Source organism: Microchirus variegatus (assembly GCF_963457635.1).
Source record: "Microchirus variegatus genome assembly, chromosome: 14".
Classification (NCBI taxonomy): domain Eukaryota; kingdom Metazoa; phylum Chordata; class Actinopteri; order Pleuronectiformes; family Soleidae; genus Microchirus; species Microchirus variegatus.
The window spans coordinates 12,837,509-12,903,080 of NC_139815.1; the positions used below are offsets into that span (position 1 = coordinate 12,837,509).

The following is a 65,572-nucleotide window of genomic DNA, read 5'->3' on the forward strand; positions in this document are numbered from 1 at the left end:
AATTAATGCATTTTCAGTGGTCAACCTTCAAATTAACATGCAAGAAGAAGGTTTGATTCAAAGAGGCAGATTAACCAATGAGTGTGTGATTTTTGTGATGACACGCCAAACCCAGTGTAATTTAGGCTTTGTTAATCTAAAAGAAAACCAATCCAAATTCTTACTTGGTGGGTATTGCATTATTGATTCGACAGGGTTAAGACCAGACCTGAATATCAAGACATTAACTTAAACAAAAGGTGTGCTCCTTGTTTAGCAAAACTCCAAATTTATTTTTCCTATTTAAAACAAAATATTGGTGCTTAGGGACATACCAGAGGAGAATGTATAATATTCAGCCATCAATACTTCAATAATTAATAGACACAGGAACCACATGTATGCTCAATGCAGTAGTACAAGGAAAAGCAACAGTCATTTAAGATATTTTGAATATGGCAGTTTTATTTGCAGTAAACCACACAGGCAGTTTGAAAATCTGCCTTTTATGCCTTATCCATCTTCAGTTATTTTAATGCTTTGGAAATTAAAGTGATCAACTCATTTACTTCATATATTTTTGGCTAATGATATTTGATTATATGAGGATTTTAGATAAACACATTTGTGTTGAGGATAAAGAGAGGATACATGACATCGGTGCATCAGTTCTCTTCTTGTGGTGGAAGTTTTTCTTCAGGCATCAGCGTCCAAACTCGCAACTGTGCATAGGTCAATGTTGTAGACCTAAATGTTTGAGCAAGCATAAATGTTTTATTTATCTGTTTTTAAGTTGAAATCTTTATGTTTATGTGTACATGGAGGCTTCAATTTCGGAGCCAAGAGAAAATCTTACTACCTGACGATGTAGCAATGATCAGCAGCTTTTGCCCAGCTTTGATGGTCGACTAGTCCCTTTATTATCTTCACAATGTTTACATTTAATTAGAAATGAGTATTTCATCCCTCCTCTGAAACTTACAGGAGACATGGTTTTGTTTTTCTAGGACCTTGTTATGTAATGACAACCCATTCAAATCTACATGAAGTTTTCTGTTGAGAGGATATCCTGGAGATTTTGTCACTGATAAATGTGAATTTCCCATTAACTCCTTTCACTTTTCCTGTGAAAACAATTAGACGTTTAAGGACCTCAACATATGCTCTTAGAGGTTTCTTTGCCTGTTTTTAAAATTCCACAATCGTATGAACTTGTTGTTCAGTGCCAGGGCTTTAAAGAAAATTATACTAATATAATGACCTAGGTTAATCACAGACCATGTACTTCTCATGTACATTATGTATGAGGAAAGGTGAGGATAGAGGAGCTCCCTGTAGTTTTCAGTCGGTGACATCATGACCCTTCGTTTTTTATCACTGAGCTCTCTCATTCAGACATGCTGATTCATGCACTGAGTCACTGTGATGATACATTTACTATAAGCTCTGCCAGCTTAGGAAACAATTGCTACTGCCTCGGCTATTGGGGGGGTTTATTCGGGTTATTTTTAACCCAGTTGTGATTTATTTAGGAGATAGCTGCGTCTGTGCTGAGAACTGTTACATCTCAACTGAAACCTTAAAGATAAAAATTATTTCACACCAGATGCCAATGTTTTGTTTACAAACCTTACTGCTTTGTTGTATTGTTTTAGTTATTTATGAGATGGATTTAATTGACATCAAGATCAGTCATGTGCCAAATAAAACTTTTGCTGCATTGGGCCAAAGTATTTATGGTATAACATGGTTTTCCTATGTGTCCTGTTTCACTGCATCCTTTAAAGTGACATTTGCACATGTGTATGGCTGACTCTAGGATGTGCTGATTAGCTTAGCACTGGTGCTAAAAACGGTGTAGGAACTGGTTTAGAGACATAGAAAACTGCAAGAAATCTGCTTTTAGCTTTTTGAAAGACAACATTTTGAACTCTGGATATTAACAAAGTGCAAAGCGCACAAATAAAACTGATGCGTTTCATGCTAGCATAGAGGTTTGAGATAGCCACGTCACTCAAATGTCTGCCTGTCAGCAAAATGTAGCACGGTTCCAACAAGTTAACAGAGCTCTCAATTCTCACGCATTCAGTGTGAGATATAAGTTCACACTTTGCTGTGATGTAAAGGTCAACAGGAAACTGATTTAATACACACTAGCACCGCCTATGGCGGTGGAGTCAGACATACTCCAACAATGTAAACGTTCACTTTGTGTAAACTTTCAGTTTACATTGTCTTGCCATTAGAAGTCACTAGTTGTTACACACTGGGCCTTTAATGATATTTTAATTACGTTTTTGATGGAAGATAAAGGAATCACTGTCGTGTAATGTTCAACTTTGTTTTTGTCTGAGGGTGTAAGAACTCCCCCTGTTTTACAGCAATCCTGCAGCTAAGCGGAGTGTGAGTTATATTGACGGACACAGCAAGGAGTCTTTGCCCTGTCAGTTGCCTACTGAGATCTTTTCTGCCCAACACAATGGTCCCAGATATCATCCAGAACAGTCTTTTAGACCAAATGTTCCATGTTGTTGTTTTTTTTGATGGTTATGTGAAAAAAACCAACTTAATTATAAAAAATATAACTGTTCTCTTACCCCGTGAAAATGATTATAAGTGGTTGTGTCTTTTGTTCCTTGTGTTACAGGGAGCAGGAATGTCACCCTCAAAATCAGGCCACAACTGAGAGACATTTTCATATGTATTTGCAGCTGTGTTTTAAATGCAAATGTTTTTAATTTATTATAAATTAAAATAGGTAAATTAAAGTGGCTGAACAAGCCTTAAAACTTTGTATTAAGGCTTGTTTTCTGCAATAGTTGCGCTCTTACGTTGTATTTACGTAGTTACGCAGTCGGAAAATGCATTACGCAGTCGGAGAAGTATACTGTGGCCTTTAGTGTCTTGCTCTGAGTCAAGAGTCACTTTTCAGTGACTAATTACTGAGAAGCTGCATGATCGTCGAGCACAAAGCACAGTCGTTTATACAAACCTTGCCGAGTGGTTACCATTGTTACTGCTCCTTGTCCACTGAACTCACCATGACCTGGCAGAGTGCATCGTCCAATCTATCCGTTGCCACTATTTTCTCCTCTTAACAGATGCAGGTAGTAATGAGGCACTTAGGGTGGGTGGTTGGCAGCTTTGAAAGGTTAATGAATCTGTATCACAAAGCAATATGGCACCAGACCCTCTCCTATACGAGCAGATGGGATGTGCAGTGGGTCGTCTGTAGCAGCGGAGTAGAGCTCTAATCCCATAAATTGTGTAACTGTTGTTTCTAATAAGCTCACTTTCTACGGTTGAGCACTTGCTGTCAAATATGATCTCGTATTTATTAAACATTTAGTGCTTTTTCTTTCAGATCCACGCTTAACTGTTCTTCAGAGCGGATTAAGACACAACATGATTCATTTGACTAAAATGCATGTCCTGATGACATGGTTGTCAAGCCAAAGACATGAAAAAGTAAATAGGACAAGTGAAGTGTTGCTTACATTAGTTTTCCCACTGGCCTTGCTAAGTGTGGACTGATCTGCCTTTGGGCTGTGAAGCACCCGTCTTGTCAACTTTAGGTGCTGGACTTGGTTATATGAAGATTGTATGCATCACATCCATGAGTCATTCTGATCTTTGCATTCCTCAAATACCTCAGGTTTCCCACTTTTCTCCAGGGGCCAGGGGTTTATATTGACATTACTTGTTTATTTCTGAACACACCTTCAAATTCCTGGCAACTGAGTCTTCAGGTAGCTGCAAAGCAGACTTGCATGCAACTACAGAAATGAGGATTTTGTAAAGTTTGTTAGGACTCCATTTGGAGTCATTGGGGAAAAATATTGATAGGTATGATCTTGTTGAATGTAGTTGATTTGGCAAATCACTTCTGTTGAATGTGGCCATTTGTTTATAGCATGTTTTTCAGAAAAAAAGGTCAAGTATTTTGTGTGACCTACCTTTACACTTGAACAAGAGCATGACCCTGGTTAGGGCTCTTCAAACTGGACTGCAACCATGACATGACATGCTTGAGCATTACATACACGTGTTGTTTCATTCACTCATTGACAGCTTGATAATACACTAGATCAACTGTCAGTCACAGCATTCCAATCCAAATGCTGATGATCACAGTATTTGACAGGTGTGAAAACGATAAAGCTGGTGATGCCCTGAGACTTTGCATCCACAGTCAACCGGAGTTCACATGTGGATGCTGAAAGTATGACCCTAAGTTATGTTCCTTGCACTGAAAGGTCATTGCCAGGGTGTTGAGATGTTTGTTCATTCATTGTCTACCACTTTATCATCCACATGACACCCAGCTGACACAGGGCATGTTCCCACTGACTGGAAAAGTTTGTTTTGTTATGATACGGTCCATATTCGTTTGTTTCCATTAGGAATAGTAGTAATAGTATTCTCACCTTTTGGAGTTCCGAGAGAAAACCCATGCACACACGTGGAGAACATGAAACCTCCATGCAAGAAGGCCCTTGTTTGTACCAGGTCATGAACTTGGCTCTTATTGCTGTAAGGCAACAGTGCAAACCACTATTTTGCCACGTGGCCCGTGTTTAGATCTGACTTCATGCATTCTTATCCTACAGAATTAGCCTGAAAGAATTTGTCATTCCTTAGAAAGAGAAACCCCTCCCTCAAGACGCGCATCTGTTTTCATTAATGGTTTAAAGGCCTCTGGAGTTACATAAGTATATTCTCCAAGCTGCCATGCTTGTTGTTGCACTCCTCAGTAGACCTGAATGTGATCAGCAGAGGAGGAGGAGGTGGAAGGTTATACAGGAACATGGCACTGTTTCTTTTTTTTTTGTTTGTTTTTTTTGTTTTTGTTTTATTTATTTTTTTGTTCTGTCCTGTCCTTTTTGTTTCATCTGCATTGTTTACGTGCTATTAATTTTGTCATTAGTCATTAGTCTTTTTTGTCAGGGATTACTTTTTCTCATCTTCTGTAAAAAACAAGGAAACTCAACTGTCGACTGTTAATTTCTCTGTTTTGTCACTGGTTTCCTAATAAATATATTTGAAACAAGAAGCGTGGCCTGTCAGCCTGCTTTCTATCAGCCGGCAAGTCAACAGCTCATTCAGTCAACAACCTGACTGTTATCCAGCATTCTAGTTAGTGATGGGCTTGCGGTTTGTTTATCTTATCCTGCATATTGTTACAGATCATCCACGTTGACCAGAAGTTGTTTAAGTGGTCCTCCACAGCAGTGCAGCGTCACACCAGACGAGAAAGGGGCCACTTGCTGACCCCTGCCTGTCTCGGGCTGCTGTTTGATTTATTATCTACCGTAAATATTTGAAAGAGATCTTGTGGGAGTTGTTGCAGTGATGCAAGCTCTCAACCGGAGACGCCATGTGCTCGCCAGTGTTTACTTTTATAAACGTCACGATGTATGTGGGAGCTTGTGGGAGACGTCCAGCGTTGTCGGCCAAATAAGGAGTGGTGAGCGCTAAACTCAGGGGTCCGTGTTTTTCTTGGGATACTGTTGATTACTTGTTTCACACACATATGAATGTAGATGTTTCAGGGAGAGGTGGCTTCGTCAGAAAACGGCAGACTCGTAATTAATGGACTTGTTACTTTGCTCAATACCACTGTTTCTCCAATACTGTATACAGAAATCACAGCCATGACGATCTACCAATAGTCAAATTACACTCATCTGTTTTGGTTTTTGCAAAAAAAAAAAATCCACATGGTTCACATGATCACTAAATTCTTCACCCACATTCATAGATCTGGTGCTTCATGAACCATTTACAGGATATTTTACAAAGTTTTTTTTGGTATTGTATTGTTGCTTACTGAGATTTTTACCAGTATCATATCACAATTGCCGTATTCCTTATTGTCTCACATTTTACCACTGCCACTATTCCCTCAGGTATTGGTGGTGAGAAAAACAATTATGAACAAAGACTCGTCAATTCGCCGTAATAATCTCCACTGTCCGAACTAGCTTAATTTTTTTTGTTGCGTTTAGTTTGCTGCCGTCTGTGGCTTAAATCTTCCTTATTGCAGGTTTAAGTGAAGTAAGGTTTCCATTAAGCTGCACAGCTTGTGTCCTTTATTTTGCTTGGCAAAAAAAGAAAGAAGAAACAGATGGGAAGTGTTTTCCAAGAAAGCCGACCCCCCGATCAAATTAAAAATCAACTCGGCACAAGCACATGCAGTACATATACATAACAGTGCACCTTATTGGCACACTCGCACCAAGCCGTTAAACGTCAGAGTCAAGTTCATTGCACCTCTTTTGAAACAAATCACAGAATCACTGTTCTCTCATTTAAGTCAAACTTCAATATCATCATCTCCACTATAAATGTAGGGATTGCTTTGCGATGCTTTATTGCAGAGAAACTTAGTTGGTAGCAAATCAGGCTTTCACTTCAATTACAAAACCCTTCAAGCCGCCATGTGACGTGTGTGTTTTTGTTCGCTAGTAGTTGGTCTGTGTTTTTTTTCTGACAGTGTGATGATGGTTAACGCATAAAGAACAAAACAGTTGTTTTTGTCATCCAGGCTCAAGCTGAAGCCACCAGCGCGCTGCAGTCAGATATTAAAGTCTCAGGACTGAGATATGACATCAACCAAAGATGATTACTCTCGTATTCTTAATGCAGAGCGACTTCTATGATGAACCCCAGTCGCACGAATTAGCTCCTCTGCTTTCGCAGACGTTATTGCATTAGATTTTGGATATCAATAATAGAATTTCATCTTGGGTTTTTAAACATATTTTTGGAATCAAACATAAATAATTCTCTCTTCTCTCTGCAGCTCCAACGTCGGAAACTAAATGGCCCCTGGTAGGAGTTCAGCGCAGATCCATAGAAGAACACCACAAGTGGTTGAAAACGAGCAGCCTTTAATCCAGGAAGGATTTCTCTTCTCTGTGATAAGAGTCTACTAACCGTGTGTAAGGACCACTGGGAGTACAAGAAACAAGCCAAGGACTCGTTCACTCCTCCCCCTACAGCCTTCAGGAAGATGAGAATGAAAAACTAAATCTCTGAATGCATACCAGGGAATCTTAAAAACAGACGGTGTGTATTTGTGTGTGACTGTGTGAGAGGATCCAGCAACCATGTGGACATTAGCCGTGACTGCCCAGTGCCTTGTGGCCACTGCACTTCTGTTGGCTTGCTACTTCCCGTCGGCAACGACCACCGAGGATGACGTCACACCGCGCATCACTTTCTCATACAGTAAGTCTAAACGATTACACCAAACACCCTTTGTTATAACTGAGAGCATTGCCAGAAACATTGACTGACTTACAGTGCTTTTTATTTTTCCCTCATGTCTTTAGATGTTATTCTTTAACATAAATCATATTAATTTATAACCAATAAGGTAACACTTTAGATTAGGGAACACATATTCACCAACTAAGTGCTTAATAACATATATAAGTAGCATACTAGCCCTTTATTAGTAATCATTTAGCATGTATTAACACCATATTCCACCTCTATTACGACATGAATTAAGATTTTTCCTACATAAGTTGTTAATATGTGCTTAATATTTACTAATAAAGGGCTAGTATGCTACTTAGTAAGCACCTAGTTAAAAGTGAATGTGTTGCCACAAATAATAATAATTAGAATTGTGGTTATTATGGGGCAAGGTATGTTGATCACAGTTTTTATACTTTCTGTTCATTATTGTGTGGATTGCAAAGCAGGAGGAGAAATGTTGGGGGAGTTATTGAGGAGTTTTATGGCCTTTGGAAAGACACCGTTCATGGAGCAATCAACGGCATAATTATGATGTTTTTCACAGGTGGTGATTTAGATGAGACGGCGTTACCTTAATGAGACAACATAAAGTGCACCGTCTATAGTTGAGTTTATATTTTTTAAAAGCGAACGCCAGCTACAGTGTAATTTACAGAGTAGACTAAACCAGCTGTCGCTTTTGTCTCTTTCTATCTGGAATCAAGTATGTGTTGTTTTTTTGCTAGAAATGTGAAGAGGTAGATCTGCTGTGATGTTACTTCATAGAAAACTTTAAGACACGTGTACAATTGGGGGTGAAATTCCACACTAAAAGCATATCAGTAGTAAAGAGACACAACAGATAAAGCTGTGTGTAGTGTGGTGAGTGGGCCAAAAAGGAAAATAGCTGGTGTTTTGTGGGCCACACAGAATATTTGTCCAAAAAAGTGTTGAGGGTTAATTTGTCACTTAGAAATCGGACACCCCTTAAATGCAGATACGTCTTCAGACTGTGGGGGACAGAATAACGCGAAAGCTGCGTCCAAAAAAGAAGAACACATTTACGTCATGATTATTTATTATGATAGAATAGAATAGAATAGAATAGAATGCCTTTATTGTCATTATACAAGTTGTACAACGAGATTTACTTGACTTCACCTTGAAAGTGCATACAGCTAACAACGAAGAACAATAACAACAACAAAAACAACAACCAGAGTATGGGTCAAGGACATTAAAAAGAAAAAGTGACCCTAGTTAACGTGAGGTGGGTTTTCAGTTGCATGATCAAGTTATTAGGTTGTCAGTTAGTTATAAGATGATACTCACACAAATACCACAACACGGACATATTCAGCTGACAGTTACCACACACCACGGCTTATTGAAAAGTAAACGATAGCAAACAATCACGTGTGCGCGCCGGCTATTGACAAATGATCGTAAAATAAAAATAAACGCAACAATGACGTCAGTAATTCATAATATGGGCCTAAACTAAGATAATACAATGGTTTTAATAATTTTTATATCTCTATTAACAAAGAACATACTTAATTTGTAGCGTACTCTTTACGCTGCTTTCGACGCCATCTTTGTTTTGTCAAAACACGCATTGCATTCTGGGTAGCCCTTGCTCCCAAGGGTGGTCTCGGAAAATCTCAATATTGAGGGCGATACAGCCCTTAAACTTGCCCCTCAACTTAATTTTTCTGAGAATCGGGACAGCACTTGCACTAGTGGGAGCGCGCATTTTTGAGATTGAGGGTTAAGCAAGGAATTGGAATTCACCCTAATAATAATTTGGCTAAAATATACGGTATATAGCAATTATAGCAAATATATTCCTACAGGGAATAAAAACAGCCAAATATAGACCACATTTTCTGCTTTAATTTGGCATTATGATCAAATCCAGATACCCAAATCAGACAAGAGTCCCTGAGACGCCGTTGCGTTTCTTAAAATAGCTCAATAGATGAGTTTTATCATAAAGTCGGCTTCTTTTAAGAGAGTTGAGAACTGTAGGAAAATAAAAAAGGGGCCGTATCTTGTAGTATAGCAGCCATCGCAGCAGAGTGGCACAAGTGCCTGCAGGCCCCAGACACACACACACACACACACACACCCACCCACATGCCAATTAAAAGCCTCTTGCACTACAAACACCACTTGTCTTAAATACATGCAATTATTTTAAGATTAGATGTCACTTTGCAATAACACGCCATTCCTCAGGCTGATGGAAATGTGCAACAGTTTTGGGGTCAATACTATAGTCTGACATTATTCTTTCAATACCAGTCAACTTTTGTGATGGTCAGCTGAGCGAAACAAGTGGTCTCACAACTTTGAACTTTATCATTTCCCCAGGTACATTTACAGACTGGATAGAAAACCTCCTTCCACCTGACTTAACCACAGCATGTAATTATTCTCCCACACATTGTAGCTCTCCTCTCATCATAATGGCTGTGGATTAAGCCTTGATTATTTAAAGCCTAGTGCCGTTTCTCTGTTTGTTTAGCTGACAGCTTTCTGGTAATTGATTGATGCATTATGGGAGCCTTTGACAAATGGAGGAGTGGGGGGAAAAACAGTTTTCTGCTTGGCTGTGGAAACTGGAAATTGCCTGCTTTTCAGGGAAGTGTCACTTCACACTTATGTTTTTGTAGCATCCTGTGTTGTAGCTGTTTTTGAAAAACACCGTTTATGATGGTGATTATTTAAATTGGCTGTCCAGTCCCCCCCCTCCTCCCCACCTCTTACATCTGTTTTTCAGAACTGGCTATGCAGCCAAATATGCTGATCCAACAGCAACCAAAGTAAAGGCTTATATGGCTGTAAACACTACCTGTCTGTGTTTGAAGTTCCTCCCTTTTGAAAAAACACAGCAATTTGATGTTTTTCACACTCCTCAGCCCAACGGAGTGAGGCATCGCGCTGTAAATTCACATGCACCAGCTCGAAATTGGCATCAACAACACACCGTTCACAAACTTCAGCCATGTGACATGTTTCTCAAAGAACTGAATTGGAGTGTTGAGCAAATCTTCTCTCTTTCACTTTGCTTTTGCTCTGTTATTGAGATCATATCAGCTTTTCAGTTGGTAACAAGGTGAAGAAAACACTGATGGTAACTCGGGGTGAGTAGATGAGACGTGGACGATTCTGAATCGATTCACAAATTCGGATTATTTTAACGTAAAATAGACGGTACAAAAAGGCACCCCAACACTTTATGGGGAACACAGAGGTACAGTAGCGATCGCAACACTCGACAACGAAACAAAAACAGTAGTCACGGCCTTGGACGTCTGTTGCCACCAAATCGTACGTCACTGTAACTGCACACTTTATCACCGATGACTGGAGCCTCATGTCACATGTTCCAAATAAGAGCTGTGAATGAGAGCCACACGGTTTCTGATGTTGCTGAGCTGTTAAACATATTGCACATAAAAGCACGACTCATTTTACGTTTTTGTCTGAAATATGTGAATTGTGATTCAAGATGTTACTTCCTTACGATGCAGTTGAAACTTTCCAGTCTACACATTTCATTTAGTTTAATAAATGATAATGGAAAATAGTTAAACTCCTGTTTCTCATTACAAATGCACTGTAGTTAAACATAGCGGCGGGTAATAACACAGCATCAAGATGCATCAATTGTTTTATGATCGAATCGTGACGCACCTAAAGATTCCCACCCCTAGTAGCATGTAGCACTTTCTTAACTTGGTGTGCAGCATTGCTCATATGCTTTTTACATAAAGTAACTACAATTCAACCCCAACTAATGACACTTAACATTTCATCCACTCTTGTTTCTTCAGTCTGGAAGAAAATGTGGAGAACCTGATCAGTTCTTTTGAGACTGGACCTTGTCTTTAACACAGCCATTTTTTCTGGAATAGTGTCCCCTTTCATTTTGTCCTTTGTCTTCCCTCTATCCTCTCGCTCCTTCCTCCTCTCCTAATGAGCAGGCTAATCTCTTGTGCGCAGTGAGTGGAGGTTTTTGTGGTCGTTGTAGTGGGAGAGCTGGTCTGTTTCTCATTATGGCTGTTGTGCAGAGAGGGCAGCACAAAGGATCATGGGATTTGAAGCAGCGAGTGTTGCTAAGGCATGCATCTGAAAGAAAGACACCCAAACTCCAGCATGTGCAGTTTCTGATGACTAACAGCGCTACACGCTGGAGGCTGGTGTCTTTCTTTCAGATGTTCTGAGCAGATGAGTATTAGAGAGTTTCTCTGTCGGAACCCAAGAGAATATTGACCATACCCACCAGGCGACTTGTATTTTTATTATTTTGGTCCAAGCCCCAACTCAACCAGACATGCGTTCTGTACTTTTTTTGTTTTTTTTTGTTCTGAATCGTACTCTAACTGTCAAGCAGGTGCTCGTAGCCTTTATGTATGCTGACGGCAAGAGAGGAAGACGGTAAAAGTGCGGTGTGACTTGTGTGCGCTGCCCCAGTCAGTGATGAGTCCCTGCATCACAAAGGCAAACATTATCGTTACATCGAGGAGGAAGCAACTACTAACCCCACGACGAACACACTCGGGAACACACAGATTTACACAGGTCCACAAACTTTTGAGTTATCAAATCACCAGCACTTATGAGTGTCATAAAATGTCAGACTTGCTGTTAACGACCATCAATTCTTCCTAATTAACCCTTGTTGAGCTCTAACCTCTGATAACTATTTACATAATCCATGCGTCAGAAATGGCAGCTAATGGCAACGAGTCAAAAGTTAAAGACAAAATATAAAAACAACAAAAACCTCTTGTTAGTCTTGATCGTTTTTAGACGTTTTTATGTAGAAACTAAAGTTTTTCTTAGGAGCAAAACTCAAACTTTAATTATCTCCCAATTATCGAGATATGTTTCTGTCTTGACTCATTTGAATAAACAGTTATAATAACAGTCTATATTCTCCTGCCCTTATCTCTGTCCTCATTTGACCTCCTTTAGAAAGTCTCCCGTATCTTTTCAATTAAAAGAATAAAACAGTCCTTTTAATCTGAGCCATCAGGCGTGCTGTGTATGCTCAGAGTACAGTGCCCTTTCCTGCTTACGTTTGGTTTATGTTAAGCGAATATTGTGCGCTGTCTGTCATGCATGCTAATCCAGTGACCTTGGCAGTGTGAGGAGGGGAGGCGTCGGGCCAAATACTGAGGTTTTAGCCATGCTCCAGTGCCCACCTAAAACCTGACAAGGACACACCCACTCATCCTGAAAGAAAAACTGTCCGCGCGGCTTCCAGCAGAGGTGGCCCTCACGACTGCCTGCGTATAAAAGCCAGAGCAGCTGCAACAATGGAGTATAATGACCGCACATCAACTCCCGTCTGTCTCAGACGTTTTAATGGGTTCATCGCCTGCACGCTCCGGGGGAACGCACGGAAAAGTTTGCTCTCGATCTCGATCAGGAACATTTGATTTGAAGTACATGGCAAGCAGCGAGGAATAATAATGCAGCTGATAAGTAATTGAGATGGACAAAGATGAATGTGAGGTTAAAGGGTCCTTTTAGATTCTATAGATTGGTCCAAAGCAAAAACAATATTCACCAGATCACTATTAATTTGTGATTTTAGTAGTTTTTGAGTTTGAAGCATAGCAAAGGCTCTGCTATTGATGTGGTCTCTGTGGTGATGACTGTAAATCACTGTGGACAGCTCTTCAATAGAAGTCACAGAACAAAATAGTTTACTTTTGAAACAAAAAATAAAACAGTTTTTTAAGGCTTTTTCCCCTCATTGCATTCAGGACCAAAATGTGTTGAATAAATGCATTGCTTTTATCGCAGTGCTCTCTTCCTCTCAGAGCAGAATCAATATCTGACTTTGTTGATATTCTGTGCACACTTTATTTAAACCTTACCAATTTTTTTGCTGGCTTTACTTAAATTACGCAGCTTATTTTGGATTTGAAGCTGCTTATAGGACTTTGACTAGTCACAACACAATGATTTTATCTGGAAGTGTAGTAGTACACTCTTAGAAATAAAAGTGCTCAGTAGAACCACAGCTTGTCCTCATAGGAGAACCCTTTTTGGCTCCAGGTAGAACCTTTTTATAATTTCTTTGGGAAAGGGTTTTTCCGAAACAAATGGTTCCATGTAGAACCTCAGCCCTTGTAGAAGGACCCTTTTGGAACCCTTATTTCTAAGAGTGTACTGTATCTTCTTATCATGCACTAAAAACCATGCAGCTACTTGCAGTTATTTTCTCCTATAAAGCTGCAAAATGTTGGATAATTTCATATTAGGATTCAGAGATTTTCCTGTTCCTATTCTAATGAGTGACTGCAGTCATTTGTTGACTCTCATTTAATTTAATCGCACATTTTCATATAAGTAAAACATGCGCCACCGTCACACATCGTGACACGCCAAACCAAAATAATAATGCGCTTGTGTATTTTTCAGTCCAGGTTTAACATTTGAGTGGAGAAAGAAGTGAAACGGTTAAAAAAGCAGCCATCTCATGTATCTTTCATTAAAAGTCAGAACTTTCCTGATTCAGTTCCAGTATGTTAATACACTCCACATGCCGTCTATTCTGACTTGTGGATGCGTGTGAAAAGAAAGTGAAGTGTGTGAGGCCTGGGGTTGGTTGCCTTCACTGTATAGTGAGTGGAAGGATTCAGTTTTCTGATTTCTGGAGCTATTTTTCACGACTTGATCAGTAACACAAGTCGACAGTTTGCTGTGCCTGCAGCTGTGGTGAGAGAGAGAGAGAGAGAGAGTTTTATCCTTTTTTGTGCGAGGTTAATCTTGTCGTGGCAGAGTCCCACTCTATATCTAATATGGAAGCTTTTGCAGCTGGTGTGGAGATCTTGGACTCACCTGCTTACTGATATGACTGTGACGTGATGGGTCATCACGGTCTTGGTTATTATTGGTATATAAACTGTGTAGAAGTAGGTGTCTTTTAATTGTAAAACCCGGTTTTAATCCTCAGAGATCAGCCCCTATCTGTGGGATCCTCCTTAATCTCTGTCCCTATTGTAACACCAATAAGTTCACATGGTTTGGGCTTCATCTATACTACTAGATAAACGAGGATCTGTGTCCAAATGATTTTAATACATAGTCCATGACCACATATGCGCACCTGACAGCCTCTCGCTATGAAAAGGAAGCTGATTCAGATCAGATCCTTAGTTTCAGATATGGTGCTTTTCCATTATACAATTCTAGCACAACTCGGCTCAATCCTACTCGTTTTTTTGAGTAGCAGACGATACTAAAATATGATGTCGAGCGACTGCCGGCCACTGATTGGCAGGGGGTGTTGTCACTGGAAGAGTCATAGGTGCAACTAATGAGGACCAAGACTAACATATCTTGTAATTTTTGTACATTTGTATTTTTGACTCATTGCTGTTTACTGCACATTTCTGTCGCAAAAGCCCTCCCCAACAATTCCCATGCTGGCCCAACTGTAGATCGGTTAAAAATACATTTAGCAAGGACATTTTTACAATCTCAAGGAGTCTGGTGTATTTAGCAACAGTACTGGTGATCATGAGCCCAATCACAACCCGTTCAGTTGTATTTTAGTTCAGCGACTGTGTCAGGCGGAGTCTATGCTCCGGTCATGCAGGATGTACTGAACTAATCTTTTTAATTACTGGTTCTAATGATTCAGTTATACCGACAACTGCTTTGCTCATCACTAGTTTGTGTGTGTGTGTCGTGTATAAAAACTACGTCACAGCAGCTTTGTGCAGCCACACAGTGATGAACCCGCCCAGGTTGAGGAGGTACTATAGTAATGGAAAACAATGTGACTGATACCAAAGCGAGTAGTGCTAGAACTGTATAATGGAAAAGCACCAATAGAGTAAGTAATGAGAAACAGCTATGGCAAAACGTAAGATGAAGGATTTCTGTTTTGGGACAGATGATGTGAAACACGAACTCCAAAGTAAGGGTTCAAGAGGTTTTTGTTCACAGCTTTTCAAATTGTGAGAAGGGCCAACGAGGAAGCAACTGTTTCATAGTTTTCAAACGTTGTTTTCAAGGCACAAAAATGTCAGAATGGTGTGGATGCCAGAGCTGAGAAGAAAATAAAAGCCTAGAGTGGAAGAAGTCTTGGCGTGTAAAGAGTTGCCAGTTGAGAGCGAGGGAGAATGCACCGTATCCTACAAATCAACAAGTGTGCAGACTGACAACTGGCTGCAGAGAGATGTATCAACATGTGCTTTGATGGGATTTCTAGCTGACACAGAAACCATCTGCAACTATGTGTGTGCCAGCTGGATTTGGATATATGCGGCGCAGACACAAAATGACTTATTTCGTTCAGCTGAGCCGTAGATACAGTGTTAGTTATCAGGCCAGTTCCCCTGGGTTTGCATGTGAGACGGAGCTACGACAGTAAAGAAAACCTTTTGAATCAGTGGAAACTGATTAAAAATCTGCCCAGTATCACGTCAAGCAACCCTTAACCTGCATGTCCCTTCCCAGAAATGCTTGATATGAAGGTTATTGGTTTTAAGCCCTGGAAAGAAGGTAATAATGAGATTGAGTCAGGGATATGTGCTTCTGCATTGCTACCTTTTGCGTATTTGTTGTGTTGTTGCAAATCTGGTGAAACTTGAGATAACTAAAACTATGTTGTTCACTCCTGGTTTCAGTTATAGGCATCAAATTAGCTTCAGCATTGAAAATAAAAAATCTGTGCATCAGATGCCAGTACCACATGTACTGTCTCTCATGCCTCGAGAGAGTTGGGAGCATGATGGTGAGAGACATGAAGAGCCGTCGCACACATGACAGGCACAGACACGTCTGTTTTAAATCCCGAGTGAAGAAAATATACCAACTATCTGTCTCTCCAAGTCTGTTTGAATAACCTTGTCTTATACCACGCTGTCCCCCTGTCTCTTTTAGTTGGTATCCAGGATTTGTCAGCTTTCAGCAGTGATGGGCCAGCGCGCCCCCTCACTCTGCTCTCTCTGAGTGTTGTGTAGGTGTGTGTGCCAATCTAGGATGCATCAGGATGACACCTAAGAGCCAATAATTACAGAGCAAGAGCAGCCTGCCTGTGTCAGCCCCCTTGTTATGTGCTTTTAGAGATGTGTTGTGTTTCATGCAGTGACCTCATCCTTGGTGTGAGTCTGTGTGTTTGTACGAGAGAGATTATGTTGGTTTTTTTTCCATCAGAAGGCGAAGAATGCTCGTGCAACTCAACACATCTATTCTACTTTTTTTTTTTCATGCACTTCTGTCGCCGCCATGGTGCGTTTCTGCGCATGTAATCGTGTTGCACATTAACATCTTTTTTTGCTGCAAAATCCTCACATGTGGTGAAACCCCTGTCAGGCTCTGGTTATTATCAGCAAGGTGCAGCTGTCGCTCAGTATGATGTGAACATAATATACCCAGCATACGCAGAAGATTACAGAAAAGCCGCACCATGATACGCACATGTGAGCCTGGTTTCTCTCGCTTATTGTAGATGGACTACGTTCAGGAAGTGATTCACAGCTGCAGCGTGGAAAAATTCAGCAAAAAGGAAAATATGTAAAAGCAGTTTTGACATTTGCCCCGTGGCCTCTAACGTCTCTGCTGTCTCCTCAGAGTTCTGTCCTCTCGCTGAGCTGACCGTGTTCCACTGCTGGGTGTTGCTGGCTCATTTTAGGTCACATCGTCGCTGACAATAAAAATGACTATTTGCCCAAATATCAGCAGGAGCAGTGCTGCAGTGACCTTGATGTGACCTCTGTCAGGGGCTCCAGCGTCGGCCATCAAGCTCACTGTCATAACGTGTCAGTCGGAGCCTCCGAGCTTTGCACGGTTGTGTAGCTTGTGTTGACGAGCTGGATGGATGGAAGATGGATAGTGGTTTTGTTTTGTTTTTTATTATGTTTGTCCTGTATATACAATAAGAAGAGTTTGGAGTGTGATTAGTATCTGCTCTGGAACTCACTCTCCTTTGGATTTTTCCCCTCCCGGCTACAAGTGAACTCCTTTGTCCCCGTTGTCCCCCCGTTAGTAAATCGGTGCATGTTTACAGTGAGGTCTTTCAGGAGCGTCTTAGGAGGCTCATACCAACAACTGCAATGCAGAATCACTTTACCCTGCTGCTTCTTTTTTTCCTGAAGGAAAGGTTTTTTATAATAAAAAAAATAATTAGCTTTCCAGTGCCTTTAGAATCACCCTTTTACATGTACTTGAAGGCCTTTGCTTAACAGAGGCCACCATCTTGTGCATCCACGTCTCTACAGCAACATAAGCTTTGAAGCGGAAGCCGAGTATGTTCCATCCACTTAAATTTGATATTTAAATCAACAAAGAAGGAGAAAATGGCAGAGAGAGTTGTGAAAAACGGGTATGCAAAAGGCCAATGTCCCTGATATAGTTCTCGTTGGGGAAAGTGGTGATCAAAGGAGTCCTCTCTTTGTCGCAAAAAAACTGCAGTCTCACCAGATGTCAATAATTCTTGCACGCCGGACCTTTTAATTGATGTCACTGTGCAAATTTAGTGGTCTGATAATTAAGGTCGACACAGATGTGTGTGTGTGTGTGTGTGTGAGATACTTTACAGCCATTCCCGTGTTTATCTCATGGTTTTTGCGTCTGTAAAGAGTCAAGAAACAGTTCAACTATTTAGGAACGGAAGGCTGTGGTGCCTGAGGTTGTTTCACAGCATTTGCAAATGTAGCATTTGCAACATTAGCAAGGCTGTTTGTGTTGAACCTGGTATATGCAGAAAAATTGTGTGCATATGGAAGATGGTACCAACAATAATTTAAAGTGGACATATGATGCAAAATCAACTTTTTAATCATTTTAATACTTATATTTGCGACTCTGGAGGCCCTATGAGTAGGCAAAGGGTGAAAAAAGATGACTCGCTCATGTTTTTGTGGTCCGCCTCAGTCTAAGTACAGGAGATAAAACACACAATGTTGACTTCCGCACTAATTGCCAAGTCACAATGAGACATTCCTTGAATTTTTATCTCGCGGAGCTCTGCTTTGACCCTAAAAAACACGAAAATGCCGAAGAGGGCAATAGTATCCAGAAGAACGGAAGTCCGCAGATTCTTCTATTCTTGGCTGCACAGTGCAGCACAGAGTTCTACTCTAGCTTCCAGCCTCAGAGGATTTGCGTGTCCAGTGGATACATGTTGACAGCAATGTGCCAGCTAGAGTTGGCAAATGATCGCTTTTGCAAATGCTAACTGCTGTAAGCTGTCGGAGTGATGCTGACGTAGTTTCCTGTGTCTCATTTCCATTTCATTTTCATTTAAAGAGACAGGCACTCAAAACTGAGCGTTCTGAACAGGGCTGTTTTGGCAGGGTGATTGAACTGCTGTGGTGCTTCATCCTTAAGGTATTTTGACCAAAGCATGTCACAGACATGTTCATTAGAACACCAGGGAACTAGGTTAACGTGCATAAATAATAATATATTATGTCCTTTAAAACATGCAGATGTGGGGATTTTTGTTATTTTTGGGCTCAGATTAAAGACCTTGTGCATATTATCTTTTTATTTTAGTATCTAATAATTAGTAGCTATTCATTGTGTATGCGTACAAGTAGTTTCTCTTTATGATCCCCATCTCCCATGATAGAGACACAGAGCAGCTGTTATGTCAAATCCTCTGATCCCATTATTTTCTGCCGTCATTACCTTTTTACTGATGAATCACATTGAATGAATATAATCTAATGACTTGCCAAGAGGTTTTTATCTGCCGTGAGAAGAGACGACTGTTGCATCATGCTGCACCATGATGCATCCTTTCAGCTATGCCAGTTTTGGTCCAATTTCTTGAGCATAGTTTGCAAACTTTGATAAGCATGGAGAAATGAGGCAGTTACTGAGTTTGACTTGAAATTCAAAGAACCTGTGGTACAAACTAATTTGGCGTGTTAGCACTGACAATAACGCAGCCATGCTGATGGTAGTTGGTGATCACCATTAGCAGAGGCTGAGGTTTGGTGACAGTTGGCTTATTAAACGGCGGGGTGATGAATGGACATGGAGCCTGGCTGTGAAGGCACTGTTCTCTGTGGATTCCCAGCATTTTGGTGCAAGTGTGTCAAAATATGTGAGTGAAGGACACAGAGAGGGGAAAACATGGAGTGTATGTTTGAAATCAGTAGAAGTTTGACACAGCACTGACATTTGTTACTCATCATTTCAATCCACAACTCCTCAGTACTTGACCTAAAGCACCCGACTACCCTCCACCCCCAAGTAAGCTCTCGAAGCACCCACTGTTAAAGATGGTATAAAAATCTGTCCTCAGTGGTCCAATCATGTACAGATCACTTTAGTAGGACTGTTCAAACGTTCAATAACGTCTCCTGTGACTACATATGATTGGATCTGGCAACCCCCACTTATTTAAATACACACGACTGTTTTTAATGTGTCTGAGATATGAGATGAGAGGAATCCAAGCTCTCATTTCCCTGAAAGAAATCATATGGCGGTCAGAGTTAATAATGTGGCTTTAAATGCATCAACACATGACTGTGAAACTGCCGCTGGTCGAATGACATCAGCTGTAGAGGACGTTCTCTAATCCATCCAGATTGCGATCATGTCATCCTTCCTCAAACCACCTCAAAATGTGTTTTTTTGTTGTGATCTGATCTGAGCATGCATTCGAGACAGTTTAGACCTGTACAGTCTGGATTTGATTGTACTGATGATGATTGATGCTAATACAAGGTTTAATTGTGGTCTAGAAGTCTCTCACACTAAAATTAGTGGGTATGATTTTGGCAAATTTGGCCTGCCCTGTAGTGTAGTGTTTTTTTTTTGTTTTTTTTTTACTCTTCACCCATGTGTAATATGTGACGTCATGTCATACACACGCCAAAGACAACACAAGCCAGAGGAGGGAAAGACAATAAAATCATAATGGAGCTCACGGACAATGTCACAGTCACACTTACTGTTCAACTCAGATTTTTAGTTGGTAATAAAATAAAGATTACATAAAAAAAATCTCGAGTTCTGTCCCAAGTTGTAAAAAGTGAGAACATTCATGGCTAATTGCTGGAAGATAAATGATGTTTCTGACAAAAATGATGCAGACAAAGAAGAAATTGGTGCAATCACCCGCTTCCATGCACTTCCACTAATGCCAGTCGGAGCCAAAGCTGGTTAAAACCCTGTGGACTGCAGAGTCGTTCTGTGCGGGCAGTGAATTTAGATTTTTAAAAACTAAATTAAACCTGTGTTTTGCCTGTTTTTTTGACCAGTGAGAAAATGGGCATGTAAAAGTCTCACGACTTTGCTCTCCTCTGCTCGTTATTTTGTTGTCTCTCTAACAGGATGTCCCTGTGATTTATGTCCGGAGTTTTAATATGCTGAGGGAAGGCTGTTTTTGGTTCCAGTGAATAGCCAAATCCCAGGGGAGCTGTGACAGTCGAGCTATGATATGTTCCCCTGTCGAGCAGTGAGATGCACGTCTTTGTCTGCTAACAGCGGGGGCCGCTGGGACAAAGTATCCCTCTCTTTATGGGCATTTAGGACATTTTCAACACATTTAATTTACCTTGCAATAAAACCAACTTTTTTTTTCCACTTTGGAAAACTTGGTATTGGTCTCTGCCCAAAATGACCCAAGGATGACAATAGGAAGTCTTTCTCTATTTCTTCTCCCCCCTGATTTTAATGACAGGCCTCTCTCTTCATTCAATCCAGATGTCATGATGTTTTCAACTGAATAAGAGCTGTTGATCTGAAGAGAGCCTCATATTTGATTTTGGACAAGATGTGACTTGTGCAGCTGGAGTTCACTCCCTTAAGGAGGAGACGATCGTCTGCCAAAAGTGCCTTTAGTGTTAGATGAGCCATTGTTTGTTTGCAAGCGTATTAGTAAGTTTACGCTGCTAAAATTAATTGCTGCTCCATTTCTTTTGCTCAACAGTGACTTATTTCAAAAATTGAGAAAAGGCTGTACATAGTTTAACTGCAACAGATCTTATTAATTATACTACTAGATACAAGCCACTTATTTGGAGAATCAAATGGTCTCCATGACCCCCAGTATTTTGGCATGAGCTGCACATTTGAGTGTGTTTAATATGTTTGGAATGGAATGCAATGGATAAACATTTACAAAGATGGTCAAAAACAGCAGAGTTTGATGCACATAAGGAACGGGTTCACAGATACACAACTGTAAACCTTGACATATCAAGTCTTAACATCCTGGCCAGAAACGGCACTCTATACAGACGATTTCATGAACATTGAGATTTGCTGTTTCTAAGCAGTTTTTATGCATTAGAAGTCAAACTCAAAAAGGGACTTCATTCTTCTCATAGTAACTGCCTCCAAAGATTCAAAATGTCCCTTTCACTTTGGAAAATGGCGAAAAGTGGCCGCTGATCTATGACACTGTAGAGTTGTTTACAATGCTCAGGGACATGCTATAAAAAGAGCAATGTATCTGGATCTGTGCTCTATCAGAAGGACTCCCTGAGGCTGCAGGGAAGGGACTGATGTGGGGGGAAAAAACTAAGTCATTGGACTTATGGCCCACTGCTGAAAAGATTCATGTGAAGAGGACAGGCGGGCAACAGAGTAAAGGAGATTTAGATTGGTTTTTGGTTTTGTAGAGGAGGTTTTTACACTGCTGTCAGTGCTGAGCACAGCGACAAAGGAGCTGGCCTGTATGTGAAAATGTGCACATAACGCAATGGTGTGGATCAGTGGCGGTTGCTGGTCTTTTGAGCTCATTTTTAGGCCCGGTTATTTAAAAAATCAATCCCTCAGCCCAGCGTCCATGCCACTGCTCCATTGACTCCCAGAGATGCTGGACTTCCCTGGAAGTGGCAATTTTCACATTTATCCATCATTCTGTGCTGTCTCATAGCGATCAAGTGAAGCTGAGCTGCGACTCCAAAGACGAGAAAGAAAATCACGTTTGTAATAACCGGAACAAACTTGTCATTATAGTTGCTAGAGTTTTAGAGCACTTTTAGTCATGAAATGTAAATACAGTGCACATTTGACCATTTATGCCATTACACATTAGAGGAGCAGAGCTTAGAGAGACATAAATACAGTATACATGACATTCTAATGGAGTTACTGTAGCTGTTAACAGAGATGACAGTCACCTCCAGGAGAGAGGGAGATACCGAAATGACAACATACATTTCCCAATATTTATATCATAAATTGGTTTGACTGAAACTCAGCTGTTTGTTATGATGTTTAGAAGTTGGTTGTACGTCAGGTTGTGTCCCGCTCGATCTGTGAGTCATTTTCGAGTCAAGACTTTCCCAGATTTCCTTGGAAAACTGAAAACAGGGATTCCAGTGGTCATTGGATGCTGATGCTTGTTGATGTTGGTAATAAGTGGTTTTTTGGGTAAACACAAAACAGGCGTGTGTCATAATTGTGCACAGATTGTCGTGACCATGGATCCTCTCCCTGATGTGCACAGATAGTCCACACGTCCTGTGATTGCCCCTAAATGACGACCTACAAGCACATATGTTGAATTGGAATCATATTCCTGGCCCCTTGAGGCCTTAATTTTATGCCATGCACAGCCATGTCGTCTGTTTTTAAGTTTATAAATGAGTGTCAGATGGAGTAATGATTTCATCCTCCTGCAGATGCTCTGAACAAAAAGTCTACTGATCGATGAACCACCAGCAATCTTGAAAACAAGGATATGATCTTTTATTGTCTAGTGCAAGCAAGACCTTTTGAAGGATAATCATTTTGTTTTAGCATCAGGAAATGTTCTTCCTGTTCTGTCCTGTCACACCGTGATAATCACCTTGACGTTTTCATTTTCCTGCTGTTTTGCAGATGCAAAGGAGAGGTCAGCCAAGAGATTCTCTGTGGACGGGGTCTTCAATTACACTTCCCTGCTGCTCAGCCAAGAGGACGACATGCTGTACATCGGAGCCAGGGAGGCGCTGTTTGCCCTCAGCCTCTCGGACATCAGCAAGACCAAGCTGCAGAAGAACGTGAGCACATCGGGGGGAAAAAAATCAAGATAGCAATTAGCTGTTGCTCAGAAATGTGCAGCTGTGCACATATATGGATGGATAACTTAACTCTCACTACAATTATGATTGGAACTGATTGAGAGTTCATTTTGTGGCATGTGAATGTAAATATTCATAGTTCAGGATTAGTGCTGGGCACGCTAACCGAAAAGACGCGCGTGACGTGTTTGACATTTTTACGTGCCACGGCACCAGAGTCCAAGGACCATTTACAAGTTAACTCAGTTAGCTGCGTTAGCTCCTTTAACGCCGATTAGCGCGCCTACAGTAGAACTGGAATGGTCTGTTTATTAAACTCAAAGAGCAGGGCTACAAATGCGTATGTGTGCCTCTGTTTCTAAAGTTTAGCGTTACTTTAGAGACTCATTTTAACAATCGGGAGTCACGTAAACATGACGCCACCTGCGTCTTTTTCCGGTCAAATCGGGCCATACGTTGATGCCATTAACGTGCCCAGCACAATTCAGAATGCTTGTTTTGGTTTTCTTTGTGCATCAGGGTAAGATATTTGATCCTCACACACACAAAAGTGTGTTTTTTCCTCGGTCCTATTGAGATGCAGTAGCATTCACAGTTTTCACATTATTTATTCAGGCCTTCTTTTTCGTCCTTAGCTGACATGGGGCACTCCTGCTGGAAAGAGGGAGGAATGCAGCTTCAAAGGGAAGAACCTGGAGGTGTATCAGCATACAACAAAAAAAGAATGATCTGACAATATGAAAAGCATGGATTTCCTAGACGGTGTGTTCATGTCTTAAACTGACCGTGAGGGTAAAATGGGCACGGAGTCTAATGTTGACAAACCTTTACATCAATTGCAAATAGATTTGTCAAGTGAGCAGCAGCCTCGCCAGGGAATTGCTCTTTTTTCTTTTGCTGTGTCTTCCTCTCTGCATGTCTGTTACCTTGTTGTCATGCCAGCTGTTGTATCCCTGGGCGACAAGCCTCAGTAATCCGTGCATGTTCTGCAGCGTACAGGCTCTGCTCTGTGTTTTACAGAAAGCTCCACCAGGCAACTGCTGTGTGATGCTGTGAGCTTTACTCAGCAGTGTCTCAGAAAAGAGAATATTTTTTCTACCCAGCAGTTTTCTGAACTGTTTGCGTTACTTTGTGTTTTTCAAGAGCAATCGTCAAGGAGTTCTACAGAAAAACAGATTCTGCTGTAAGATTCTTTTTTTGTGTGTGCGGATCTCATTCTCTGTCTCCATTTGTTCCCCCCATCCAGACCGACTGCTTCAATTACATCAAAATTCTCCTACGCCTGAATAGCACCCATCTCTACATATGTGGCACCTTTGCTTTCAGTCCTATCTGCGCCTACATAGTAAGTAATAACCTCTCTATTCTTGCACTTCGTTTCCCTCCACTTCCTTGTGGAATTTAGATTTATCTCTTTGATATTTAGACTTTCTTCATAAATCAAGCCCTTTTATCCACCGTGTCAGCATTGGATCCATCGTTATCCAAGCGTAACCAAACCCTGCTGAGGCACTTGAGCCAGACGAGTCAACAGGGGGTACATGAGATGTGTGGTTTCCAGCATGAGGGGAAGGAGTAGATCTGTTTATCTAGCAGAGAAACACATTTGGCAACCAGCAGCAGGATGACACTAATTTCAGTGACGGGGGAGAATGCAGTCAAGACATCTTAGTTCTTTAAGTGGGGCAGTAAACTGTCCTCTTTGACGTCAGAGGGTAAGAGAACACGGGACGTCTCAGACTGAGATTGACTTGGCAGAACTTTAGGTCCTGAACTGGGATTCCAGGAGAGTCTGAGACCAGTCGGTCTGGACAAACACTTCACATCATGTTGACAGAATCCAGGACTGTGTGCACAACAATTATAACATAAATAAATGTTTTATTTTCCTAGCTCCTGTTAAAAGGAGCGAAAAAGAGTAACCAGACACTAAATACTCAAACTGACAGAGATGAGTTAAAACAAGCACAGAGTAAACAACTTCTTATGACGATGACTCATGAGAAGATTTCTCAGGCTTGTATGATTTGGTAGTTATGAAATGAAAACAGGAAACTGTTTTTACTGTGGTTTATCAAAATACATTCTTTTTAACATAGTTTTTAGTCATTTAGTATTTTGTGTCAAGTTCTCAAAGAACGGGAACTAAATCATCTTTTAATTTAAATCCATTATTAAACAACATTGCTTGACATTTGCGGAACCAGACTCACAAATGTGCAGAAACTGCCTCGACCGGTTGTGGTGAAAGGAAAAATGTGGGACAGAAAGGGAAAGAGGGAGACGAGGTGGGACACAGAAGAAAGGGACCAAGAGCAGATATAGAACAGTTGTATGAAGTTATAGGTTAAGACAGGACAGTTCTGAATCGGTTATGACATGTCTATGGTACTACAATGTCATTTATACAGGCAGTAGCATAGACATAGCATATAGCATAAACTAATATCAAGTTTAATCATAGCATTAAAATGATTGCAAATCTACTACTGCTAATGATCAGAAGCACTTCTGTTTTGAGCAAATTAATAATGTCCATTAGGAAACATGTATGACTCGCAATAAACATAACTGTCCAAGCTTTTGTAGAAAACATTGTTGGTTATTGTTTTCTGACTATATACATAACAAAGTTGCCTTCATACAGTGCATTGGTATATGTATTTTTACTCTGTATATGTGAAAAGAGCAGACTGTGAAATCATCAGTCCTGTCTGTGCATTGTAATGGAGAGAATGAGCTCAAAGTCCCTGAGCGCACATTAGCGCAGTCTTCACTATTAGTAGAATTTCATTGCACTGAGCCTGAGGGACATTTGCCATTATGTGTTTGTCTCCAGAACACGTCAACATTCACACTGGAGAGAGATGAAGTGGGCGAGGTTGTGATGGAAGACGGGCGCAGTCGATGCCCCTTTAATCCGGAGTACAAATCCACTGCCATCATCGTTGGTATGTAGTCATATAAGTTGTGCTCCTCCTTTTTATGTAACTTAAAAACAACATTGTACTGGTTTTCTATCACTGGCTTCTTTCTGGGAAGCGACTGTGTGAAAACAGGCTCAGCTGTTGGCGCAGATACTTTAACACTTCCTACTTCAACAATGACTCATGATCTGTCTTTCAACGTTTCTTTTCAACTTCTTAAACAAGCAATTACAAAGTAAGTTGGATATGAGCAGAGGAAGTTACTTGCATAACCCTGGTTGCCTCGTTAACACATCGTTTGTTTTATAATTTATCATGATTAATTGATGCAGAATCATGTTCTTAGTTTGAGTTTTGCACTTGTGTGTTTTTTTTCCAGATGGTGAATTGTACACTGGCACCGTCAGCAACTTCCAAGGGAATGAGCCTGTCATTTACAAGAGTTTGGGTCAGGGAACTGCACTGAAGACTGAAAACTCTTTAAAATGGCTGCAAGGTAAATCCCATTTATCCCACTGTATAGCTGACAATTTGTTTTTTTTCCCCATGTACACATCGTACTTTATGAACTCAACCGAGCAGATAAGCGACAAAACTGCAGCGATCATTAAGCGAGGCTCGGCCGCTAATGTATGCAGAACAAGAGCAAAGACAAGCTCTCTTAGATTGTGTGAGCTCGGTCCTATCACTCAGCGCACATGCACATCAAAACAGCCTCAGCCGGCTGCCACCGGTTCTGCCAGAGTAAGATGCACTTTTGTGCACAATTAAGGCCTCTCTTGTCTTTTGATCTGTGGGTAATTCAAGCAGAGTGCTCCTGATGAGACATCTGAGTACAATTATACAGAGGTTGTCGTTTCCTCTTTGCTTCCAGGATCGCATGACACAGCAGTTCTTGTCTAACGCAGTTCGACGATGCACTGAGCGAAAGTGTTGAAGCTGCTGAAAAAGTACTTCATTCGCATTAGGGGCTATCGGGGTTAATGCGCTAGTGAGAGACGGTCAGTGCGTCTAAATGCATGTTAAGTCTGATTTTAGTCATAGTACAACAATAATGTCATTCAAACATGTCATTCAAACATGTCAGTCTGATTAAAATAGAGCTAGTCTTAGTCGGACTAACAAACCTGGATAATGTGATTCATAGTCCGATTACTCCTGCACGTATACACTTAGTCGGACTGGAGTCGGACTGGAGTCGGACTTGGTGTTTTGAGCATGCACCAAACTTTCCTCCCAGGTCTTTGATCCGGAAGTAGAAGGAGACACAGCAGCCACAAGAATCTAATCTGAATCTAATTTGTGTCACAATTAACGTGTACAGCAGGTACGAAACACAGAACCACAGCACCATCCATATCATCCGTTCGCTGTTTGTTTTCTGTGACTTCAATTCAATACGCACTAGCTTATAGAGAGATACAGCGCTACCTGCAGAGTCAGACGTACATGCCCAATAAATCGATGTTCTCCTCCACATGTATACTTGGGCTCTGCAAGTTGTCCGGTTGCCTGTCTTAGCTGGACTCTGCAGCCTAAAATGTGCATGTAAACTAAGAAAAAGTAACTTTATTTGCATTCCCAATTAGGATACACTGATAAAAGTTGCTTTGATTGTTAACGTGGACTATAAAACAGTTGCAAATGACTATAATTTTAAGCATTTGACGACAATGTGATTAGTTATGATTATGTATTAAACTTGTGCGATACTTTCTTACAATGAATTGATTGTTTAACTAGAAATGTATCAGTTGTCGGCCCTAGTGAAAACATATAACCATACCTCTGTTTGTGTTTGTTTTTCCTTGTTTGTTTTCGACAGATCCCATCTTTGTTGGGTCGGCTTACATCGAGGAGAGCCAGCCAGTGGGCAACTCCATGGGCGATGACGACAAGATTTACTTCTTCTTTAGCGAGGCAGGGAAAGAATTTGACTTCTTCGACAACACCATTGTGTCCAGGATCGCTCGCGTGTGTAAGGTAAGTCACCTAGGATTGGGGTGAGGTTGTTACACAAGACAGCCAGGCACAAGTAACAGGCACAGCAGGGCTCAGGCTTCTTTTCCCCTAATCCTGATACAATTGCCTCAAAAGGAGGCGGAACGCTCATATGTCGAAGCATGTTTGGTAACAGTTAGCTGTTCGTCATTGCTGTGGACATGCAGTGGAAATGTTTCACTTGTGCATGAAAGCTTTTTTCTTTCAGTTGGCTGTGCAAACATGTTTTCAACAGATTTGGTTTCCCCGTGGCTAAATCATTCTCCTACCCTCCTACCCTCCCTCCATTTTCTCTGCAGTGACATCTCCCCGCTCTCCTTCCATCTCCCTCACAATGTCAGCTGCACTCGTCTGTCCCTCCAGCTCTACCTTTCTCACCCAGCACTTTGAGCTTTGCAGGTGTTATTAGTATTCAAGGGTGCTTCACAGCAATATGAAATGTGTTATAACACTCATCGGCTTCTTGTCGCAGGTAAAACATGAAGCGACTGAAAGAATGCACTCGACCCGTTTTAATCTGGTGACATCATTTCCCCTCCCCGTCCTCGAGGATTTAGTTTGGTCAGTCACCCTGAATAATCAACCGCAGACTCAATTCCTTTTCCACCTGTCATCAGATCAATTAAACTGCTATGAAGCCGCCTGATATACATGCACTCAGCATCCCTCCCTGACTTATGCCTCTTGTTCATGGAAGCAGTAATGCAAGTAATTGTGGGGACAGCATGTAATCTTAAGTGACAGCTTAATGACTCAGTCCTGCTCAGCTCTGGCACTCGGTGCTGTGACACCTCTCACTGCTCGCTAACCCCCTCCCAGGTACTATATATGGAAATCATTGACAGAAAGGCCCCCAAACTAGCTGCAGATGTGTTGTGCAACAGAGACAGAAGAACCGCTTTCTCTGCCTTTATGGAGTTCTGCAGTTTACCCAGTAAATCTTTACAAATATTATTAAAGACCATGCATCAAGATGACGCACGGAAAGTACACATACTGTCCAATTCTGACTAAAATAAAAGCTTTTGTTGATTTCATATTTCTACAAACTACTGTCCCTCTGCTGCCTCTTATCAAGCAGCTGATGCTGTTAAGATCTTGGCCTGGTTTTATAAAGATTAGGGCTGAGTTTGGCTAATAGTCAAACACGAGATAGACTTAATTAAGACAATTGTCAGTCTAACTCAATCTGCATCGATGACCATATCGACTACTTCTTAAACATGGATCTTAGTTCAGAGATAGACTGAGGATAGGATACAATATACAATGTTACTTCATAAAACTAATCACACCATACATATGCTTCAATATGAGTTCTCGCCTGTTGCATTGTTTATTTGTCATTTCTGGATGTCTTGTAGTGACAGCTGTCAATCAAGTTCCTTATGGGTGTGAACTCACTGTAAGTGACCAATCATAAAAGGGCCGGTGCCCTCCTTAGTCTCCACCCCCAAACTGTCAAAAGTGTGGTCGACTCGTTGTTTAATATGCGCTCAGGGACTTATATTGCGTGTGCCATAAAAATCCCTGTTGTTTTCATAGCACCTGCATGCACCTGTCCCGTTCCCCTTCACATTCTGCCTCACCTCACCACTTCTGCTCTGCACCTTTCTCTGCTCCAGACTGATCTAATAGCAGCATTTTTTTAGACTAACCACCATGAGCCAGTCTGAAATATCTCAGCCCCTGGTTTTACTGCAGGCTAACAAAGAAAACCATATTCATATTTTATTTTCTCAGAACAGTGTATCAGATCTGAACACACGCCCTGTGTTCAGTAACAGAGGTATGAAGGCCCCTCCCTGTCAGCAGGCTTACACACACACACACACACACACAGTTTTTGGATTTACAGAAAACATGCACTGTTGCCTACAGGCACCAGACCAAGTTCAAGCTTGTATAAAAGTTGTTTTACTAAAAAATCGCAGTGTTTTTTATTGCACTCCATACATTCCTGCTTTAAAAAGAGGGCACATGTCTCGAATGATAAAGATGAGAGAAACTACTGTTTCACTTGAGTTTGCCAACTAATTCTGCTTCCGAGTTGTTTTTCTCCCCCACTTTCCTGTCCGTCCTCCTCCCTTGTTCCATTCCCTCTTTCTTCTGTTTATTCAGGTGTGCACACTGAGTGACTCTTGCATAATCTTCCTGCTTTTGCAGAGTGGCACAGTTTACTTTAATACTCATCTACATTTCTGGTTGACAGACGTGAGGAATGTAAAATCTGACAATATTTTTTAAAAAAAGGGAGGCTTCACTGCAAAAAAAAAAGGGAGTGAACATGTTTTTTGAGTGCAGTTGTGAGGGGGAGTGGTCCATGGGATTGAAAGTACAAGCTGTACAGTGCAGCACAGCAACAATGGTGGTGGACAGCTGAGAGGGCAGGAATGTAGTCTCCTCATTATGTGGACTGGCTACTACAACCATGGCCTAGTAATTGGCTGACGGGGGCCTCGCATCAGTCCCATGAGGTTTCACCTCAGCATTCATTGAGCAAGCTGGTTGTTTGTGTGTAACGACTCTAATACAGGGGGGGGTAACAGCGGTAGTGGTAGATTTGCATTTCATTATTTCCTCGTGGGTGATTCACTCCTTTTCTGCTGTAACGTTGCTCAGGCTGATGGGATAGTTTGGATCCGAGGCAGGGAAACTGTCTAGAGATTGGGCGAGGCCAGTTGTTTTGGTCCTCGTGTTCTTCCTCCTTCTCTGGCAGTTGGAAGTGTGCATGCAGTATTAGGACAGAGATTTATAATTTTTTGGGGGGCGAGCGTTCAGAAGCTTTTCTGCAATCACTAGTGAAAGCGCAGTCCTCTGAAAACTGTTTATGTGAGAATCTTGGGACGGTTGAAAAAGAGAGCGTCTCAGAGATCTTGTCCAAAGTGCAAAATCTGTTGCATTAACATTTGTGAAGTAGGCTTTGGGTATTAAGTATTGTTTTTAATGGCTCTGTCTGTTTTTGCTTCCACACCTGCACTTCCCAATATGACCCAACTGAGGCCGCCAGAGGCTTGTTTGCATGAATAGGGTGAAGTCTGTCATCTCCGATTGCCTTGTTTCTCTTGTTTTGATTTGAAACAATCAAATGCATTTGAGTCAAGTTTATAATCTTGTTTTGCACCATTATGATTTACAATCAATATACATTGGTTGGTATACAATGGACAGTACAGTGACGTAGTGGTTAGGACTATTGCCTCGCAGCAAGAGGGTCCTGGGTTTGATTCCCAGTCTGGGTTAGGTTTCTATGGCCTGTCTGGTTTCCTCGAGCCATCAAAACGTGTATGAATGTTACAATGTTAAACTCATTCTGTCATTATCACTAATAGCTCTGATTATCTGACCTTACAATTTCGATAGGTATAATGACAATAAAGGTCCTTTCCTTTCCTATGATTACATTGGACTTGTAATACAATTTTAATTGTTATTAATTTGGTGTGGACTGGAATAGTAAACCCTGATCTTCCTAAAATTCCACAATCTAGCTAACCAGTAGATTCCATGAAGAAGTTAAGACACAGTAAAGTAAGGTTGCCAAAAACTATGACAATACAGATCAGTTATTTGGGTATACAAACAATATTGCCTCGCACCAAACTGAACTAAACCACTTAGCGGAAAGAAGGCTCTTGTGTCCCAGTCGAGCTAATCTAGCATCTTAAATCCAACAAGTCTGGGTGTATCCTTCAGAGGCTGAGCTTGCTCCACTCCTTTTTTTTTTTCTTAAAGTCTTGGTTTGTTGTCCAGAGGTGACTCAGAGTCCATGGCATCCACGTTCACATGAAAACTAAATTTCAGCCAAAGTGGAGTTAAAAGTTTAATCCATCCTCTTGCTCATCCTCCTCATCACGTCGTCTCCTGCCTGTGCTCTCGTCTGTCCTGCGCACTTCCTCCTCTTCCATCAACGGATCATTATTTTACATCTGTCTCGATGGCCTCAACAAAACAGAGCCACTCAAGAAGTGCTTGTCATAATAAGATGGATTAATCATTCCCCTCTTAACTGTCGTGACAAATTGGTTTGCAGGGTGATCAGGGAGGCGAGCGGGTGCTGCAGAAGAAATGGACCACATTCCTGAAGGCCCAGCTCCTGTGTTCCCTCCCTGATGACGGCTTCCCCTTCAACATCATCCAGGACATGTTTGTCCTGAAGCCTGTGGGAGACAGCTGGGAGAGCACGGTGTTCTATGGTGTCTTCACCTCACAGTGGTAAGACACTGTAATCTGCATCTAATTTATGGCACTTTTAAAGTTTATGCTTTCTACAACCAGTGCCACAGTTATTTAATATCTGCTCTCGGAGCTGCTTTTCCTTATTGTAAGCTCCTCAGAATTTAGAGTGACTGTAAAGAGCGTAAATGCTAAAACAAGCTTGTGTTACTCCATTGTCTAATTAATCCATCAATGAAGAAATTTCATGTTGTTGTCCTGTGGATGTGGCTCAGGAGGTAGAGCAGGTTGTTCGTCCTTTAGTGCACGTGTACCGTAGGATGTGAAGGATGTGTGACGGAGTACGGTGCTGAAAATAGATTTGTTCCATGAACATGCATGTGAATGGATACATGGCAAATGTGCAGGAAAAAGCAATCCTGCATAAACTAACTGCACATAAAGTAAAGGTTTTAAAGGTTTTAAAGTTTGGTGGTAGTCAAAATCACAGGATTGCATATTGGGAGAAAAAGAAAAATGTAGATTCTGATGCCTTAAGTCACCAGTGTGGACAAAAAATACCAAATATTATGGTTAATAAATGCTTCCGCACCAATGCTTAATCTGATATTGTCACTTAATCTGCTGAAATCAGTGTCAGACAACAAATATGTCGTTGAGTTGCACCTACTACAGTGTTGTGTCATAGACCATGTTGTAATGTGATGTACTTTATTTTTATAGCCCTTTGCAACAACCCACAGTTGGCCAAAGTGCTTTACAAAATAGAAACATCACAGACCCACAACATTAAAAGCAGAAAGTAAAAGCAAATTCATGAAACGTGAATCAAAGCATAAAAATACCGAATAAAAACACACAGGAATAAAACGTGAGATAAGATTTAATGCTTTTATCTTGTTTTTACTCTGTAGCACTTTGAGGTTTGTTGCTCAAATGTAAAGTGCAATAGAAATAAAATCTATTATTAAAAGAATAAAAATAATAAGAACTGTCACCACACTACTGGGTATTAAAAGCCATTCTAATGAAATATGTTTTAAGTATGGATTTAAAAAAGGCAAAGCCAACGATGAGATGCACATCATAGAGGAGCTTGTTCTGTCTTTGCCTTTTTCTTCTTCACAGGAAAAATCTGCTCTGTGTCTCTAAACTCAATCTGGAGAAATGATGGTAATCTGTTTCCTCTGATCTGATCACAGGTATAAAGGGGCGTCGGGCAGCTCGGCAGTGTGCGCCTTCACCATGGCTCAGGTGGAGAGAGCCTTCAGTGGGCGCTACAGAGAGGTGAACAGGGAGACGCAGCAGTGGTACACCTACAACCACCCTGTGCCAGAACCACGGCCTGGAGCAGTGAGTACTGAAGGCAATCATCTGTGATGAGCCATAAATGTCTAATGTCCAACAAAACAACCGGGTTAAACTATAGTTCTGGGTTAAGCGAGTCAGATTCTTTTAGCCATTCTTTGGTGCTTTTAGTGTTTTTGCTCCAGGATGCTTTGTTAGTCTTGATTGAAATCATAGCAAAGCATCCAAAAAGCATACCAAGTGCCCTCCATGTTTCACAATAGGTGTGTTAACTGTTCAGGAAGAATGAATCTTTGTTTCTATAATGCTATGACTGTATTCTCAGCTCTGTTTCTACCTCCCTCCCCTACAGTGCGTGACAAACCATGCCAGGCAAATGGGTATCCAGTCTTCCTTGCACATGCCTGATAAAGTGCTCAACTTTGTCAAGGACCATTTCCTGATGGACAGCGTGATCCGCAGCTCTCCGCTGCTGCTGAAGCGCAGCGTGCGCTACACACAGATCGCTGTGCACAAGATCCAGGGCATGGAAAGGGCTTACGACGTGCTCTTCATCGGAACTGGTACACATCGTTGCACAGCAACATCTCCATCATTAAACGGGACATATGCAAAAATCTACTTTTTGCAAAAATAGATGACTCACTATTATGACTCACTCATGTTTTTGTGGTCCGCCTCAGTCTAAGTACAGGAGATAAAACATGCAATGTTAACTTCTGGGCTCATTGTGACGTCAGAATGAGACGTTCCTGGAATTCTGCGGAAGTCCGCAAAGTGTTCTATTCTTGGCTCCACAGTGCAGCACAGAGTTCTACACAAGCTTCCAGCCTCAGAGGATTTACGTGTCCGGTGGATACATGTTATATATTACGCCAATGTGCCGGCTAAAGTTGGCAAATGATGGCTTTTCCAAATGCTAACTGCTGTTAGCTCCTGGAGCCTCAGTGACGCTGATGTATTTTCCTGTTTCTCATTTGCATTTAAAGAGACAGGCCCTCAAAACCGAGCATTCTGAACAGGGCTGTTTTGGCAGGGTGGTTGAACTGCTGTGATGCTTCATCCTTATTTTGTATTTTGACCAAAGCATGTCACAGACATGTTCATGAGGACACCAGGTAACTAGGTTAACTTGTAGAAATAGGGTATAATATGTCTCCTTTAAGTATAGTTTCCAAAACTAAGATCTTTAAGTATATTCTTGTGGATTGGGTTTTGTGATGTTGCTTCTTTCCTCAGTTTAAGTCGCTCACACTTGTCGTCTTTGACTTCCAGATGATGGAAAACTTCACAAGGCCATCAATGCCAACGACAAGATGCACATCATAGAGGAGCTGGTTCTGTTTCCCGAGCCTCAGCCGGTGCAGCACATTGAACTGGATCCTCAGAGGGTAAATTCGCTTTCATTCATCACTTTATTAAGATGGTTATTGGAATATTTAATACTTGACTATAATGAATATTATTGGACTGGTTTGTGTTTATAATCAAATTCATTTAAAGTGGAGGAGGCGATAGATCTTGTCTCTCCTTTGGGGCCGTTCCACTGAGTTTTCCTTGTGAGTTATAGTACCGCCTGGAACTGGGTTTATGGTCGACTCTGGCATTCTCCACTGAACTAGATTTCATTACTGTCTCACTCCCTATTACATAACGGCCCTTACCTGACCCAAAGCAGCCAAACGGCAATCGTATCAAAGGTTATGTCATTCTCTTTTTTGAGGGTGTTCATAGTTGGGATATGAAAGAGGAAGGCAGGATCTAATATGCCGGAACATACTGTAACATACATACTGTAAAATGGTGACTTCACAGTCATGGTAGAAATGCATGAATGTGTGTGTGCTGTCTTTTGGACCAAGCTTTGGAGAAAATACTGTGAACATGGTTGCCATGTGTTAGAACCACAATCCCATAATGAAACTATTCAGCTGTTCATCTTTAGTAATTGTTTTCTGTCTTTTTGGAATAAAAATAAGAAAAAATCCATATAAAAAGCACAGTCTCTGCTCTGTGTTTTAACTTTAGAGGACAAATGAGTATCTCATGAGTTATGAGTATACGGTGTCTCTCTCACCTGCAGGGTCTGTTGTTCATTTCATCTTACTCCGGCCTGGTGGAGGTTCCCGTGGCCAACTGCTCCAACTACCTGAGCTGTGGGGAGTGCGTCTTGTCCAGAGACCCGTACTGTGCCTGGACCGGGCGGCTCTGTCGTGATGTTAGGATGGCGCCACCTGACAGGTACAGGCTCACACACAAATAATGTTAACAGACGGAGGAGTTTGATTTTTAAATGCCCACTTTGATTTGTTTGCTCTAGCTCAGCTCACAATATGTTTAGCTGTATTCATTAATTAGGCCTTTTATGATTAGATTACACTTTCAAGTCGGATATAATGGCCATATTTATTCACTCGCAACACCAAAGCTGCAATAAATACAAAGGTTATGAAAAATACCCAAGATATACCGTACATTGAGTATTACATTGATGATCTCCTTTTATTTTATTCTGTAGGAGCCATGAATATTGGCAGCAAAAAACGGCAATTCATCTAATAATTCATCTATACTAATACTTTTTTTTTTTTAAAGATTACCCTTATATGCTGTCAATGTAAACTATAGGAAATGGATGATGCAACATCACCAATCTCCCTCGGTTTAAAACATCACTTAAAACCCACTTTTTTAAACTGGCTTTTAGTTTGTGATTGCACTGTTTTTATCAGAATAACTGAATATATCGTTTTATCTTCACGTGTCTGCACTGAATGTGTCTGTTTTAACTGTATGAGTGTTTGTGTCCGTTTGTGTATTTTTATTGTAAAGACATAAAGACACAATAAAAAATGCATTATTATTATAATAATAACAATACAATTTCATTTCATAACATTTATTATTGAAGACTGGAGAGTGAAAACCTCACTTTCAATAATGAGTATGAAATTAGACTTAAAGCAACATTCAACATAAAAAAAACACACGCACACAATCGCACAAAACAACAAAACAAACCATAAGAAAAAATGACATGTCTCTTGTGAGGTGACAAAACCGTAAAATATGCCAAGTGTGTTGTGAACATGCATCCAAACACAGTGTTCTGGGTCACACTGATGAAGCTGTGCTCATAATAACAGACTGTGAGGGAGTTAAAACCAAGCCATCCACACACACAGATCCTCTGATTACAGCTGCTAACGTCACCCTTGTTTTTTTTATTGCGTACGCTCTCGCTCAGCCGCTGGCAGCAGGATGTGGAGGAGGCCGACACCTCAGCCATTTGCAACAAGACGTTTCCCAACGCCAGATCTGCCAGACCAGCAGCTTCCCGTGAGTTGTCCTTCTCTTTGTGCAGCGCTCTTTAATCAAGGGTTGTTTGTCACCTCTTTGACGCCGACAACAATAACAAGCATACAGAACAGTTGTATAGTGTCGCAGAGGCGTGAGATGGCGGGCAAGAATGGAGCTGAAACAATTATTACATTAATCGTCTACTATTTTGATGATTGCTTTGAAGCTTTTTTCATGATTTAAACAAGATGTCTGATTGTTTTAGCTTCTTAAATGTGAACATTTTCTTAATTTCTTTGCTCCATATAACAAAGAAATCATTAAATCATTTTTTGGTTTGTGGACAAAGAAAGACATTCGAGAACATCGTCATTTCCAGGTTTGACAAACACTAATCAACATTAGTTTTTTTTTTACATTTTCTGATTTTATGGACCAAACCTGACCCGACAGATTAATAGATTGCGAAGATAATCGTTAGTTGCAGCTCTAGGTGAGACCAGGTTCTGTAAAAAGAATGTGACGATACTGTTGTGTATCAATGTCAATTATATCCTGATCATAATTGTATAACATGTGGTGTGGAATTTAGCGGTTAGCACTTACAGTATATATACACTACCGTTCAAAATTGTGGGGTCACCTATACAATTTTTTTGTGTTTTCCATTAAAAGTCACACTTTTATTCATCAATAGAGTTGTAAATGAATAGAAATTATAGTCAAGACATTGACAATATTAAAAATAATGACTTTTATTCAAAATAATATTTTTGTTTTGGTCAAAGAACCAACAAAACTGTTTTCAGCTGTGCTAACATCATTGCACAAGGGTTTTCAATGGTTTTCTAATCATCCAATAGCCTTCTAACACGATTAGCAAACACAATGTACCATTAGAACACTGGAAATGGGCCTCTATAGACCTATGTACATATTCCATTGAAAACCAGACGTTTGCAGCTAGAATAGTCGTTTACCACATTAACAATGTATAGAGTGTATTTCTGATTCATTTAATGTTATGTTCTTTGAAAAAAAGTAAGTGCTTCAAAAAATAAGGACATTTCTAAGTGACTCCAAACTTTTGAACGGTGGTGTATACTTTTAAAGGAATAGCTACAGGTAAAAAAGACAAGTAGGACTCTCTCAGTGCATCCGCTAATGCATTAATTTCCTTCCTTTTTATAATAGGTGGCTTTTCCTGTCAGCTAATCACAATTCCAGCCAACACATTCAAAGTCCTGCCCTGCAAGCTGCGCTCCAACCTGGCACAGAGGGGCTGGCGTTACAGTGACAGCGCCAGCCAGTTCGTCTACGCCACTCCAGAGGGAAACCTGGTCGTGGTGGCTCAGCCCGACAGCCTGGAGACGTACGAGTGCTGGTCCGAGGAGGAGGGCTTCCACCAGCTGTTGGCCAACTACTGTGTGAGGGCTGAGCCACGGCAGGAGAGCACCACTATGATCGTTCACTCTCGCACGCCACACGTTAAGCGCGAGGAGACCATCCTGCCGGGCGAGTTGCCCTCTAAGCAAGTCCACACGAAGACGTACTGGAACGAGCTGATCGTCGTGTGCGCCCTTTTAGCGTTCTCCCTCGTGGTGTTCTCCTTGTTTGTCATCTACAGAAACCGCGACCATATGAAGTCCATGCTAAAGCAAGGCGAGTGTCCCAACATGCAGCAGAAGAAGCCGAGGATAGTGGGGAAGCCCGCTGAGAGTTTGCCCCTCAACGGGAACACCATCCCCGTCTCCACGTCGGATCACAAGGGCTACCAGACGTTAAATGACAACTACATCTGCAGCACGCCCACGCACGAGTCCTCGCCAGACAACAGCAAGAGCTTCTCCGAGTCCTCCGACCGACGGCCGCTCAACGTGAAGGAGAGCCACGTGGAATACTCGCCCACCTGCCCACGGCCCAGAGTGAGGCTCGGCTCGGAGATCAAAGACTCTATCGTATGAGGGCACAGCACGCGCTTAAAATATGCCACCCTGTATCTCTGTAAAGGATACAGGCCGCTGAGCGAAGGAGAGGAGATGCCGACATCCTCCCATATCACGGCACACCTTTTATTTTCGTCATCTTTGTTCTGTGATCATGTGCGGAGGTCATTTCATTTAGTCATTTCCACTCCAAAGCCAGAGAGAATGGTCCCGCTTCGCTGCTGGAGGCTGGTAAAGAGGGAAGCAGCAGCGCCACAGTCCAGTTTCATCCTGGATCACAAAACATGGCAGCTGCTAAGAAAAGTGATGATTACATAATTTTTTGTTTTATTCATCTTTTTTTTTTGTATCAGTGTCATGGCCACTAACGGCACATGTGAGCGTAGGGCTGGGCAAAAATAAATAAAGGAAGAAAAGAAAAGAAAAGAAAAGAAAAGAAAAGAGAAAAAAAAAAGACGATGAAGAAGAACATTATCAATATTTATCACTATATCTCTTTAGATATGCAAAAACCAACAATAAATAGTCCGGTTGATGTCCATCACATGCTATGATCATATAAATAGTGACATGTTGTCCAGCTCTATTTCAACATGTACTGTATAACTCTGCACATGACTGCCATACATACTTAAATTATGCACACTAGACCCATACCACAGCTACATGGAGGCCAAGAGTTCAGGTTCAGGTTTGGGAGAATGTAACGCATATATATCAAGATCCCTAAATTATGAACGTTTTGCTGAATCAATGTGATGACTTTTAGGGTTAAAGGTGACGACAGATGAGGCAGAATTGTCTGCACTGGGAAGAACTTTTTAAAAGGTTATTCAAAGAATGTGGTTGGAAAATTGTGGTTCCAGGGCCTAAATACTGGTGTTTACCTCCTGAATGTATGTTGTTAATGTATGTTGAGGAGTCCGTCTGGTTTCTACAAAATGGACTATTGAGGGAAACTGCTTCCCGTCTACAACTGATCTGAGACGGTGATGTTCTTCAGTGTTTTCCTGGAGGTGCCATGAACGACTGAGGCACAGATGTCCTGTTTTGCAGTAGGAACATGAGAAAATCTACTTGATGTGACAAAACAAAAAGAGCCAAGAAAAAAAAAAAGTATTGTATAGTGCTGGGCACTAGGTTAACACATGATGCGTTTCCATGACGACTGATCGTAAAAAGACACGCGTGACGTCATGTTAATGTGCTGCGACTCCAGAGTCCAGGCACCGTTTACCTGTTAGCTGCATTAGCTCCTTTTAGCGCCGGTTAGTGCGCCTACAGTCGAACTGTAGCGGTCTGTTTATTAAACGAAAAGAGCAGCGCTACAAATAACCAGCTTACCCGTGTACTGCGTACGTGTGCCTCTGTTTTCAAAGTTTAGTGTTACTTTACAGACTCATTTTAACAATCCAGAGTCACGTAAACATGACGTCACACACGTCTTTTTTTCCGGTCAGTCGTCATGGAAACGCGGTTAGGGTTAACGTTGACGCCGTTAACGTGCCTAGCACTAGTCTTGTATCATGTTCAGGGCAGCACCACAGTCATCATGTGCACTGTGCCAAATAACGTAAACGTAAACAACGTCATCGTCTTATCTAAATGCAATAGTGCCATTCTGTCATGACCACTCCCATCTCATGCATCGTGTTAGCGTCGACCGCTGTCGCGCAGACGACGGACTTCACAAAGCTAACGTGACGCTGATGACATGTACAATGTGAAAGCGCAAATGGAGAATTTTCAAGACTGTTCGCTCAGGCGTTTCTGAACTGTGGTGGGAAGAAAAAAAAAAATAATTGACTGTCATTAAAGATCACGACAGAATGTGGTGGGACGTTTGCCTGCTGTGGAGAAGAAAATTGCAGTTGTCCTTTATCTGCCCTTGAAGGACGTATCTGCCTTTTTTTTTTGGAGACATACAAGTGCAACTCAGACTAAATGGAAGTAGATAAGCACCGACACTAAAAGCCTTTCGGTTATGTGCTAGTCAGCCCACCTGAAACGGCTGTGGAGTACAGATGATATCAGTGGAGTTTGGTTGAGTCCAGCTGTGCTGTGTAATGATGTACATGTACACTGTGTTGGCTCGGTACAACCTTCAGCTCAGCAGGTTACATTTCTCACACGCATCACGGCTCCGTCTACTCAAGTCCAGTGTCAATACATTGGTATAATAAAAGCACAAGTAATCAGGGTGTTGTATACTTACAGGTTTGCACATTTCAGTACAAATCGGAGCATAATTCCCAAGCAATGAAACTACTGAGACTACAGAGTGGCTGCTTAGGACGATGCTTTTTAGTAATCAATAACCACAGGGACCAGTGCAGCCATTGTGAACACACTCGCGCCCACATTACGACTTTTGAGACTTAACCAAGCAGATTTTTCCAAAGATGTACGAAGCTGATGGTGTCGTGAAAATCCAAATGAAAAAAACAAAAAACAATTGAATGGCCGTATGGTCAATATGTGTCTTAGAATACGTCACTATATCGATCAAAGTAAACCTACGCTATGCTGAATATCCCAATATCACACAGAAATCACACGGTTCCAACACTGAGTGGATGTCAAAAATGCTATGTAACTGCTCCAAGTAAGTGCTACAAGTTGACAGAGTAATTGCACAGTGTGTTGTGCAACCATGGTCAGTGTTTCCTCTATTTTTTGATTTTTTTTTTTTGTGTATATAAAAGTATTTGTGCGTAATATTGTGTGTGTTTTTAAGGGACTTGTGCAAGATGTGTTGTAGAGATAGTCTTGAAACTTAGAGAGTGAACACTGCTGATAACTTTTTCTCACAATGCTTTCCTGCCTACTTGTACATTTCAACTCGATCGCTCACCTCGCTCTTTGTTGAGCACCCGGGCTGGTTTTTTTTATCAAGCGCATCAAAGCAGACATCTGTATGTTCACACTGAATTTACCCAATAGTTTGATACTGGAAAATATAAAAGACGGCAAAGTTTATAAAAGAAAACGCAGCATTTTCACACGCACAGATTGGGAGATCATGTTAATTAAAGTGAAGTAGTTTGATGGTGTTGAAAATGGGCTCAATCACTATATTGTCAGGAGCTAAATGAAGATTGTCGCCACTAACATGCTAGCAAGCGCTTAGCTTAGCATAGCTTAGCACAAGGAGTAGAAACGGTATGAAACTATTGCTCTGACTGAAGGTTTAACAAAATTTGCACTCTGCCTCCCCACAGTCTTGAGTCCATAGCAGCAGCAGCACCAGCTATTTACTGCTGTTTTGAATCTTTATGGAGGCTTCAACTGCAATTTTACTTTACATCAGGGTTTCTCAATCCTGGTCCAGGGTTACCCGCTGTCCTACATGTTTTAGAAGTCCATGGCAAGCCGTTTTAACATTTAATAGCTGGACTGGATAGACTGTAATTCAATTCTTCCTAGTCGAAAAGAACATTTCAGATTATCCACAATGACATTCTTCCCATCCACAATTGTCATTTCCGATATCTGCAATGACATTCTGGATATCTGCAATAGAATTCTTACTAGGAGAAATAGCATTTTACGGTAATTGTAATGAAACCGCACTGAAGTGACGTCATTTGTCCAAGGAAGAATGTCATTGTGGATATCTGAAATTGAAAGCCCAACACACATGAATGGCAAAAGTGATGTCATTTGTCGTAGGAAGAATGACATTGTGGATAGGAAGAATTAAATTACAGATATCTGTAATGCATATCCAGCCAAGCTAATAAATGTTAAAAATGGCTTGCCATAGAAGTCTCCTTGCTCCAACACACAAACAGCTCGTTATCAGGCTACTGCAGTGCTTTGCTGATGAAATGACCATCAGAATCAGGTGTCGGAGCAGGGAAACGTCTAAAACATGCAGGACAGATGTGTCCCAACGCATTGAATTGAGAAACCCTGCTTTACATGAATGGTACCAATCTTTCTCAAAATGATAAACCTGTTCCTTTATTTCTTGTCAGAATATGAAGTGTGCCAAATGGATGTTTAAGAAATAAATAAGAGCAGATTTGCTGAACGATGCTCTTGTATCTGGACGCTGAATAACCTACTTTGATGTGCTTGATGGTTGAACCTCACGACTTTTGAAATCAAATGCCTTTTTTTTTTTTAGCTCTGCCTTTAGCCATGTGCTATACCGTACACTATTAATCCAGCAGTGACCTCACCAACGGGAATGTGCTGAATGGCGTGATTGTATTCCTCCGTGCGCTCACTTCACAACTCCACAACGCAAAACACGGGTCAACTAATAGATGAACAGTTTCACCCCAAGCCGCCATCAAATTTACCAGGGAGCTTGTACAACTCTGTCCTCGCTTGTGTCAAAAGTGATGCTATGCACATAAGAAAACATTTAGTAACGGTTCAGTGTTTAACAGTGATATTTACTTTTCGATCTATAGTATTGCTCAAATTATCAATACCATCTTGACCTTGGTAGTCAATAACGCCTAAAGGGTAAATACTGTGTCGTGAAAGTTGTGCATATTTATTACTGAATTTTTTTTTTTGTTGAAAGGCGAATAATCCCGTAGTGACTGATTCATTTTGAGTGACAAACTGTACTGGACGCGAATGTAGCCGACAATAATAATCACCTTCAGCAGTCTGTTTTCCCCCCAAAACGGCATAAAGTAGGTCATCCATTGTGACATCTCGTCAGGGTTTTTGTTTAAATACTCAAACAATAACAAAAAAAAACGGCACAAAAGAAGTAAATTAATCCTCGTGCTGTACGACGTAGTTCTGCAAACACGGCTCCCAAAATTCTGTGTCTGGACTCTGACGTGTGGCAAAGCAACAGCTTAGCTTCAGTAAACTGAACATCTTAAGCTTAGTCGACTGAATAACTATTAGACAAATGTGGTCTTGCCTGCATGATTTCTTCTTTCTTTTTTTTATCTGTCGTGTACAAATAACATTGTGAACTGTATTTTTTGTATCATTGAGATTGTGACTGTTGTTTTTTATTGTACATAAAAAGCACTTTATTTTAATTTTTTTAAGATAAATGAATAAAATACATGTTTTGACACACGTGTTTGTCCATTTTATGCCGTAAAAGAAACATTAAACTCTTTTGGTCAGTTACATGGTTTCAGACAACACTGTCATAACAGCTTCATCTCAGTGCAGACAGTGTTGTAATGTAACAAAGTACAAATACTATACTTGGAAAAATGATTATGTTTCTGCAACATTTACTTGTACTCAACTACATTTCCTCTAAATCTCTTTGTTACTCTTTATTACCAAATAAGAGTTGGTAATGGTCTGTATTTATTTAGATGTTTTCTAGTCTTGATGAGCGACACTTCAACATGGGGTTAAGTGTCTTGCTCAAGGACACATGTAGACTAGCAGAGCCAGGAATTGCACCCACAACCTCAATCCTTACTTCTCACTTTTTAATACTTTTACTTCTAAAACTTAAGTACAGTAAATGTCATATACTTTAAGACTTTTACTTGAGTAATATTATAAAGAGTGACTTAAGTATCCCTTTTAGATACTTTAAACAAGACTGAGCACACGAAATTTGGATTTTAATCTCAACATGGGCTCATCAAACCCAACCTTTCTCTCTTTTTTCCATCCCTCTGTGGTTGCGTACTCCTCAACTCATCTTTTCTCATTCTCATCACAGCTGTTGCGAATATTAAGCAACTCCCCCCACATCCTCTGACAGATGTGTTCGCTCATTTACGTAGGACATCTGTAAAGATCTTGTTTGGATGGTCCGCAATTAACAATGTTTGTTATAATAAAAACACAGTACAGATGCTCTCTTTTAGAGAGGGGGGGGGGGATACTACACACACAATCAGTCATTAATGTTTACTGACAGATATCTGACCAATTGATCGTCTGCAGGCAATATTATACATGAGTGTGTGTCATTTCTGGATGTAAAGTTTGACCATCTGGCCTCGTAAACAACAAGCAGACTCTCTGGAGTCTGTTTCAAAGATTCTGGGAATTATGAAAACCAGGTTAATGACTTCTACACAGTTATTTACATATGCAGTCAAGTATGACTCATTAGGTCCTCATGTGTTTCCAGAGGCTACAGTACTGTATGTAATTATATCAACTGCAGAGTTATATCGAACACTACAATTAAAAGGTCAACAAAGAGCTTTAGATTTATAGGAACCATAAGGGCAGCGGTGTCAAAATGTCACATTATGATTAGAATCTAATCATTATGTGAAATAGAATATTTAGTAGTTCAAGACAGACGTAACTAAATGTTTTGTGCCTTTGTAGATCCACTGTGATCTGTAAGTTTATAATGCACATGTGAATGGTAATGTTGAAATTGCACAACTTAGGTTGTTCATAATCTGTAAGTTCTTGTTGTTTATAGGTTATAATGCCATTCATTTACTGGTCCGGCCCACCTGAGATCAACGTACGATTATGACATGAATAATGGTCGGATATGTTGGAAAATCACTTAAATGGTTAAGTGAGGGAGAGTTGTATTTAACGGAAATGGTTGGTGTATACTGAAGGTCTGGTTGAGCTATTTAATTTAATGCGGCGTACCACAAGGATCTAGTTGAGGGTCCTTTTTATTTTCATACACAAATGATCTACAATCACAATAGTGATCAATATTTAGTTTCCTCTTCTCCCACCTCATGTTTACCTTTGTTGGCGAGTGAATGAGGAGGAGTTTCACATTATAAAACGTAGGTTCTGCGGTAAAGGCTTGGTTATGCAAAGTTTCGTCAGAAGGACTTAAAGATTTGGTTTGTCGGAGGAGAATATCGATGGCCCACTTTTTAAATTGATTAGCATGTTATTGTCAAATACTGTATAATATACAGGAACATATATACACACATTATGTGTCTGATACAGGGCACACTCTGCCCTACATATATCGTTTATCTCCTCTTTCACTGACAACACAGTGGTTCGTTGGATCTGAATGTTCGCAATACACAAACCACATTTTTTGCATGTTTGATATGTATTAATTGTAATAGAATAATGACATTAATATTGACATTTAGGTTAATGCAAGCAGAAAATCAAGCCTGAGAAATTCAAATAAATGGCCACATAGAGCAGATCCATGGACATACATTACCGTTCAAAAGTATGGGCTCACCTATACAATTTCTTTGTGTTTTCCATTAAAAGTCACACTTTTATTCATCAAAAGAGTTGCAAAAAGAATAGAAAATATAGTCAAGACGTTGACAAGATTAGAAATAATGATTTATTTTATTTAGTCAAAAATAATAACTAAGCAAAACTGTTTTCAGCTGTGCTAACATCATTGCACAAGGGTTTTCTAATCATCAATAGCCTTCTAACACCATTAGCAAACACAATGTACCATTAGAACACTGTAAATGGGCCTCTATACACCTATGTACATATACGTTTGCAGCTAGAATAGTCGTTTACCACATTAACAATGTATAGAGTGTATTTATGATTCATTTAATGTTATATTCTTCACTGAAAAAGACTGATTTTCTTTCAAAAATAAGGATATTTCTAAGAGACCCCAAACATTTGAACGGTACTGTATATATAATGGTAGACGTTTTGAAAGGTCATGGTAAGAAAAGCACATGTAGAAATGATGTGGTTGTTAATTACATGAACTGAACATTGCCAATTATGATGTAACAATTGTCAAGCGTGCGTTTGCAGTGAAAAGGGAACAAAACAACTGTGTTCTGTGCTTGCGTCACGATACGTAAATACAAGTCAATGCGCAGTCAGAGAGGTCAGAGGTCAGCTCTGCCCTCACAGACAGAACTGTGTGCCGTGGACTCTCGTTCTGCGTCACTCGTCATGTCGTCACATTATCTGCTCTTGTCTCTTTTTCTTTTTCAATTCCACTGAACCTCGGTCTCTTTTGATTCCCTGTGACAGATCCCATTTACTCTCAGCACCAGTCGCTCATCCGCTGTCACCGAACGTTTGAGCGAAGAGCAAAGACGGGGGGATTTGCCGTTCATTATTAACGAATCAGTGCACCGTGAAAAGTGCCTTTTGTTTTGCCACAGCCTTGAAAACAATTTACGTTCACCTTTGCGTTTGAACTGTGATTGCTTTGGCATTATGTCATAGCAATGGAGGGCTGATGGTGAAATTGAAATAAACAGATTTACTTTTCACAGTCAAGGGAAGGAAATTAGTCCAGATGCAACATCTTAGGTCACACACACACACACACACACACACACACACACACACACACACACACACACACACACACACACACACACACACACACACACACACACACACACACACACACACACACACACACACACACACACACAACCCCCCATCTTTCTATGAAACTGGTTGTTGAACAGATGATGAACTCGACTCCAAAAATAGAATTGGAACGTTTTTGCCTTTTATCACTTTGACTCGGTGATGATCTCATGGAATATTGCAGTGTTTCTGTGAACACTCAAAGTCGAGTGAAACAAAATCACAGACAAGCACAACCAGTTAAAAGTATAGGGGGATAATGTTATTTGATTAGCAACATCCTGTCACCTTTTACAAGCAAACTGTATATCCTAAAATGTCTGACAATTCCTTTTCTCCAAAGTGCTTAAGATTCTGATAATGCAAGCCTTTTATAAGCAAGCCTTTTATAACATGTTTCTACCAAAACATGTGCCCAGGTGACTTTTTTTCAGAGAAATACTAACAGTGCAGCGTTAACGTGACCTTCAGCGTCTATATTTACATACTTCACATACTATACTATATACTATATATATATATATATATATATATATATATCATACATAGCATATATATCATATATACTATAGCCACTGTGTTAACAACACACACACACACACACACGCACGCACACACACACGCACGCAGGCACACACACACACACATGCTGTTTTATTGTGTGATATAGCGTGATTAGTTTCAATCAACAGTCTTTGTCCTGTGTCTCTCACACCTACACTTTCACAGAAATAACAAAGCAGGACTAATTCAGCTCATTACTTTATCGTCATTGATAACGAGATATTGTGCAAACTGGATATACCGGAATGCCAAAATATGAAAATGTATCAACACAGCAAAAGAACTAAACAATATTACCCATTCATTGTTACAGCAGTAACAGTGTCCCATATTGTGTGTAATCAGAATTGGGGTCAGTAAACTGAGATGTGTGAAATGTTTTTGTGAAAGCTGCAGCAATGCAAAGTTTATTATTTCACAGTTATTGTAGTGGTGGAGTGTGGTGTGTGTGTGTGTGTGTGTGTGTTCTTGTACTTGCAGCATACTGAGGACCAGTGAGGGTTTTTAACCAACAAAGTGAGGTCATTTTGGCCGGTCCTCACTTTGTATTCATCAAAATCACTTCCTTAGGTTGCTATAACATGCTATACTCAATTTTTGGTAATTTTGGACCAAAAATTTTGGGTCAAATTTTTATTTTTTTAATTTTGGACGACATAGTATAGTATGACGTTTTTGTAAAATTTTGTACAAACATTTTTGGGTAATTTTTTTTTTTTTTTCAAATTTTGGACGACAGTATAGTATGACGTTTTTGTAAATTTTTAGACCAAAAATTGTTGGTCAATTTTAAAAAAAAGAATTGGTTGACATAGTATAGTATGACGTTTCTATAAAATTTTGGTCCAAAAATGAAAAAAATTCTAAAAAATCTAAAAAGTTTTCCAGCCGCTTTTGCTCTGGGGCTCCACCTGCAGACATGTTATGGTACTGCAACCAGTAGTGCTTTTTAGATGTCATTCATAAAGTAGATATTTCTAATTGTGTTGATTTATAAAGTGGAAATGCTGGTCCTCAGTATGCAGCAAGTACAAGAATGTGTGTGTGTGTGTGTGTGTGTGTGTGTGTGTGTGTGTGTGTGTGTGTGTGTGTGTGTGTGTGTGTGTGTGTGTGTGTGTGTGTGGATCAGGAGCTCCTCACTGCCTGAGGATAGAGGCTGTGGGACAAGACGTCTGTTGGTGGTTCTGGTGCAGTGGATGGACACACACCATATCTGCTCTCAGAGGGCAGCAGGTGGAACACATGATGTGCAGGGTGATGCTGATCATGCAGGAGACTGTGGTCTGATGATTTTCCCCCTCTGGAGCGCCTGCTGTTCAGCCTTTAGTGCAGCTGGAGAACCACGCTGTGAATGCTACCAATAGCACAGTGGCAGTAGTTTGGTAACACTTTATAATAAGTACACCCTATTAGCATTAGCTAAGCATGAATAAATATGGAATTCATCATTTATGACGCATACTCATTAGTATGTAGTTTATAAACACAGTTATACATGTTTTACTCATGTGCTGAAGTCTTAGCATGTACTGTTAGACACACAGAGAGAGGTGAGAGGTGGATGCTGATTGGCTGCTTGAGTACAGCAGCTGTTTGGACACTGTTCCTCAGATGATGGAGGAATAAAACATCTATTACTGTGTTTATAAACTACATACTAATGATTATTCATGCCTTATAATTGATGAATTCAATATGTGTTAACGCTTCACTAATAGTGTGTACTTGTTATGAAGTGTTACCTAGAAGTTCACTACACTCTTAGAAATAAGGGTTCCAAAAGGGTTCTTCTACAAGGGCTGAGGTTCTACCTGGAACCATTTGCTTCTGGAAAACCCTTTCCCGAAAGAAAGGGTTTTTCAAGGGGTTCTTGGTGGAACCCTCCAAAAGGTTCTACCTGGAGCCAAAAAAAAGGGTTCTCCTATGAGAACAAGCCGAAGAACCTTAGATGGTTCTACTTAGCCCTTTTATTTCTAAGAGTGTATGAGCTGCTTTGCTGAGGGCTTATAGAAGAGACGATGTCAGGTCCTCGGTCACAGTCACACCCAGGAACTTCAAGTTTGTGACTATCCATCATCACCTCATTCCCAGAGGAGAGTGGAGTAGGGATGGATCATCCGGTTTTGCGGAAGCCCACAATCATTTCCTTTGTCTTTTTTAACGTTAATGGCCAAGCTGTGGTTTCCACACCATGATGCCAGATGTTGTACTTCACTTCTGTGAGCTGAGACTCATAGCTGTTGTTGTTGATAACGTGAGCACCGTGATTTGAACAGATTTGGATTAAAATGGAGAAGTAGGTTGTATTAGGTTGATTTTGATCACCACTTGAATGTGTTGGCAATAGAGGAACTGAGCAGTCGTGGCTGCTATTTCTCAGTTGTGTTGTGTACTTTCCCTTCGAATTCCAATTCTCAAGGTCGTGCGGAACAGTTATGCATCCGTTTATTCACGCAATTATCAAATCAAGCAATAACGCTGCAGGCTGATGTGGGATTTTTTTTTTTCTTCACAAACAACAGCCTCCACTTTTCTCAGAGAAGTGGGGGAAACCCACAACTCCATTGGTAATTACTGCAGATGGAAATGTCTTTCTGATGAGAGAGAGGTCAGAGGAGAGTGTTTGATTGGAGCTGATTGAGAGCGGCCGTGGTACCTCAGTGGTGAGCGGGAAAGCGTCACGGGATGGACAACGCAGTCAACATTGAGATGGACGTGATACAACAGCATGTCAGTTGCCAATCGGAAATCTGAGGCTGCTTTGTTCACAGTTTCATGCAGCTGAAGACTCGGAAATGTAGAGATCCGGTGGAACCCGGTTTCTCTGGCACATTTATTCCTAAGAGTGTATAAGTGACGCCATCATGTCAGCATCTCAAAGACACACGTGACATGAAATTGACGCAGTGAAGAATCACTGCTGTGTTACAGAAGTAGTAGTGTTCCTACACTCTTAGAAATAAAAGTGCTAAGTAGAACCATATAAGGTTCTTCGGATTGTTCTTATAGGAGAACCCTTTTTGGCTCCAGGTAGAACCTTTTTATAAAGGCTCCACCTGGAACCCTTTCGGAGGGTTCCACCAAGAACCCTTTTAAAACCCTTTATTCAGGAAAGGGGTTTTAAAGGGTTCTCTAGATCAAAATGGTTCTTACTGGAACCATTAGTGTTACCAAGAACCCGTGAAAAAACCCTTTCTCAGGAAAGGGTTTTTCAGAAGCAAATGGTTCCAGGTAGAACCTTAGCCCCTGTACACTCTTAGAAATAAGGGTTCCAAAGGGGTCCTTCTACAAGGGCTGAGGTTCTACCTGGAGCCAAAAAGGGTTCTCCTATGAGGAAAAGCCGAAGAACCTTATATGGCTCTATTTAGACACATGACATGAAATTGACGCAGTGAAGAATGACTGCTGTGTTACAGAAGTAGTGGTGTTCCTACACTCTTAGAAGTAAAAGAACCATATAAGGTTCTTTGGCTTGTCCTCATAGGCGAACCCTTTTTGGCTATAGGTAGAACCTTTTTATAAAGGTTCCACCCGGAACCCTTTTTGAGGGTTACTAATGGTTGAATGAAAGGGTTTTTTCAGAAGCAAATAGTTCCAGGTAGAACCTCTGCCCTTGTTGAAGGACCCTTTTGGGACCCTTATTTCTAAGAGTGTAATACAAAGAAATTGAGTAAATATCTGGTCGTGTTACTGACACATCCATGTGCTTTATTAAAAAGATTGACAACACTTCACTTCTAATTTTAGACCATATTTAGCATTAAATCCAAGCAGCTACTGACTATCATTGTCCACCGTGTTTCTACTTTGACACCGAACGATTCATCACTGTCAGTTGCGTGGATCCGACACCGTGACAGCTCCGCTTCAACGAGGCATCTTTCCTATTGTTCTCGTATCTCGACAAAAACTCGGCGGCGTGAGAGCAGAGCAAGAGATTAAGCTTGTGTGGATTTAATTAGACGAGCTGACTTCAGCTTTTCTCTACATCTTTACATTGGGAATCTCTCGTTGCCACCGAGCTCAACTCTCGGGCTCTTTTAAGAAAAAAACAAAACACCAGCCTGAATTGACAGAAGATAACTGTCTGTTCAGCTTAAATGTCTGTATTTAAGTGAGATCCAAACAAAGCTGTAGGCAGAGTATCATAGATCATAACAAATAAGGTTTTCAATTTCCCAACATTTAAGCAACCTGCTGATGCTGCCTTACTAAAGTCAGTCTGGTTCCTTGATTCTGTACTTTAACACACTTTTTTTTTGTTGCAATAAATAGGCAGAACTGTAGCTTCCCACCTGTTTAAATACGGTAAAATATCAGCATTATAGTAGATGACTGTCATTTCTGCGACACAAGTGCAACTAGGTGATTTCAGAATGAAATGTTCTTCATACTTTGTATCTGAAACAAATGCAGCTCATACCACACCATGACCAATTTAGTCAAACCCAATATGCTGCATTAAGAAAAGAGAAACATGCTTTGGTGTATAATGCCACCTAGTGGTCAGTAAGTTACCAAAGCCTTATTTTGTTAATGCCTGCTGGCTTACTTACTTACTCATTGAAGAAAATCAGGCAAACTCCAGTGTTAGACAACACAACAAGTTACATGGGTCCAACATTATCTGGTGTTATTGATAAACTATCATTATCAATATCACTATTATTACTAAGAGGAGTTGTCATGTGCTGTGGTGAGCACCATGTTAACATTTAAATAGTATTTCTGAATGAATAAATGTCCCTGTAGGACACATGTAATACATGTCTTTGAAGCAGAGTTACAGCACCGTACTCGTACATTAAGAAAATTACGTTAAATAGCAGCATTTTGGCACAAATTATGGATCAAGTGCTGTCTCACACAGCCGTTTATCAAATGTTGAAGAGCTTGATAAAAAATGTTCTGCATATATTGCAACTGCATTAGAGCAATATCCAGATGCATTCACCTGTGTATTCTTCTATCTCATGTCTCTTACATGATATTTGTGTGCATCTTGATGTACTGTATTTAAGGCCCTGACAATGCATTTGTTTTAACATTAGCTGGTTGTCAGATTATATAGATTGCATCCTCTAAATTGACCGTAGGTGTATGTGTGGATGGCTGTGATGGACTGGTCATCTGTCCAGGTTGTACCCCACCTTTCGCCCTGTCAGTTGGGATTGGCACAGCGCCCCCCATCACCCTTGTGTGGAGGATTAAGTGATGGATGGATGGTTGTCAGATTATTCAACAATGCTCACAGGAACTGTTACAGTGACTTAGTAATACTAAATTTCTCTAAAGTATTTGTTGGCGACATATCAATATGCAAGTACCCAAGAAATGCCATTTATAGGACGCAATATAACTAACATGCTATCCAAATAGCAGTGCTCATTTCCTGACTCCATGAGTAAACATCTGTCTCTCTGTGCTCACAACAGTCATTAAACATAAGGAAACAAACAAACATTCAGAGTAATTTGAGCAAGCATGAACTAAAAAGATACACTTTTATTGGAAACCAACAGGGGACATTTTTATACAAAAATGCACAGGTGGTACGTTGACGCTTTGTGTCAAGAATAGTTCCTCTGCTGCTTATACCACTGATGGTCCTCTGCATGCAGCACCAACATGGGACAACCACTAACTTGCCGAGACATAATTTCACCAAGTAAAATAACAAATCCAACAAGCAATGTCATTTGGCATAGGGAAGAAAGTAGGATCTTAGATTCTTGAGTCTAGACAAAAATGACAGATCCATTCTCATAATTATCAGGAAGAATGTTGAACACGGGATGTTCTCGAAACATTGAGTTGATTAAATCTTCAACGCTGTTCTTTACTTGGACTGTGCGCTACCTCCTTGTTCCTTCCCATCTCCGCTCTTCTTCTGCTTCTGTTGCATTATCTCAGCATCCCTAGAGGAATTTCAGGAAAATGGGAGAGAGTACACTATGTTAGTAGAGATTCCACGACATCGCTCAACACTGACATCAGGAATTATTTTACCACAACAGATTCCTTAAAGTGCATTTAAAGCAAACATGAAGATTCTCCTCTTCACACATTATGTTAGAAAATAGTGGCTGAGAACATGTGACAAACAGTGGTGTAAAGAATTGTAGACTAAGAATTAATTTTTTTCTTATGTATTGTGTTTGGGATTTCTTAAGTTTACCCATTCACTCGTGAGTAACTGCACCGGTTTACTAGCTATCAAAGAAGGCTTTGTCTTAAAAATACCTCCTACGTCAATGTACACACAATCTCTGCCACTTTAGTTAAAGTTCATATAGATGATGAAGTAGAGAAGAAGAACAAACAGAGAGGATATATTGTCCTCACTTTACATGTCTTAGTTTTGTTTTTTACAGAAGACATAGCAACTGCAACTTGGAACATGCATGGAGTGAAATAGGCTAGAGCCCTGCATGTAGATTATTCAGTGGAAAAGCTTACGTGTGGAGCATGTTACTAATACCCACCTCTGCTTCCGTGCTGCAGCAGACAGCCCATCATCTACCTTCTTCCCTTTCTCAGTATTCTTCTTAGCATTCTTAGCGCGTGCAAGCTCCCGCTGATTTCCTCCTGCGAGTCGAGCAAAAAGGGATGAGACCCAAAAAAAGTCGGTTAAATAAAGGACATCAACAAGCAACACACTAAACCACATGCTGCAAAAGATCTGAGGATCTTTACGGTCGAAGCAGGTGGCATGGAACATGTTTACGGTAATTGTGAGTCATACTGTGTTAATTGTAAAAATGCACTTTTAAGAGAGTAATGTTTTTTATTTTTAAGATGTTTTTAGTTACTAATGTTACAAAGTGTAATTATATGTATATATACATACACATACATATATATATACACACATATATATATATATATATATATACACATATAAATATATATTTATACACATATAAAATAATCACACCACGTGACATGTACTAATACTATCATCTAGTGCAGCTGTGAGATGGTATGAGAGGAGACGACGTGGCAAGGGGGCGCTGTGGAGCAGCTCCGTGTCCATCACAATAACACGGAGTGGGGGTGGGGGGTGTTTGTAGCAGAACGTCCTACACCGTGGCGTGTCGCATCAGTGGGGTAAAGCGTGAACAAGCAACCGACGTGAGGTCACATTTGAGAGGAAACCGGTGGTAGCTTTACCAGGCCGCGGGCCACTAACAACGGCGGAGAGACTCCGCTCCTGTCGGTGAAGCTTCTTCGCTAGGCCGAGGCTCAGACTATGGACTGGAACACAAATAACCCTGCTCTCCGTCGACCATGACAAATACACATTAAGCGCATGATACAACACACGTACACACACAGACACCACACGCGAGTCACTTTTTACTGTGACTGAAGCCACTAACGACTGCTCTGCTAGTTGTTTACGAACCACAACAACGCTAGCGTATGAAACAACAAACAATACGTCAGGCTCAGCAAATAGACATGACCCGTGTCTGCCACTGACCAAGGCTTTAAGAGCGGCAGAAGTGACGAACACGGACATGCAGTCGCACACAGAACATGGGAGTCGAACAGCCCGAACATATGTCGATACTCACTGGTCATGTTTAGTTATCGCCGCTTCTTTCGCTCAACAATCCAGAAATGCTCAGCCTCAGGGCCGCTGGCTCCCGACGTCGCTCTAGTAGTCACTGCCGTTTCTGCCCTCCTTCCTTGTTTTGCGCCTCACCGTGGCTGCGACAAGTCCACGCGAGATTTCCGCACGGGATCCAGAACATTCCGTCTCCCTGGGTTCTACTGCGCATGCGCAAGAGCAAGGGTCTTCAGATGAACGAAAAAGAACCATAACACAGAGAAGAATACTCGTACGTAAGTAGTCAGAGTCCCCCCATACATATATTAAAAAACATCACATTTGGAACATTTTTAAAACCTCATGTAAAAGTCACTCCAGAATATTATTAGATGTTATTTGCTCCTCCTTATCTAGCATCAGGGTAATTGTATGTGTATTGTTCTGTTGCACTTACTATACTGTATAAGTCTATGGGTGTTTCCCTAGTAATTTACAGTTGAGGCCAAAATTATTAACCCCTCAGGAATTATGGAACATTTTCCTAAAATTCTTCCCAGTGTTTGCAGCATTGATAAAACCTGATATAATCAAACATTCACCAGTGCTATTTAGTAGCTTTTGGTACATTTTGGATATAAAATACATTTTTAGGCTTGCTTTATATCAAATATAGTGAAAAATGGGGTGCTCAAAAATATTAGCCCCCATGTGTATTTTTGTTTTCAAAACACACCTAATTAAACAATCAAACCACACCAATGCAGTCAATTGGCTTCCAGACAACACCTAAGCATTCAATCAGCATAAAATGACTCCAAGGAATGGGGCACCTGTGCACATTGAGAAGGATTACTTTTACTCATCTTGCCAAAGACAAAGGAAATCAGTCTTGAGCTCAGAAAGAAGATTGGGGAAGGTTATACTGCCATTTCCAAGTGTTTCACAGTGTCTAGAACCGCTGTACGTTGCATCATTGCCAAGTATAAGGAGACAAATTCAGGAAAACACAAACCTGGGCGTGGTCGTAAGCGCAAGATTTCAAGAACTCTGGATAGGAAAATCGTCAGAGAGGTCAGCAAGAACCCCAGGACATCTGCCAATATGATTGTTGCTGACCTGGCTTTTTCTGGAGTTGATGTTTCAAGGAACACAGTTGTCAGGGCTCTTCATCGTGGTGGGCTTCATGGCCATCATCCGAGAAGAACCCCTTTACTCAAAGAGCGGCACATCACAGCAAGACTTTTATTTTTGCCCGTGAACATTTGAAAGGTAAAGATGAGTTTTGGAAGTCTGATGAAGTGTGTTTGGGCATATGGATGTGGTGTATGTTTTGCAAAGAAAGGTAGAGGCCTTCAACCCAAAGAACACAGCTTCCACAGTTAAACATGGTGGTGGGAGCATCATGCTGTGGGGCTGTTTTGCAGCCTTGAGCACAGGGAGCCATGTTCAGGTGCATGACATCATGAAAAAAGAAAACGATGTTGAAATTTTGAGAAATAATATGTGCAGAAATCTGCTCGTAGCTCGTCTCTGGGTCTTCCAACAAGATAATGACCCGAAAGACACATCGAAATTGGTCCAACAGTTCCTGAAGGATACCAAAACCAAGGTCCTGGAGTGGCTCGCACAGAGCCCAGACCTCAATCCTATTGAGAATCTGTGGCGGGTGCTCAAGGTGAATGTTGATTCTTGGAAACCACACACTTTGGACCAGATGGAATGGAAGAATGGGCCAAAATCCCTCAGGAGGCCTGTGCCAACCTTGTAAAGAACTAATCTAAGAGGTTGTTGTCAGTTGTGGCTCAGAAAGGGTACACTATTGACTATTAATGGGCAGGGGGCTAATAATTTTGGACGTCTCATTTTTGCAACATTCTTGTTTCAATTCAGTGTATCAATACAATATTCTAATCAAACTTAGTGGACATTTTGTCTTTGTTATTTTGGAAACAAATGTGATATAAACACTTGTTGTTAATGGTCATTTCCAGAGAGAAATCAGGCGTTTTGTCTCATTTCACAAGGGGGGCTAATCATTTTGGCCTCAACTGTACTTCTATTAAATCTGGTAATTAGAAGCAGTAAGCCAGAAGCACCAGCAGGTGGCAGCCTATGCTAAAGTAAATTTGGAATGAATGCAAGAATACATGCCTGTGGACTACAAGGGAATTCACTGTGTACTGCCATTCTTGACACACAAAAATACACCTTAAAGTAAATAAATAAATACATAACAATTACAATGACAGACAGTGAGTGTAGTGAACAGGTTGTGTATCAGGACCCTAGCCATCTTGCAGTCACACAAGATGGTCAGATCATCATATCATGATTGCCCAGATAATATTGAATTATTTCTCTGCCTCGGTCTAAAAATGTAAAATGGAATATTCTTCATATAAAGTTTTATTTCTGTTCTGGAAAAATAAACATGGAGTTTTTGATGAGTGACTTTTATTGGCCATCTGGTTAAATGGGACGAGATGATGCCTGATTCATGTCTGCCAAATACTGAACGTGTAAGTCTGCATGCAGAGACAGACAGACAGACAGACAGACAATCATGCAGCCGGACATTCATCTAGTGCATGTGAGTGTGTTTTTCCAAGGGAACGTTATAATTGTCTGAAAACAATTTCATAAAAAGGTCAGGTTTGGTTAAAACAAGCTAGTTACTTTAATGAAATAAACATTTAATTGTTGATTCAAAAAGGAGAAGTCAGGCAAGAGGAATTAAAGTCCTAAACTCTGGACTGGGTTGGGTTTCTTGCTGAAAGATGAATACTGTATTTTAAGGACATAATTACTGTTTGAATACAATGAGCCACCAGACTGCTGCTGCAGTTGTCTAGCAAACAGTCTGTTTGGGCCTAGAATAAGATCACTTTTTCAATTTGATTATGTGCTCTAAGTTTGTTCTGGTCTCTCAATTACTCTTTGCTGGATGAACTGATAAAAGACAAATCTAATTTGTATCCTGGTCATATTTTTCATTCAAGACTCGAGGCCAAAATCTTCCTAGTGTTTTTACAGTGAGCCCCATATTTACAAATAGCCTCATGACCAATGGCCATAGATATATGGAGACATACATACATACGTTCATTTGGTATCTTACATTGATATCTCTAATGTAATAGCACTATCCAATCCATGTTATATTTATAAAACACTTTTAAAGACAACACACTTGGAAAAAGTGCTGTTAAGTAACCCTAAAAGACATAAAACCTGAGCAAAAAACAATTATTGCAAGTATATAAAAAGTATAAAGAGCAATAAGATGCAAATCAAATGGTAACACTTTAGATTAGGGAACACATATTCACCATTAACTAGGTGCTTTCTAACATGCATATAAGTAGCATACTAGCCCTTTATTAGTAATCATTAAGCATGTATTAACACCTTATTCTACCTCTATTACGACATGCATTAAGATTTTTTCAACATAAGTTGTTTATACGTGCTTAATATTTACTAATAAAGGGCTAGTATGCTACTTATATACATGTTAGTAAGCACCTAGTTAATGGTGAATATGTATTCCTTAATATAAAGTGTTACCAATCAAATAATCAACAACATCTCACGTATATGTATGTATGTATGTATGTTAATGTTAGTCACCCACAAGAGTCTGAAATACCCTTTAAGGCTTTTGTGATCTGGCCAGCACCATGTTAGTGTTTTGCATTTGTTAGTTCAGAAAGATTAACTGCAACTGATTTAACTGCACCACTTATGCTGTAATTTATCGTTTATTTTTCTCTAAATGGGAAAATAACTTACAAAACTGACATTATGTTCTACTGAGGAAGACCTGAAACTAAAGATTGAGAGCTGCTCATGAAAATGTTTACTGACATGAGAATTAGGCTTATTTTCCTATTGACTTCACTTCAAACAGACTTCTTTCTCTAACTACACTCTTAGAAATAAAAGTGCTAAGTAGAACCATATAAGGTTCTTCGGCATGTCCACATAGGAGAACCCTTTTTCCTCCAGGTAGAACCTTTTTATAAAGGTTCCACCAAGAACCCTTTTAAAACCCTTTATTCAGGAAATGGGTTTTAAAGGGTTCTCTGGATCAAAATGGTTCTTACTGGAACCATTAGTGTTACCAAGAGCCTGTGAAAAAACCCTTCTCCGTGAAAGGTTTTTTTCAGAAGCAAATGGTTCCAGGTAGAACCTCAGCCCTTGTAGAAGGAGCCTTTTGGAACCCTTATTTCTAAGAGTGTAGTGGAGCTCACCCTATTTGGCTTTATGAGGAACCGAGATGACTATGTGGATTTTTTAAATATATATATATATACGGTCTGCCTAATGTGTAGAGACAACTCATTCCAGCGTTTGGGAGACACACAATTGTAAATGCCCAATTCAATCTTGTTTCTGGGACAAATAAGAGCAGCTGCATGAGCGACGGCAAAGGAATATTAAGTTAAAGTATCAGAGGTAGTGTGGAGCAAGGCTATTAGGGATTTATAGGCAAACGGAAGGATTTTTGAAATTGATTCAAAAGCACACTGGACCATTATCAACATTCAGTAAAAAAAAAATATTTACTGGTTTTGTCCTGGGAGGAGCACATTGACAAGGCCAATGAGAGAGAGGGAGAGAGGGAGGGCAGAGTACACTGAATTAGTGGAGTTCTGCTGAAGCAATAAATAGTGAGCAAATCTGGACCCCACTAACTAACTGGTGGTTAAATGAGCCAGTAGATGATTTAGGTGGATTTATAGGCAGAAATTGATTATTTTACTCATAAGTAAGTTTGTTCATCCATCTATCCTCCACCACGTATCCTCCAACATGATGCCAATGGTGCCAATCCCAAATGGCATAGGGCAGAAGGCTTGGTCCACCTTGGACAGGTCCATCACAAGGCCATCACACAGAGACAAACAACCATTCTCTCTCTCACTGTGTCCTTGGCCCTAAATCTGCATGTTTTTGGACTGTGGGAGGAAACTGGAGAACGCAGAGAAAACCCACGCACACACGGGGAGAACATGCAAACTCCATGCAGAAAGACCCTTGTTGTGATCAGGTCAATAACCGGGGTCTTTTTGCTGCAAAGTATTAGTACTATTTTGATCAAATTTTACTTATGTACAAGTAAAAGTACAGGTCTAAAAATTTACTCAAGTTAAAGTAAAGAAGTAGCATGTTTAAAATGTACTGAGTGAAAGATACTTAGTTACTAAAAAACCCCAAAAAAAACTAGGTTCTTTCTTGGGTCGTGCAAAAAGGACAAGGGGAACACAAATATTTCATGAATTGTTTTTAATTAAAGAAAAACCTTTTCAAATTAAAGTGCTGACAAAATAAAATAGGTCAAGGTCACAAATGCTTTAACTTTATCACTCACTCAGGAGAAGAAAAAAATGAAGTATGCCACAGAGAATAAGTATTTTACAAGGAAAATACAACATTTATATAAAAATCTACTAAATAAAAATTACAAACATTATAGGTTTTGACAGCTTTTTTTATACTCTATATATTATATTAGCGCCAATTCACTGCCAAATTTTCCAATGTGTGAATGTGTTATTATTATTAGTAGTATTAATAATAATTTTATTGTTATGTATTAATTAATCTCAGTAACAGATGTGTTTTAAAACATAGTGAAGTACAGTACTCCCAAAAAAAAACATACTTAAAGGTATTTATTTTAAGTATTTATGGGTTTTATAACCCAAAATCCACTTTTTTATACATATTATGTGCTCCTGCATTGTCTAGTCGCTGTATAATAGTTTTTGTTTCATTTTCGTAGTGTTTCAAAAAGTCATGTAAAATAACATGACCGCGGACCGCGGTTGCATTGCCACTGTTAGCAGCGAGACGCCATGTTTCTACCGGAGCCTGTAAGGACAAACGCGAGAGAACAAATGAAGCGTCTCTTTACTTGTAGCGGAAGTCCCGCCTCCTCTCTCTCCGCTTCGTCTGCTACGGTCGCGATAGCTCGCCCTCTCCCTCACCTCACGAACCTCATCTGCTGACACGGAGAAAGACGACGAGGACGACATTTGACCAGCTGAGGATACCGTAGCGCTCAGGAAAGGGAGGGGGTGAGCAGAGCAGCAGGTCTTTGTTGTAAATTTCAGCCTCTCCTCTAGATGGCACTATAAACTACTTATTTCCCCTTTAAAGGTGCCATATGTAAGAATGTGGCCAAAAACGGTTACTACATTAAAATTCAAAATACCGAGATCTTTTAGGTTTCATTTTCTGAAGTAACTGGCAACCTGTGGTTGCTCGGCAGCTGAGATTCTACTAACTGCAATGATTGGTAGATGGCGTTAGGTGGCTCCACATGCCAAAACATGATTGCAAAACATAAACATGATTTGCAGTCTGCAAAATATTTGTTTAATGCAAATATTTTGTCTGTACTGTTGTTGTTGGTGAGTTCACTATGTTATATGAACATTATTCCTGAGTCTCTGTGACATATTAGGAGGATTTTATGGCCAGTTGCTTTAGATTTATTACATAATGCACCTTTAAGGAAAAGGAAAATTATACATTTTAAAAACTACTTTTACAACAATTACAGTAACGCAAATATATATACTTCATTATTTCCCACCTCTGCTTCTAATAAACCTGATTTACTTACTTTACAGAGACTGTCATCTTCAGCCAACAGCAATTCCAGAATAGACTTGCAAGCAATCCAGTCCAGTCGCCTCCAGCTAACTGCTAAAAAAGTCGACAGTTTCACCATAAGATTGTTACTACTTGTCATAAATTCTTATGCAATGGGCCTTTAAAGCGTCCACAGTCATGTTTGCAACACTGTGACTTCACGCTGATACTAAAGCTGTTCTGACTTGCTGATGGTGCTAGAGTCTCACCAAAGACACAGTTCTTTCCCCTCCTCCAGGGGAACATTAAAAGTCTGTGCACAAATATCATGGCGATTCATCCAGAAGTTGTTGAGAAATCTGCTGGACAAACCTACAGATTATTAGTTAAGAGTCTTTCTCCATATTCAAATATTTCATGCTCTGGACACAAAGGAAACATTCCGTTTCATATCCTGGGACTGACGTGGCTTAGTGTGTGCGACGTTCAGATTAAGAAACTGAGATTTTCATGTCAGGCACTGCCATGGGGAGATTAAGCGTATAAACAGCCACGTCTTCTTTTTTTATGCCACATGTGTGCTGGAGCATGAACACTTAAACAGTGTGTCAAACACTGTGGTCAGTTTATTGGCCTGGTGGCGACACAGAGCAGCCTTGGATGTCTGACTCTGACTTGTTTTTCCCCCCACAGCTGCTTTCAGTCGCAGCATCCTGCTTAAAGCAAACTATTTCTGTCTCGCAGTGCAATTATCACCACCTGGCAATTTTGACAATGTTGACTGTTTTACAAAGTCTCTGCGCTCAGTAGCTGCTCATGTAGTCTCATGAGAATCTACTCTAGTCAGAGGGAGATGATTTGGACTAAAAACTTTGTTTTCCATAGATTTTTCATACTAAGTGTCACCATTAAAGTCCCCTCTCATTACCCCCAGCACATTTATACACTGTTCTCTTTGATTGTGCCGTCGGCTCCACCCTATTTAGAGCAGTCTCTGCTTGTACTGATCGTGAAGCGCTTAAACCACTGATGTGTGCACTATAAACTTGATGTGCCAAGCTGGATAGCGCATTCCTCTCTGTCTCATATTTCACCACTGTCGTCCATCATGCTGCCAGAGTCCTCCCCGCTGTCATGAATGACTGATGGGACTTGCCGTTACCATCTTCTGCATCGCCCCTCGTGTCTCACGCCCCCCAGATTGTTTGGAGCTAATTTTTGACACAAGTCTATGAAATTGTGACGTTGTTCCTGCTTTATTGCAAACTACTGTGCATGTGTTGTTTTTTTTTGTCTTTTCTTTCTTCTCTTCTTGCATGCATGATGTACCGCTTTATGGGGTATTGATATCAGATGTTTTCTACTCAGTCTTAGATTTAGGGAAAATCTGCGATTAAAGGTGCATTATGTAATAAATCTAAAGCAACTGGCCATAAAATCCTCCTAATATGTCACAGAGACTCAGGAATAATGTTCATATAACAAACTGAACTCACCAACAACAACAGTACAGCCAAAATATTTGCATTAAAAAAATATTTTGCAGACTGCAAATGTTTTGAAATGTTTTGGCATGTGGCGCCACCTACCGCCGTCTACCAATCACTGCAGTCAGTAGATTGACCAACCACGGGTTGCCAGTTACTTCAGAAAATGGTCCATACATCGAGGGTGAGAGTCAGTCGTTGTTGTTGTCGATGAGGATTCTGATTGGCTTGTATGGCGTTCTCCTTCTTCCTACACTGCCGCCTACAGGCTTGGCGTAGTTAGGATGGCTCTCGACAGCTTATTTATGCGATTAATATAAATGGAAACTTTTTTGAAAACGATGATGTGAGCACAAAGTTATTTTGTGAAAACGGAGGGAAGAAAATATCAGTTTTTAAAAATATCCAGGTAGTGTAAACGTAGCCTTAGAAAACCTTTTTTTATTACATTCTGTTTCTCAAGGTCAGAGAAGAACAGTTAGAAGTGCAGCTCCCATGGGTGTCACCATCCACATATGGCAATGCAGTGATTAATTTCACTCGCACCGTTGTCCGCCTCTGCACCGAACATAGAGCTTTTAGCAGCTTAAAAACACTTTGCGCTTTGTTTTCTTCTCTTTCTTATCGTAAAATCATACCTGAAAACATCACGCTACTGTTAGATTGTTGCATTTCTTGCACTGATTTAACAAGAAGTGGGCGAGATCTCACTATCGGGAAAAAAAACCTGTCACTCTTCTTTAAATGTTTCAGCCCCTCCTCGTAATCATTTCTGCTGGACCATTGTTTCACCAGATGTCTAACCACTGAGCCTGGGGGGGAACTCGTCCACTGGATCAAAAGTTGTTTGGGGACAAATGAGGACACGTGAGCATCACGGTAATTTCTCCTGCAGAGCAGACGTTGCACTGGTATACTGTGCAGCAGCAGGGGTGGAGATTAGGCTGGGTTGAATTTCACACAGAGGAGCATGAGTGTACATTTCTGCAAGCACAACAAACTCTTACATAGAAGTCAAGGAACATTCTTTGTTCATAAAATGATGTTTTACTTTGAAACAAAACTTCAGATTTTACATGTAAAATAAGAACTTGCTCCTCTGCTCATATAAATTTGAATTCAAATCCACTTTTCCCAGTAGAGCGACTCTAAAAGTAGCATCCCAGATGTGTTCGTTTCCTCCATGGCAACTTGGCTTTACTGGGCCTCAATTAGCTGAGTGTCAGGACACATGGGAGCCTCTTACCCGTCTTGAGACGAGGCTCCCAGGACCAGAGCAGAGGGGGGTTAATGCGAGAGACGGCACAGTAAAGCCCATTAACACCTGGATACAAATATTATGAAGAGTGCAGGATGATCTTGGCTGCCGTTCCCAGGGCTCTACAGCCATAAACGCCTGTGTGATGTGGATAATGATGAATACTTAGCATCAGTGTCTGTTGTGAGAGTCGACTGCTAAAGCTAAATCCTTAAAAACTACAAGCACAATATGACATTTAATGACTTATCTTTAACTCATCCACAGTTTCATTAATAGTCCATGACCGACCAATATATAGTGATATTAGATTCAAATAATAGACACATGCCCTCATTGTCAAGTGATAAAAAGATGCTCCCAATTACACTCTAACAAAATAAAAGTACTCAGTAGAACCATATAAGGTTCTTCATCTTGTCCTCATAGGAGAACACTTTTTGGCTCCAGGTAGAACCTTTTTATAAAGATTCCACCTGGAACCCTTTTGGAGGGTTCCACCAAGAACCCTTTTAAAACCCTTTATTCAGGAAAGGGGTTTTAAAGGGTTCTCTGGATCAAAATGGTTCTTACTGGAACCATTAGTGTTACCAAGAACCCTTGAAAAAACCTTTCTCTGGGAAGGGGTTTTTCAGAAGCAAATGGTTCCAGGTAGAACCTCAGCCCTTGTAGAAGAACCCTTTTGGAACCCTTATTTCTAAGAGTGTACACAGTGTTGTTTCAGTGGCAGGTGCCACCAAATATAGTAATAATAATATTATTACTATATTTGGTTATTATACTTCTAATCAGAAAGCAGATAGTAGCAGAATGAGTGCTGGAGTGATTGGAAATAGTGATAAGGATGGGAGATTTTTCACCACCAATATTGAAATATACATGTTGTTATGCCATGTTTGAGCCCACGCAGGCATTAAGGCTCTGGTGTTGTGTGGA

General features: G+C 40.5%; 2 protein-coding genes across 2 annotated transcripts; one reads left to right on the plus strand and one right to left on the minus strand.

Annotated features, from left to right (window-relative positions):
• Positions 1 to 7,091: 7,091 nt before the first annotated feature.
• LOC310937036 (semaphorin-4B-like) lies at positions 7,092 to 38,932 on the plus strand (the record flags this gene model as incomplete). The annotated part of the gene is made up of 14 exons (XM_083901227.1): positions 7,092 to 7,212; positions 23,053 to 23,213; positions 23,870 to 23,932; positions 24,481 to 24,579; positions 26,074 to 26,185; positions 26,541 to 26,657; positions 27,987 to 28,144; positions 32,196 to 32,377; positions 33,541 to 33,691; positions 33,999 to 34,209; positions 34,922 to 35,037; positions 35,730 to 35,887; positions 36,894 to 36,985; positions 38,141 to 38,932. The coding sequence occupies 14 exons, from the start codon at positions 7,092 to 7,094 to the stop codon at positions 38,908 to 38,910; spliced, it is 2,511 nt and encodes an 836-aa protein (XP_083757353.1). The 3' UTR covers positions 38,911 to 38,932.
• Positions 38,933 to 53,220: 14,288 nt separating this feature from the next.
• serf2b (small EDRK-rich factor 2b) lies at positions 53,221 to 55,450 on the minus strand. Its single transcript, XM_083900925.1, has 3 exons — positions 55,311 to 55,450; positions 54,216 to 54,318; positions 53,221 to 53,648 (listed from the first exon to the last, which is right to left on the minus strand). Exons 1-3 carry the CDS (start codon positions 55,315 to 55,317, stop codon positions 53,570 to 53,572), a joined length of 189 nt encoding a protein of 62 aa, XP_083757051.1. The 5' UTR covers positions 55,318 to 55,450; the 3' UTR covers positions 53,221 to 53,569.
• Positions 55,451 to 65,572: the final 10,122 nt, after the last annotated feature.

Bases quoted from the DNA above. Each gene is read 5' to 3' on its own strand.
- serf2b (XM_083900925.1), bottom strand. The intron at 53,649-54,215 runs GTGGGTATTAGT...AAATTCCTCTAG, and splicing joins GCTGCAGCACGGAAGCAGAG to GGATGCTGAGATAATGCAAC.